Below are 72,089 nucleotides of genomic sequence, written 5' to 3'. Positions count from 1 at the left end.
AGCTAGCACTGTTAATTCCGTTATAGCTAGCTAGGTCAATTAGCTCGCCTAAGATACTGTAATTTAAGCTAACCAATTACCTCATTTCCCCCAAAACCCATCGATTGTGTGTGTTTGTGATCTGTATCATATATCCTTTATCAGTCATTCAAGTTATTTACGTTTATTTACCGCTAGCGATTACACCGACACAAGTGTAATTCAATTGCTAGCTAGCTAGTTAGATAAATTAGCTCGCGTAAGATACTGTAATTTGTACCTAATTATCACACAAAAAACATCGATTACGTGTGTTTGTGATGTGTAACATATATCCTTAATCAGTCATTCAAGTTATTAATGTTTATTTACCACTAGCGATTACAAGTGTAATTCAATCGCTGTTAATGTTAACGTGACACAACATTAAAAGTCAGGCATCGACATGGTTCCTAAAGAATAAATCAAAGGTCCTTGTCCATTTCTGTTCAGGACATGTGACAAGTTTTATCCAACCAGAGACCGGAGTAAAGTGACGACGTCTGGTTTCAATACGGATCCTTTAGGAAATTCGTTATCCCTGCCGACAGAAGCAAACAGAGCGCTGCTGCTAGCGAAGCTACAGCAACCCATATCACCACAGCGAGGGCAACTGCTACGCCAGGCAGCACGTCTCTCTCGTCGGCTACCAAGCAGGCGCCGATAACCGATTCTGTAACGAAAAATGAAGTCCTAACTGCGGAGGTAATGTGGGCACTGAAGGTGGCCAATTCGCATTATTCTTTTAAATCATCCGAAGATGCCAACCTGCTCTTTCGACGAATGTTCCCCGATAGCCAGATTGCAACACAATTGTCATTCCATGCCGAAAGTCAAAATTAAAAAAAATAATCTCAGATTTGGCTGAAAAAATTCAAGGATGTTCATACACTTCTTAATAGGTTTAGTCCCAAATATTAGCTCTCTACTCCCAATAGTTTTGTCACAAAAAAATGTTTTAGCAACTAAGTTGTGTGCATTTTCAGACGTTTTTTTAGGCAGCGTTTTCCGAAGAGCCATTTTCAAATTGCTATAACTAGAAAAGTAGCTTTTCACTAGCTTTCAAGTATTTAGAAAAGCTAGCTCCTTCAAACTTTACTACCATTAATTGAATAATATGGACTTCCAAGGGTGTGGCTTGGGTATATCATAGTATTCGGGGTTCTTGAATTTGCGCGAAAGTTTTATTCTACGCTCTGTGGCAGCATCTTTGAAGGCCTGTGGAAAGCTCAATGTTAAAGCTAGAGACTTGATATTATACACAGACCGTCCTATGTATGCTCTGTATAAAAAAACTGTCCCTTATGTGATGAATGGTCTGGAAGATATTGAAGCTTGAAAATGGATGAAAACCCATTTTGTGCAATTTTTGGCATGCAAACAAATAACAGCATCTACCAACATGAAACTAACTGTTTTGGAAAGATTAGATATTTGTTCTGCCTCATTTTCTCAAAATTCATTTTTGAAAATGTTGGATTTTTGTACACGCCCAGCATTCAATGGCCTATGGAAGCATATTTAAATGTTAACAAAATGCACTAAGTTTATGACAGAGCTTAAACTGCATATTTTTGTATACTGTATGCTTTGGAATTCTCATTGTTAGTTTAAATACTACATTTACTACACACTTTTTCATGTAAACACAGAGATTTCACAAAAGGTTTGGTCATGGAAATTTGGTTTAAAGTCATGGAAAAGTCATGGAAATCCATTGGTCAAAGTGTGTATGAACCCTGACCTTGGAGATTTTCTCAACAACTTTGGATCTTTTGTTAACAGAAATGGGTATTTCATAAATACGCTCCAGGAAGGAGAAGACAGACTGCAGTTGGACAGGGTACTTAAGATTGCAAACCCAATACATCTTGAAGAGCTTGTCAATTGAAGCAGGTCACCCCTTCATCTCCAAGCCACATTTTGTAATGGTTTGAGCGTGGGATAGGTAGCCTATTTGATTATCGTATAGTAGGCACTGAGACCACATTTACACATAGCCGGGTATTTACAGAAACGAACATTTCTGCCCCTCCGTTTTCAAAAATAACGTCGTACACACAATATCGTTTTCAAAAAAGTTTCTGTTTACATGAACCCGCATAAATACACCCTTCTATGGAGGGATGCAGTAACTCCGAAAGAGACAGTAGTGATGAGCGCAACATTCGGAAGTTCTCATGCCATTTGTCCGGGAGGACGACTTCTTTCTCTAAGTTTTCCCACCAGACAGCAGTTCGCCCTGGTCGGATCCAAAACCGTCGGCGGCGACGTTGGCAGGCAATGTAGCCTACGTCTTGGGAGTGAAAGCAATAGAAAGACTGCTGACCTCCGTGCAGTTCTTCGCCTCTGCTCCTCCATATAGAAAAGCAGTTGTGTTTGTAAATACAAACAGGCGTTTGCATTAACGTTTAAATGAGCACTACCTTAACAGCATCCATGATCAGTAAGCAAACTAACTGTAAACATAGGACGCTCACATGATGTGATGCATTTTTAGTCGCATACTGTGACGTTTGAGAACCTAAAACTCCGTTTGACCTAGTTCACACGCAAACACAAAAACAGAGTTTTCAGAAATCTCCACTTTGGCCGGAGTTTTTAGAAATGATCGTTTTCCGTGATAAAACATTCAATTCAATTCAATTTTATTTATATAGCGCCATAACAATACAATTATCTCTAGGCGCTTTACAGAGCCCAGAGCCTGAAACCCCCTTAGTGCAAGCACAATGGCAACACGGGCAAGAAAAAAACTCCCTGTTAGTCAGGAAGGAACCTTAAGCAGAACCACGGCACATAAGGGGGAACCCATCTGCTTGAGGTCGGCCGGGTGGAGATAGGAAGGGGGGAAGGGAGGAGGGTTGTGTGGCAGAAGGGGAAGGGAAACAACAGGTGTTGTACATAGCCTGCATTTGGTAGATGTACATAATATATATACAGACATCCAGTGGTAAATACATGATACAGACAAGACCAGTTTAGTGGATATACACTGTGCTGATAGGGTTACTATTACAGGGGTAAGGGGAGTAGGAACAGAGAAACATGTCAATAATATATATTGTATATAAATGCTAGCATAGGGTATGAGGTAGAGTAAGTGTACGGCAGTGCAGTGGCGGTGGGTGCAATTGGTCGAGGGTTTCTGCAGGTAGATCGGGTAGAGAGACTACAGCAGCGTCCCATGGCGAAGATAGTCTAGATTAGGAGAGAAAGAAAAAGAACAGAGTGAGTGGGTTATTATAGGCATTAGCAATGTGATAAGAAAGGAGAGGGAGAGAGAGAGAGAGAGAGAGGCTGCCTGGCTGGGTGTATGGGGATTTTATTTAGTATTTAGTTGGCTGGTGACAGTCGCAATACGCGCCGTGTGCTGTACCCGGGATCTTCCGCACTCCTTCACGGTACAACATACGCTGTCTGTAGCCCAGTTATGTTGATTAGGGGGGTATTGCATGTGTTTTAGATGTGTTTAGCTATTCTGGCATTTAGCATTTAGTTTGGTTTGGCATTTAGTTTGGTTTAGCATTAGTTATGTTTAGTTATGCTGCCATTTAGCAATTAGTTTGGTTTGGTACATGTGGAGATTTTAGTCGTAAGCTTTGTTAGGGTTGCAGGGTACAACATACGCTGTCTGTAGCCCAGTGATATACATTTTTTATTTATTTATTTTTCTTATGTGTTCAGTTATGTCTAGTTATGCTTGCTGACTGGCTGGCCCAGCAGGTGATGGGTTTGTTGACGCAATTACTTATGGCTATAGGATGCACTAAAGAGGAATGTCTTTAGTCTTGATTTGAATATAGGTAGGGTGTCTGCATCTCGGATGGAGGCAGGGAGATTGTTCCAGAGGAGGGGGGCTCGGTAGCTAAAGGCTCTGCCTCCTACTGTAGTTTTTGATATTCTTGGAATTACAAGGAGGCCTGCACTCTGGGAACGGAGCGGTCTTAGGGGGCAGTAGGGGACAACTAGTTCCTTAAGGTAGTTTGGAGCCAGGTCATTTAGGGCTTTGTATGTTAGCAGGAGTACTTTGAAATCAATTCTACTTTTGACAGGGAGCCAATGCAGAGAGGCAAGTACAGGTGAGATGTGCTCATATTTTTTAGTTCTGGTGAGTGTACGGGCAGCAGCGTTCTGTATAAGTTGGAGGCTCTTTATTGAGTTGATGCTGCATCCGGACAGGAGAGCATTGCAGTAATCTAGTCGGGAAGTAATAAATGCGTGGATTAGTTTTTCTGCATCTTGGAGGGATAGGACTTTTCTAATTTTGGCAATATTGCGTAAATGAAAAAATGATGTCTTTGAGATCTGTTTTATGTGTGAGTCAAATAGGAGGTCTTGGTTGATAGTTACACCAAGGTTTTTGATGCTAGTATTGGGTGTTGGGATGCCATCGAGTGTGGATAGATGGCTAGATAGTGTCATTCTCAATTGATCGGGGCCTACAAGCATAACCTCAGTTTTATCAGAGTTGAGGAGCAGGAAGTTGTTAGCCATCCAAGATTTTACATCTTGCAGGCAAGTTTCTATCTTGGGTAAATGTACAATTTCATCAGGTTTCATGGATAGGTAGAGTTGGGTGTCATCGGCATAGCAGTGGAAGTTAATGCCATGGTTCCTTATGACAGCACCTAAGGGTAGCATGTAAAGGGAAAAGAGCAGTGGTCCGAGGACAGAGCCTTGGGGAACACCGTAGCTTACTCTAGTGTGATTGGATGACTTCTCATGGACGTGAAATGAAAGGCCAAAACGCATGAAAATATATGCGTTTTCCCATCGTGTAAATGGGGTCTGAGACTTTTCCCTTCATATCATTATCTAATTTTTCACAGAAGTGTTTTTTGCATCTGAACTCTTCAATTAGTAACATGTATTGCCATCAGTTATACTCGCACTTCACATTTATTGACAAATACTAATTTTAAGTATGATAAGAACAAATTTCACTCCACTGTCAATACTTTTGCATCTCACACTTAATACAGTGTCAACTTACAATCCTCGTCACTCCACAAGATTTCTGACAGCAACCCTCACAAGTAGCATCCTGTTTTTTGTGCATATGGTGCCAGATTCCTCATATTCTGTGAGTATGTTTTGAATTAGTAATTTGAGTGCCTCCAATCCACTGTCATCCAGCCTGTCTCTGGGGCAGTGTGTGAACCGTCTACTGCAGCAGTGGGATCCTCTTACCGTTTTCTTTGACAATGAGGTGGATACAGGAAAGAAAAAGAAGAAAAAAAACCTTAGGTTCCTCCAAGCAGCCCATGCCTTCATCTGGCCCTACCCAGAAGCCTAATGCCCCACCCTCCAACCGGCATGCCAGCTACAGAGTTTGACTTGACCAGATTCCTCTTCAAGCAAAATGAAATCGGAAAGAAAGCAGCAAAGAAAAAACAAACCCCCAAAGAACCAAGAAAGAAGAGAAAAAGGATCTGACAAAACCTGAGAAGGTACTTCAGTTCCTCACCAACACCATGTCAAAGGTGTATTCACTCTTTCTGAAGAGAGCCATACCTATTTTTGACATCAGCAACCAAACACTTCAAAAAGAAGACTTCCAACTTTGGAGTTGCGACTGCAAAAGGTATTGCTTTCATTCTGTAGACCTGAGCATGTGATCACTATGATGAATGAAATTGGTAGAGGTATCAAGCAAACCCTGTACAGCACAAGGGGAAACCAGATGCCTGATGAGGAACTCAATTGGCCAGGACACCCAAACCTTTATCCAAAGCCAGGGTAACCTAGAGCTGAAACCATTCTTCAGTTCTTTTCATTTGCAGCTGACTACATGATTTCCAAATGTCCATTTGGCGATGAGCTGCTTGTGCATGCTGTTGTGGCAGACATAGCTAACAGGCAGTCAGTGAAATTCCGTTCTCTCTGGTTCTTTATCAGCCGCTTTCCTACTATTCTACCTGAAGAAGGCAATGTGGATCAAGTGGAAGATGAGTTCCGGATGTATCAAACCACCAGCTTTGAGGAGAGCATCCTCAGCAAGCGCACTGATGAGGCCTGGCGAGACATTGGCCTGTTGAAGAGAGGAGACAAGGAGGTCTTCTCCAACCTGTCAGCAGTCATGCTTGGGATATTGGTTGTCTTCCATAGCAATGCTGATTGCAAGAGGATTTTCAGTCTCGTTATTAAAAACAAGGCCCAATACAGAGCCAGCCTGAGCACTGACATGATAAGAGCCTTGGTGACAGGAAGGTAGAGCATGGCTGCAAAGGGGACTGTCTGTCACATGGAAGGCTTCAGTGATGCTCTGCTCAAAAAAGCCAAGTTGGCCAGCTATGAGGCAAAGCAGTCAAGACCACGTGCCACTGCAAGTAGATATATACTTTAATAGGAGTGTAGCCCTATGGAAAATTAGGCTAGAAGTTTATAGAGTCATAAATAGGAAGTAATACATAGTACAAATTAGGGCTGTCAGCGTTAATCTATCCGATTAATGTGGCCGCGATTAACGCAATAAAATATTTTAACGCAACGCAAAAATTATTATAATTATTTTGTTTTAGTTTAGTTTAGTTTAGTTAGAGCTGTGTAGGCTACGGTTAACTCGCCTTGCTCCTTTATTGATATCAGGTGAAAACTTAAGAGTGAAACAATAATACACAAGAAACGGAAAATATTTAGAAGGTATCTTAACGAAACACAGCAAGTTACTATTAGATTCATTACACCAAGAATCAGAACAACAACAGATTACAACACAGCTGGCCAATAAGTGCTAACGTCTGCCACCAACTGAGTTATGAATGAATGGTGTGCCAACGGTCACATATTAGAACGTAACGTATCTAAATGAATAATAATTACATTTTACGTTACAACGAACTAACACAGTTCATAGAATTTAAACATAGGACACTTAAACATATTTATCACAGCTAAATAAGTGAGACAGCTAAATAACTTAGTCATTGTTTTTGAGCATGCGAGGGAAAGCATCATTTAATAGAGGCTTACTAGACATGTGCGTTACTAACTGTCACAGTGAAAGTCCGTCAACAGAAAGAAATACAATAATGTGTGCGTGCAGGGATGGATTACCGAACGGGCTGAACGGGCCCCTGAGCTCAGGGGGCCCCTAAACCAGAGCCTCTGCGTGAAGTCGCTGTTATTAACTTTGCTTGCTGTCAATTGTTTTTAGACTTTGTATTTGTTAATATCAGAAGTGGCTCAAATGTATCTCTTATTTGTGGTTGGAAGCGGTGTATTTTGTTACACGTCCTGACCAATGGTTTCATAATCCTTCCATGTGTGCGTGTCCATAGCAACACGCCTTGGTGTGTTGGTGCTCACTTCTGTGTTTGTTTTTAGTCTTTAATTATGTTTATTGTGAATCAACTCAGATTATTTTGTCTTAATGTGACAAACTGTGTTTGTTTTTAGTCTTTAATTATGTTTATTACAACATCAACTCTTATTTTGTTATTGTGTTGCTATGGTGATGACGTGGATTATTTTCACGAGAGATGAGCTACTTAAAGTAACATTATGCAACAATTGTACCTTAAAATAACAGCTTGGAAAAAAATGACTTTTAATATGGCGATTTGCGCCACCGCCATTGCCATCGGGGGTCTGTGGGGAAATAACTGCGCTATGTAGGATTCTGGGGCCGCCCGATCCGGGGCGGATGTACTTCGACCTGCTTTCTGGCAGTGATTACGCAATGTCATATAGTGCCAGTCCACGCTCGCAGCTATAATGGCGAAGCAAGCGAAGTCTCATCAGTATTCATCATGGAGAACGCACCAAAGAAACAGAAGAAGACGATGTCTGATGAAGCAAAGAAGAGAAAAAGAGAGGCCGACAGAGCAAGAGATCGGACTAGGGTCACAATCGGAACAGCTTTTACTCGTTGGCGAGAGCTGAAAGACACATTTGGATACAAGTTCGATTCACAGCTAGCCATCTTTCTGCTGGATTAGTAAGTAGTTTGTACTGTCTCTTGCTTTATGTTTGACTGTGTTATCAAAGTTGTTGACTCGCTAGTTTGTCATACTCGAGGAAAGCTCATTTCAATAGGTTTTGCTATAGGGTGACCAGATTTGAGTTTGTGAAAAAGAGGACACTTCGTCGCGGGGGGACGGTGCGGGGTCCAGCATGCTATACACTAGCCTACCCTGCCTCCTCCCCCGCGACGAAGTGTCCTCTTTTTCACAAACTCAAATCTGGTAACCCTATTATAACACGCTTGGACATTGATGCTAGGTTTACGTCTTCTTTTTTGTCCGGGTAAAAGAGGATGTGTCCGGGTAAAAGAGGACGTCTGGTCACCCTATTTTAGTAGATGCCAAAAGTCATCGACTTGCATGCAAGTCTCAGACTATCATGCAAATAAGTCACACGCCAAGGATTTCACACGTTAGTCTTAGTCAATCACACGCAAGGTAAGCCTTAGAAGTTTACAACCTTGGAAACCTAACTTCGCTAGCTTGTAATGAATTACACGTTCCAATGTAAATTATGAATATGTAGCGTTTTGGTGTTGTCAACAATATTGTATTCGATCACACAATGTATAGGCTGAAAACGCGATCGGTATTTCATCTAAACTAAATACTGTCATTATTTTGGTTATGTTAGCATTCATCTCCGATATCACAATGAATAAAACTATGCAGTCATATTTATGTAAAATCTTTGAATATTCTTACCTTATCGGTTGACATAATTTGTTGGTTTCTGATTTCTCTTTATCCGAGCAAATTCTATGATATCTCAATAACTGCGATTTGACAATACCCTTGTAGGTATGTTTTGGATGGTAGCTCGTTTTAAATAATAATGAATGTGTATCTGTGTCTTTAAAGTACATTTTTGTATCTAATTGGTTTGTCTTTTGCCACTTTGGTCCTTTGTATGTGACTGTATCCAGGAAGTTGACCTCTGAATTATGAAGTATATGTTTAATTGTAATAGATTTCGTGTGTGTGTTTAGGTAGTTGACAAATTCCATAAATTCCTGTTTTGAATAAAACCACACGCCCCAGATATCGTCTAAAAAACGGAAAATAATGTAGAGGTTTACGTGGGGATGTATTTAGGGCTGATTCTTCCCAATCTGCCATGAATATGTTGGCATACGATGGAGCGAACCGCTTACCCATCGCCGTTCCTTTCACCTGTAAATAGAATTGGGAGTCAAACTCAGAATAATTTCTTGTCAGGCCAATTTCAAACAGTTGTAGAAGATATTTATCTGGTCTGTCACTGTGTGGATATTTAAGAAACCATTTCTGTACGGCCATAGACCCAGTTTGGTCTCTATATTTGTATATAAACTATCAACGTCGATTGTGAATAGAAATGCTGTTTGAGGAACTGTAATCTGGTCTAGTTTTTCTATGAAATGATATGTGTCCTTTAATTAACTAGGGTGTTTTTGTGAAATTGGTTTAGGTAATATTCTATGTATTCAGAAATGTAATATGTCTCACTCTCACAGTCAGACACAACTGGTCTCCCTGGTGGGACTTCACCCGGTATACTCCACTTTGCTACATCCTTATGGATTTTTGGCAGCACATAGAATAATCTGGGTCTATTTGTGTTGTTTCCCATGAGATATTGTCTTTGTTTGTATTTCAGGTAACCTTCATTAACTAACTTATCTATTATGTTTTTAACCATTTCCACTGTGTTTAAATAAATTGGTTTCTGTAATTTCATGTAATGTTCTAAGTTGTTTAGTTGTCGAAGACTCTCCCAAATGTATTGTTCCCTATCCATAATTACCATTGCATTTCCCTTGTCTGCAGATTTAAGAACTATGTGATTATTGTTTTGTAATAGTTTTAAAGCTTCTATTTCTTCTTTTCCCAAATTGGATTTAGTTTTAAATCCCCAATTTAATTTTTGCAAAGCATAATTATCTGCTGATATAATTTGTTTGATTGGTGGTGGTAATTGACTTAATCTCGGTGTCCAGTCTGATTTTGGAGTAAAGGGAATTTGGGTTGTTTTTTTCTTTCCTTCAAAATAACTTTCCAATTTTAATCGTCTGTGGTACACTTGTAAGTCCCATTTTAACAGTTTTTTCTGTTTTTTTTAGTGAATGACAGGTTGGGATGAATGTAAGTCCTTTGTTGAATAGTGAAATTTGGGTTGTGGTAGGTTTGAAATGTTTGGATAGATAAACTATAGTTTTAAGCCCCTCCTCGGTATTGAGGCTTATGGGGCTATGCAGTTTAATTGTTTAGTCCAATGTTGGAGCATAGCCTTCCCAGTGTCAGCTGTCCAATGTATTTAATCTCTTTCTACCTCAAAATCAGCATAACGGTGGAATGTACCCCGTGTGTGAATTTATGTATCTATTGAGACCTTCTAATATCTCTTGCTGATGTATGGGGAGGCCACGTGAGAAATTGATTTCTGGGACCCAGATTTCTGCGTATGGGAGTTTGTCTTTAGCTGCTTTCACAGTTCTCTGCAATTGTTTAATTGCCGTATCCTTACATCTCTGCTCTCTATTATTTAGGCCAAAGGCTAGCGCTACTTTTTCTACTTTAGAGCTGATCACTGCCTTTTTCAGTATTGCCTCTGCATGCTAAAAACTTGCCCCAGGGAAACTGTCAATTTGTAGGTCTGGGATCTGAAATGGTGGTATTCGGGAAAGGTTGGAGTCTCCAATGACTAGCCATCTCTTCCTAATCGTGACATTCCAATCTATCATCTTCCTGTTTATGTGTCTGGTAGGTTTGCAGGTTGTGGTTGGTGTAGGGTTAGGGTTAGGGATGAAAACTAGTGATCGGACCCCCTCCGATCTCTCCCAAAGTCTTTAACTCCCGAACGGAAGGTCGTAGAGCTTTGAAAGTAATCTCCGTCTCCCATAATTTGAGGTCTCTGTGTGTCAGAATCAAATTTTCGTATGCTTTCTGGGAAAGGTTGTCAGGAGCACGTTTCATGCAGTTATGAATCTATTGGTACCTTGGTATCTATTGGTACGAATTTTTTGGTACGTTTTTATTTTTGCGGACTCTTTGGTTGTGTCTAAGTGGTCTCCATGACCACAAAGACACGTAAGCCCCCACGCCACGTCAAGGCAGAGTCCATGTGGAGGTTATTTTAAGCTAAAAAACACTTTAACACTACAGCTATATACAACTATTTACAAAAAACACGACTTACGGATGCCATTGTCAGGACTCACTCACACATGCGTGGAAAAAAAAATTAAAAAATAAAAGTGCCTTAAACAGACTTTAACATTGACCTTCTCCTATGCAAAAAGGCTGAAAATGTCCTCACTCTCATCTGGACGGCTTGGCAGTTGTTCACATAGGCATTGCATGCCGCTCTATGTGACAAACCCTTACCCAGGGGAATCAAGGCCAATTCGGCTGAATCCCACCTCATGTAAATGGTGGTGTTGGGTACCCCCAGACTCAGTGAATACCAGACTCAGTGAATACCTACTCAGCCGGATCGACCTCCCTGATTTCCTCAGGCCTATAAGGCATCCTATCACTACTGTCCTCTCACTCATGTCTAAAAGGCATCCTATCACTACTGTACTCATGTCTATAAGGCATCCTATCACTACTGTACTCATGTCTATAAGACATCCTATCACTACTGTACTCATGTCTATAAGACATCCTATCACTACTGTACTCTCACTCATGTCTATAAGGCATCCTATCACTACTGTACTCATGTCTATAAGGCATCCTATCACTACTGTACTCTCACTTATGTCTAAAAGGCATCCTATCACTACTGTACTCATGTCTATAAGGCATCCTATCACTACTGTACTCATGTCTATAAGGCATCCTATCACTACTGTACTCTCACTTATGTCTATAAGGCATCCTATCGTCTGGGACATCCTCCTTTTTCGCTGCTTTGTTAAAAGCAGTTGGAGGCAGCTTGGTCATCCGGTATGGGATTGAGCGATGGAGCTTCCATACCTTCATCACAGTCAGCTTCTCCATCAGCTCTTGGCTTTGTATTTGTCAGGACACCGGAGTCGGGAAGCAACCCGGGTCGCTGGATTGGTAACCCACGATTTACCCAGTGGGCTATTGAGGACCCAGATGCAGAGAGTAAAGTCAGCAAAAACTCGAACACAAGAAGTAGATCCGAAAGCACAGAAGAACTCAAAAAGGTAGTAATCCAAACGAAATCGTTAAATCCAAAAACGGCAATAATCCAAACAGAGAAGTAAGTCCAAAGCACAGAAGAACAGTCAATATGAAAAAGGCTTAACTAAGGAAGCTATAAAAGTATAGCTCTTGCTCACCCAGGCAAAGAAACCAAAAAACAAGTATCCATAGACCGCTTGGAGAAGCAGCGAAACATCGGCCGAGAACCGCGTTAGCAAACAGTAAACGTTACGAGAGGGTAACAGGGAACACTACGTCTAAACAAACGTCGCAATGACGTGTCTAGCACACTACCAGGTATTTATACCCTGGTCAAACAAAGTTAATTGAACAATCATTACACAATGCAAAACAGGTGTGTGACAAAGACAGAGGCAAACAATTCAATAAGTCCGAAATAATGTCTTTAGGCCACCAGAGGTCGCCAATGACCCCAGTGGCGCAAACAGAAATCCCAAGTCATGACAGTATTAGTCGTTTCTGCATGAGTGCCTGGGCAAGAGGCATGTCCCTTGCCAACTCTTTCAGTTGGCCATAATCGATGAAGTCCCCATTCATTCTAAGGCCAACACAGCTCAGGTAAGCTGTGCTAGCCTTTGGTTAGGGTTAGGTTTTTTAGAATTATAACGGCCCTCCCCATACAAGGCATTGCGCCAAGCATGGTTTAAATGGAGGGTCCGAGAGTAATGCACTGGCCGGCGCTTGTTAAGCAATTTGCCATCAGAACTGTGGACTGCTGTCAGAACTGTGGATTGCTCTGACTGGTAGCATGCCTCTATAGGCTTCAGTAGCTCCTCCCCCTCTGGGGAACAATATGTTTTAAAGTTTCTATGTGTCCAAATACTGTATGTAACAAATAAAGTGTGTTTATGTAAGTTACTGTTTGTGAAAAGTGTTTATGTAAATGCAAGTAACGGGAACGTCATTATGCCTGCTACACGAGTAAAGCTCCAGCTGTAAAGTAAAATGTTATCTGACAACAGTAATGGACCAAACAGGAGGTGTAGGACATAACGTAACATGTTTACCTCCATTTATTAGCGTTTAAACATTGTTTTCTCATTAAATCGTTGTATTTGTCTGTAATTGTAACACAACATTCAAATACACTTTATCTGCAATGTTGTCACTTTTTAAAACTCTTTATCGATACAGGTGTATTTGTGCCAAGTGTGAGCAAATGCCTACAGAGCCTGAGAATGTTTGCTGCAGGGAGATGCCACAGGTAGAATTCTTTGTGAATGACATTGTAATTATGCAGTCATCTTCTGTTTTATATTCCATGTTACTTACACTTTCCATATTCAAGGTTACAAGAAGACTACGGCAGCTTCAAAACCAACCAACGTGCATGGTCGATCATCCGGGCCTTGTACCTGTGTGCTTGAATGTGTTCTCACTACAGAATGCATTCAAAATCTATTGAGCAGACAATGGGCCTTATGTCTAAGGGGAATATAGGGAACATCAGTCATTTCTGCAATACAAATATGACTGGGGAAGAAAATACAATAAATTAATTTTCCCTCTGTCTTACTTTGCTTACTGCTCATCTTACATGTGTCAACTGTTGACATGTTACATATCAAACACTAAAAGCACACAAAACTGTTTTTACAGACTTTTATTGTCAGAAAGATTGCTACAAAGAATGCCACAGAGCTTTTTAAACATAGTTATTAAATGTACTGGCTAGTACATGTGTAATAAATACAAAAAAGACCAATTATAATAAAAACATTGATTACAGAATTACACTTTATGCCATCAGTGGCCATACTGTAAACAAATGAAGACTCGATAGATTTGTGTCACCATTTATTCTCGAAATACTTTGTAAACTTTGCTCAGCCGTTTCAGGTATTTGGCGTACAGAAGCTTTGTTAGCTGGTTTTGCGGCTTTCTGGGACGGAGAATCAGGGTGGTCCTGCCCTCCTGCATGGTGCTCCAGATACGCAGGGAGTTCCCTGATGCTCAAGGAAGTTATACAGAGTTCAGACCTGCCCTCGATTGAACCTCGACACATAGCTGGCTATAACTTCCTGCTTGTCAGGTTTCTCATACTTGGCAGAGAGATCCTCGGGTATGGGGATCTTCATTTCCTCATTCACATATGGAGCTGGGTCCTGAAAAACCTTGTGTAAGATGAGGTCCTACAGGTTATCCGCGTAGTCTGTAATAAAAAATAAAAAAAGATTGTACAGTTTTTTTTAATAATCCAACCCTGTTACAATGTTGCACATTTTTGTTTTTATATTATTTTCTTTTTCTAATTATTTTCTTATTATATTTATTATGAAGGCTTTATATGTTATTTATGTTTACTTGTTGGATAAGATTTGTTTGTACATTGTTTGACTTTGTGGAATTTTAACTTACCAAATAAAAAAATGAGAAGCTGTTACAACAAAAACACGTTATGAAGTAACTGAGGGTAAACAAACCTGTACTTTTGTAGTGAGGTTGTGGAGTTTTCACAGAAAGCTCCCTACCAACTGTGAACATCTTTGGAGGATCTGTCTGACAGGCCACATGATGTAGCCTAGCACACTGTCCAGATGTGCTTCCTAAACAACAGGAGTAGCAATGTTATGCATGTTTTTTCCTGAATGTAACAAAAAGCAAAACTCTATACTGTAAATAAAAGCTAAACAAATTAAAATATCATCTCACTAACCATTATCCTTGCACTGCAATGCATACAACATGAACTAAAAGCAAATAAATCTCTCGCATTTGAAGAAATGTAGTATCCCATTACACCTAATATCATTTTCACAACACAGAAGTGTAGGTACAATAACATTGGCATACTATGCATGCCATACGTGCATTTTTCTCAGAAATCATTATGAAATAATCATACAGTGAATAGTATTTTTAACTTGTGCTGTACTATACACAAATCCCTAAAATGCCCTACAGTGACAAAAATGTTTTGGTAACTGCAGGTGAGTCTAAGCTGCTAAGCACGTCGTTCATGAATGGGTAGTGCCCATTTAACATGTATGACCCCATCATTGTAAAAATCATTAGTGATTGCTATATACAAGCTGGCTCCGAGGTCTCACACACTAACTACATAAACACACACAGCAAAAAAGTGCCTGTTTGCAAAATTACATTCAAACGAACTGCTGGACACAAGCATAGATCAAACAGGATAGCCTAAGGGTCCATACAGCCAACAGAGAAAATCAACACACTGACCACATTGTTAACTAATGCATTGCTGCACCACAAGTTATTGTTCGCAAAAATTTCAGACACGTACACATTTCCCCCAAATGCAACAATGCTAACATCCCCCACCCCCTCTACAACATGCTAACGTCGCTAACCACCACACTAAATGGGCAAAAGAAGCAAGTAACGGAATTATTTTTAAAAATACTTACATTTCCCTCGTCTGAAGTAATGTGACTGATAGATGGCCCCGACCCCCCTTTCAATGCCAACCTTTTCAAGAGTTCAGCGTTATATTGACCCAGGTTGATAAAACAGTCCGATTCAAAGTGGTTAGCGCACACTAACAGATATTTGCCAACTCTTGCAGGAACGTTGCCTTCAAATATGAAATCAATCCATTTCGCTCTTGTGTCTTCTGAAGGTGGAGTCACATGAAGGGATATGTGCTGATCTGTGCAGCCGTCGACTGAGCATCTTGATTGTCGAATTCGCTTCATGCTGCTAGCTAGCTTATCCAAGTGTTTTCAAGACTTGCAAGAATTAACTGGCGGCCGTTCACCGATGGAGTATTTATAAGCTGGGTGGGTCGAGTGGTGGTGGGGGGCGGTCCAAGGCCATGTAGCGAGACTCCCTACATGGCCATGGTTCGACAATGACGTATTTATAGGTCGTAATCCCATTGGACGCACTCAAGCGTATCGTTTCTGACATAGAGAATCCATAACAAACCGCGCAAGTTGTTTTTTTCCAGCGTTTTTTGGGTTGGTAGACATGCCAGATACTGAAATGTTCATACTACGTCCCCTTTAAATGCCGACCAGAGAGGAGAACATTCTGGATCACTGTTACACCACAGTAAGCAGTGCCTATCACGCCGTCCCCCGGGCTGCACTGGGACACTCTGACCACGTCATGGTCCATTTGATTCCTGCATATAGGCAGAAATTAAAACCTGTTGTGAGGACATTAACGCAGTATGGTTTTTAATTGACCCAGACCTGTATGTTTACTAGGTGGTATGCTACAGACCTGTCCACGGGTGTGGTTTCATCCTTCTGAATGATGCTATGGTGCACTGCTTGGTTTAGCTAAGTTGAGAATCTCATAATCGCACTTAAACAAGGAAGCTTTTTCAGAGCAATGCGATCGATGTAGTAGCCTATTTTGGCGATAATACGGCTCTGCAGGCGAAAAGGTCATGATGGAAATAGCGTCAATGTAATTTGAGATCTGAATGTAAAATGGCCTTTGATATGACTGACAAAGTGAATTCAGTCAAGCAGAAGGGGTCATAGCTCGCAAGTTTATGGACAACAAACGACTTCTCATAACATCAGGGATACTCTCCACAATCACTGCGTACACAGAATGTGCAGTTAAATTGGCTGACAGCCACCCTTCCCGTTTTGACACTGGGTGAGCGCGCCTTGAAGAGTAGGCTAACAACAGTTGGGGCTACCTCCCATTCTTCCTGTACACCTACTTTATTTGGGCCACACCCCACTTCTGGACTTCACCTGAATCAACAGGTAGTTAACACCAGATGTACAAGCGAAAGAACCGAGGCTCAGCCGAACTTTAAGTTTTAAACCAGTTCTATTCTGTCCGAGATTATAATGTCTGTTAAGTTTCTCAAGAAAAACAGAGGGATGGATGAAGTCGATGGAGAAGAGAAGAAGGAAGGTGGAATAACAAAAAACGAGAAAGACCAGGTAGGGAGGGAAGAACAGGTGGTGGGGAATGCTGACGGAGACATGACATATGCAAGCCCAACTAAAAGTGAAAGATAGCCTACCTCAAACTGATTTATAACGCATACACCAATAACTAACTTTGAAAACCGTTTTCACGAGAAGAAAGTGCAATTTACCACATGTAATGCAATGTAGTGTCGCAAAGAAATAGCTTGTAAGCATGAAAGAAAAATGTATTCTGCAATCCTCAGTTTAGTTTTTCTGGGAATGTAACAACAAAAATTTTGTTTCTAGAATTGGCTCCCCAAAGTAATCAAAAAGAGATTATGCACGACATTTGTGGAAGATTTCTCCAGGTAAGAGTGAGATAGGATATGTTGTTGCTCTTGAGATTTTTCTGTTTTAATGTTACAGTTGCTCTTTTGTTTTGTACTGCACCCCTTGATTTGTACTGTACCTCTTGTGTGAAGCTGTCGCCTTGTTTTTGTCATGTACCCAGCAATGGGCAGCAGTGCCAATGTGGGGGAGCCAGGAAGGACCATCAGTCGGTTGCCCTGGGCGAATACTTCTGCACTGCCATGGTTAACCACTGGAACTCGGCTCAGCATTCCTCGGAATCTGCCACGGATGCCTTTGGAGAGGTGGAGTTTGACGGGGCCAGTAAGAGACACAGCTGCGTGAGTGATCATCGTGTGGTCTACTGTATCAGCTAAATAGGCAGATGTGAAAAACCTATAACAACAGGAGTGAATGAGGTGTTTTGGTTATGCTATATGTCTGACAGCAAGGGTATTGGTGTCATCTGCAGTCCTATCCGATGCTGTTTAATTCAGTGAAGGGTACTAACATCCTTTGTCTTGGAGAGACAGCTGTAGTGACAGCTGTAGTGGGATAGATTACAAATCTATACGTTGTCACAAAGAGTTCTTTATAAATGTACTCTCAGATCACAATAATGAAGATCACTGTCTTAGATACACCTGAATGATTAAATCAAGAACTTTGGTTTAAAGGGTTTTGAATCTCTCTCTTCCTTTTCTGTTTAGCAAGGATAACCTTTACAAAAAAATAGTTTGTAAATACAATCTTAAACCTAATGATTGTTTTTAAAGAAAAACACCCCAAAGGTTACTTCATTCTGCTCCACTGTATCCCTCATTCAGTACTTGCGTCTCTCCTCCGAAACCCAACCCTTAATCGCCTACAACCTCATGACGGCCCACTGGGGCCTAAGTTTGCCCAACCTGGTGGTGTCCGTGGTGGGCGGAGAGGGCAAGTCAAAGGTCCAGACGTGGGTGCGAGAGGTGCTGCGACAGGGACTCGTCAAGGCGTCCCAAGGCACAGGTACAAGTCACATGACCTCAACACTAAGAGTAGGGCTTTGACAGAGTGGCTTCATCAGAGGGCAAATACAAAAGCAGTTAAAGAGAACGCATGCTTTTACTTTCATCGCCTATGTTTACATCATAATTATAACGTCAATCAACATCTACCGTTTCTTTCGCTTTTGTAGTGCCATGAAATACAGTAATTATAAACGAAATACTTAAGCAATTTATTTTATTTTCCTTCATCATCTTTTTTGTTTAAATGTTGCTGTGTATGGTGAAGTATGTATGTACTTATGTAGCATTTTCCCCTTGAAAAACTGGTTGGAACTGTAATGATATTTGAGAGAGGGTTGTACATTTATTGATTCAAGTTGCATTACTCCAAAGTAAGGTTACAGAATTTGAAATTCCAACTACTCACTTAGTGACTCAATCAGCTGATGTAATGATTTGAAAACATTATAGGCTAATGACCCCAGTTGTCATTTGGTATGTTATCTTTTCTTCTTCTGTCAGTGTAACCTCTGTCTTTGTTTCGTACCCATGTGCAAACACACACACACACACACACACACACAGGGGCATGGATCCTAACAGAAGGTTTGCGAGAGGGTGTTGGGCGTTGTGTTGGGGAGGCTGTCAGGGACCATGCCACTGCTGCAGCCTCTGTCTCTCAAAATAAGGTCGTTGCCATAGGGATTGCACCATGGGGGCTGGTGCATAATCGGCAACAGCTAATCAACCCTGAGGTACTCGTCAATCCGACAATAACAATTGCAACACTTTATCTACACATACACATACACACACACACACTGAGATTAATTCACTCCCCTCTCTGTCCTACTCTCCTTGTGACTCTTAGGGCAGCTTCCCAGCAAAGTACAATGCTGAAAACCAGTTCAGTGACTTATGTTGCCTTGACAAGAACTACCAGGCCTTCTTGCTGGTGGATGATGGGAGTGCAGGCCGCCGAGGGGGTGAGGCTGGTTTCAGGGCCCGCCTGGAAGACTACATATCCCACCAGCGTACTGGGATATGGGGTGAGGCAGTCAGGAGTCATTTCCTGTTGCATGAAGCACATTAAAGCACACTACAAGTATAAGTCACAACAGAAATAATGACCATATGTACTAGCATTTGGTCCTCAGAAGTCCAGAACAGTTCAACTGTATGATGCCTGTGTAAAAGTGGTTATTCATAAACATCTTTCTCTGATTTAGAAGCTGGAAAAAAATGGACTTACCACATAAGTTATTCCTATTACCTATTTGCCCCTTATTTATCGACTACACTCTGCTTTTGGTTGTTTAAACAGGTTAATGTTAATGTATCTGTCTGACTTCTAGAGTGCCTGTGCTTTGTGTGTGTTTGTGTTTTTGTAGGTAGTGGAACAATCAATATTCCGGTTCTGTGTATGCTAGTGTCTGGAGAGGTCAGCCTTATGGAGGTGAGTCGAGGGAAAATGTGCTTTAGAATTTGTCTTGAACATACAGTGGGGAAAATAAGTATTTGAACCCCTGCCGATTTCGCAAGTTTGACCACTTGCAAAGAAATGTGTGATCTATAATTGTAATAGTAGGTGTATTTTAACAGTGAGAAACAGAATATCAACAAAAAAAATCCAGAAAACTGCATTTTATAACATTTATGACTTAATTTGCATTTGATGCAGAAAATAAGTATTTAAACCCCTAGCAAAACATGACTTAGTACTTGGTGGAATAACCCTTGTTGGCAAGCACAGACGTCAGACTTTTCTTGTAGTTGGTCACCAGGTTTACACACATCTCAGAAGGGATTTTGGCAGATCCTCTCCAAATCCTTAAGGTTGCGTTTTCAATGGGAGGGAATGAGGGAATAAGGTTCAAGCCCAATATTCCACGTTACATGGCCCCATCCATAGTCCCCTCGATGCAGTGGAGTCGTCCTGTACCCTTGGCAGAGAAACAGCCCCAAAGCATAATGTTTCCACCTCCATGCTTGACGGTGGGGATGGTGTCATATTCAGCATTCTTACCCCTCCAAACGCAGCAAGTCGAGTTGATGCCAAAGAGCTTGATTTTGGTCTCATCTGACCACATCCTGTCTCCCAATCCTCCTTAGAATCATTTAAGTGTTCATTGGCAAACTTCAGACGGCCCTGTACATGTGCTTCCTTGAGCAGGGGGATCTTGCGAGTGCTGCAGTACTTCAAACCATTACGGCGTAGTGTGTTGCCAATGGTTTTCTTGGTGACTGTGGTCCCAGCTGCCTTGAGATCATTCAATTCAATTCAATTCAATTTTATTTATATAGCGCCATAACAATACAATTGTCTCTAGGCGCTTTACAGAGACCAGAGCCTGAACCCCCTTAGTGCAAGCACATTGGCAACACGGGCAAGAAAAAACTCCCTGTTAGTCAGGAAGGAACCTTAAGCAGAACCACGGCACATAAGGGGGGACCCATCTGCTTGAGGTCGGCCGGGTGGAGATAGGAAGGGGGGAGGGTTGTGTGGCAGAAGGGGATGGGAAACAACAGGTGTTGTACATATCCTGCATTTGGTAGGTGTACATAATATATATACAGACATCCGGTGGTAAATACATGATACAAACAAGACCAGTTTAGTGGGTATACACTGTGCTCAAAGGTTTACTGTTACAGGGGTAAGGGGAGTAGGAACAGAGAAACATGTTGATGGTGGCAATATTATATATTGTATATAAATGCTAGCATAGGGTATGAGGTAGAGTAAGTGTACGGCAGTGCGGTGGCGGTGGGTGCAATTGGCAGAGGGTTTCTACGGGTAGACCCGGTGGAGAGATTACAGCAGCGTCCCATAGCGAAGATAGTCTGGATTAGGAGAAAAAGAAAAAGAAAAAGAACAGAGTGAGTGGGTAGAGTTTGGCTGTCCATATGCGTAGTTGAGGAGTAGTGGGGGTGAGGAGCAATGTTTCCACTTCCATCAGCAATTGGAACATGCTACAAGGGAGAGAGAACATTTTTGTTAGTAGACATTTATTTCAGAACCAGATAAGGAGATAGCTTTGGGTAGTAGATTTACAGTAGGCAATATGGCCATTTTATCAGTATTATTATAAGCATTAGCGATGTGATATGAGAGGAGAGAGAGAGAGCGAGAGAGAGAGGGAGAGGGGCTGCCTGGCTAGGTGTAAGGGAATATTGTATATGAACGAAGTTTAGTTCCTTAAGTTTATCTGCCTCAGTTTGACATTATGTCTTTGACATCATGTATTATTATTATTTAATAATTATTTGCAATTATTATTTTGGAGTTGCAGCAATAACACATACAGTGGGGAAAATAAGTATTTGAACCCCTGTCGATTTCGCAAGTTTGGCCACTTGCAATGAAATGTGTGATCTATAATTGTAATGGTAGATGTATTTTAACAGTGAGAAATAGAATATCAACAAACAAATCCAGAAAACTGCATTTTATAACATTTATGACTTTATTTGTATTTGATGCAGAAAATAAGTATTTGAACCCCCAAGCAAACAGCAAGAATTCTGGCTCACAAATGACCATTTATGTGCCCAAGAAGCACACAGATTAGTCCTCATTAGGCCTAACAAGGTACACCTGATCTCAACTGGTGACGTGTATAAAAGAAACCTGTCCAAAGAATCATACTTCACACCTTCAACCTCACCACCATGGGCAAGACCAAAGAGTTGACCAAGGACGTCAGAGATAAGATTGTAGACCTGCACAAGGCTGGAATGGGTTACAAAACCATCGGCAAGCAGCTTGGTGAGAAGCAGACAACTATTGGTGCGATTATGCGATATATTTGTATGGAAGCAACACCAAACAACTGTCAGTCGCTCTAGGTCTGGGGCTCCATGCAAGATATCCCCTCGTGCGGGATCATCCGAAAGGTGCAGAATAACCCCAGAACTACACAGGGGGAGCTTGTGAATGATCTCAAGGCAGCTGGGACCACAGTCACCAAGAAAACCATTGGCAACACACTACGCCGTAATGGTTTGAAGTACTGCAGCACTCGCAAGGTCCCCCTGCTCAAGGAAGCACATGTACAGGGCCGTCTGAAGTTTGCCAATGAACACTTAAATGATTCTAAGGAGGATTGGGAGACCAAAATCAAGCTCTTTGGCATCAACTCGACTTGCCGCGTTTAGAGGGGGAAGAATGCTGAATATGACACCATCCCCACCGTCAAGCATGGAGGTGGAAACATTATGCTTTGGGGCTGTTTCTCTGCCAAGGGTACAGGACGACTCCACTGCATCGAGGGGACTATGGATAGGGCCATGTAACGTGGAATATTGGGCTTGAACCTCATTCCCTCATTCCCTCCCATTGAAAACGCAACCTTAAGGATTTGGAGAGGATCTGCAAAGAGGAGTGGACCAAAATCCCTCCTGAGATGTGTGTAAACCTGGTGACCAACTACAAGAAAAGTCTGACGTCTGTGCTTGCCAACAAGGGTTATTCCACCAAGTACTAAGTCATGTTTTGCTAGGGGTTCAAATACTTATTTTCTGCATCAAATGCAAATTAAGTCATAAATGTTATAAAATGCAGTTTTCTGGATTTTTTTGTTGATATTCTGTTTCTCACTGTTAAAATACACCTACTATTTCAATTACAGATCACACATTTCTTTGCAAGTGGTCAAACTTGCGAAATCGGCGGGGGTTCAAATACTTATTTTCCCCACTGTACGTACAGTCTCATTCACTTCACTCATCTCTGTTTTAAGACCTTCTTAATTTCCCACGTTTGCAATACCCACATGCTCACTTTATTTAATAGCATTTAACATCATTGTGTTCTTAATTTCAAGCTTCTCAAAAAGGGACTGTTGATATGTGATGTTGGATTGTCTCAGTTCAGATACACTAGGTTTAGATTGTCCTTATTGTTGCAGTCTGTAATAATGATACTTCCTTTTGCTGCAGAGATTGGATCTCTCTTTGAAAAAGGGCATGCCCTGGTTGGTCCTGGTTGGCTCTGGTGGTGTGGCCAACCTGGTGGGTGACATTCTGGAGAATCCCTTGGTCTCGACCGGTGGTGGGGAGACTAAGAGCGAAGCGGGCTCCGGTGGAGACCTGAAAGAGAGGCTGGCAGAGCGAGTCAGGAAGCACCTCCCCTCTGAGACGGACACCGACAAACTCACTGAGAGAGTAGGTGATATGGTTGGAGATCACCAGAAGATATACAGAAACCTTGATCCAGTTCAGTCTTGGTTATAAAATCATAAAATAAACAGTATTCTTTCAACAATGTTCATCCCTGTAAGTGGTTTCGTGCTCACTGCATATGGCTGCAACAAACTATTGTGATATTCAGAGAAAAACTAAACTGTCAACATAGTGTATATCATTTCAAAACCTTTTTTCAGAGACTGTCAAATTGACAGTTTTTCCCCTAGCTCTATTGGTGGTAAATAGTCTTTCAACTGGTACAGCACCAAGCAACCACCCTTAGCTCAGATCCACCTGTCTCCTCTTTTCTTTACAGGCACTCAGCATCTACCAGAACAGAGACCTGATCTCCATCTACAATAGAGATCAAGAGGGACCGGATGACTTTGACACCGTGCTGCTCAGAGCTCTCGTCAAAGGTAGAGCGGACTGATGTGTTTATCTTGAGCATGGTGTGCCTAACTTTGGCACACAGAATTACATGTTTGCAATGACGCTTTTCAATATGAGACAATTACAAGAATGTAAGATTCAGTTCCAATAGCCTTGCAAATGGTGAAGGCCTGGGGGGGAAGGCAGTATTATTTTGAATGTCCCATTCTGAATAGCTGTGTGTGTGTGTTTTAGCTAGCAAACGCCGCACTTCGGCAGACTCAAGCCCTTACACCGAGGAGCTGAAGCTTGCTGTGACCTGGAACAGGGTGGACATCGCCAGGAGTGAGCTGTTCAATGGAGACATCCACTGGAAGGTGAGGTGGAATGGGTGACTGAGAAAACAATGTGGCAAGAAAACTCATCTGGCATGGGAGCTTTTGTAACATAAAAGCATCACTCAAAGTACCTCTAAAATATATATTAGGTTTTAGTCTTTAATAGGTAATAGGTCTATTAGGATTTAATACATTTAAATTCCACACATCATGAATATGCGTTACAGTTGTTTCTTTAGTCATATATAGTCAGTTGTAACGACTCTGGGAGACTGAGGCATACCAAACAATTGTTTGTTATTCAGTGTGACGACTTAGAAGACTCCATGACTGACGCACTAGTCAATGACAAGCCAGAGTTTGTACGCCTCTTCACTGAGAATGGCTTGAACATCCTGGACTACCTGACTAATGGGCGATTGGAGAGCCTGTATCGCACCGTTTCCGCTAGCTCCGTCGTCTACACCCTTCTCCAGCGCCACCTCAGTAAATGTAAAGCAGTGACGGGCTTTGTGACGGGCACGGGCCTGGGCTCCTCAAACTCCCTCGATGAAATGCTGGCGTCCTCCCTAAAGGAACTGGAAATGAGCCGCCCGGTCAAGGAGGTCAGCCTCTTTGAGGTGAGGTTCTGGGGTTAGGTGTTTTTTGTGTCTCTGGGTTTCCATAGATTTTTTACACTTGGCACTGTGTTGGCATAGGTTTGTTTACAAATAGTTTTTACTATAGTGGCATTTTTAATCTTAATAGAGATGTGTACTATACTATAACTATAAATGTATGCATAAATATATTTTGAAATGGTTTGAAAATACAGTACAGTACAGAGAACCTGTTGAGTTTTTGCTGTCCCCTGTTGAGGTGGTTTGCGTTGTACTCTCTAGACTTTACACAACATCGTTCAGTTATGGAAGTCATGATGGTGAGCTGGGATCTATTTCTTTTGGCTTCCTGTTCTGTGGGCTCAGTCATAAGATTCAAAGAAACAAAGTAACGTCTCACCAGGGAAGAGGCCTATGGGACATTGTTGTCGTGTAAAGTGTAGAAAGTAAACTTACTGGATGCTTAGAGTGCAGAAAATGTAATTTACGTGTCTGTAGACGTGCAACAGGAAATGTGCTGGAACTGACCCTACTCTCTGCGTTTCCTTGCAGGTGTCTCGCGTCCTGGAAGATTTGTTAGGGGATGTGTGTCAGGGTTTTTACCATGCCCTCTTATCACTTGACAAAGCGACCTCTATGAGAAGACCTTTTAAGGTAAAGCCACCTTAAACAGGATGGTGCTTGCATTTGCTTTCACACATTCATCTGACAGAGATTCTCAGCCTAATCATCTTACATACAGTAGTTCAGTACATTACAGTAATAGTTCTCTCTCTAGACGACACTACATAGTTGGATGAAGTGACACATGAACGACACTCTTCTTGTTCGTTCTTGTAATTTCTTGTCTTTGTGTCAGTAGTTGTCCTTTCTTGGTGCTTGTCATCGAGACATCATTGTGTAAAAGTTCGAACCACACACATATTAGAGATGTGTACTTGTGTGTGTTGATTAAGTGGGTCATCCTCTCGTTTTGTGTTGTAGAAAGTGTGTAAGTTCCTGCAGGGCCCGTGTGTGTACCGAGCCAAGCGCTGCCTCTACCCCTGGGCTTCGCTCTTCATATGGGCCGTGCTTCAGAACCGCAGGGAGATGGCCATCTACTTCTGGGAGATGGTAAAGCGCCTCCGAGTCACTTTAGGGTCAGGGATGTCTAATTTAAAGTTTGACTTCATGAAATATTCTTTTTTTAAATGTTCATGTCTTACCATTACTACTCTCACGTCATGTCTGCTTGTTTTAGGTAAGTGTCCACTGACTGAGATTTCAGTAGTTATAACTCAAGAAGAGAGAACTCAGAAAGAAAACAATACACTGCAAAAAATCAGCCTTCAAAAACAAGAAAAAAAAGTAAAAAAAGGGGGTATATATCACTTAAAATAAGCTAAATTATCTGCCAACAGAACAGGAAGATTTGACTTACCAAGACTTTGTAAAAAAAGTAAAAATATCTAGCCTCAAAGAACCCAAATGTATCTTAAAACGAGTGTGGCCAGACTAAAAACAAGTACATTTGTCAAAATATTTAAGAATTATTTTCTCAATATGTAGGAAAACGTTCTTATATTCAGCAAATGCTAGCACCATCATCTTGAAATGAGGCTATATGTTAGGCAATATATCTTGAAATCAGTACAACTACACTTAAAACAAGCACATATGCCTAAATACAAAACAAATGTAAGAATTATTTTCTCAAGATTTAAGAATGTTTTTCTCACTATGTAGAAAAATGTGCTTATATTAAGCAAATGTTAGCACCGTTATCTTGAAATGAGTCAACATAGGAAATGTATCTTGAAATCAGTAAATCTACTCTAAAAACAAGTACATTTGCCTAAATACAAAACAATTCAAGAATTATTTTCTTGAAATGTACAAAAATGTGCTTATATTCAGCAAATGATAGCACCATCATCTTGAAATGAGGCGATATGCTAGGCAATTTCTCTTGAAATCAGTCAAGCTACACTAAAAACAAGTATATTTGCCTAGATACAAAAACATTTAAGAATTATTTTCTCAATATGTAGGAAAATGTGCTTAAATTTAGCAAATGCTAGCCCCATTATCTTGAAATAAGGCTATTTGTTAGGCAATTTATCTTGAAATCAGTAAAGCTACACTACAAACAAGTGCATTTGCCTAAATAAAAAAAAATGAAGAATAATGTTCTCAATATGTATAAATATTTGCTTAAATTAAGCATATGCTAGCCCCATCATCTTGAAATGAGGCAATATGTTAAGCAATTTATCTTGAAATCGGTTTCACCACACTTAAAACAAGTAAATATGCCTAAATTAAAAAAGAAATAAGAATTTTTTTCTCAATATATAGAAAAATGTGCTTGTATTCAGCTAATTCTAGCACCATCATCTTGAAATGAGGCTATATGCTAGGGAATTTATCTTGAAATCAGTAAAGCTACACTTAAAACAAGCACATATGCCTAAATACAAAATACTGTCAGAATTATTTTCTCAATATATAGAAAAATGTACTTATATTCAGCAAATGATAGCACCATCATCTTGAAATGAGTCTACATGCTAGGCAATTTATCTTGAAATCAGTAAAGCTACACTAAAACAAGTACATTTGCCTAAATACAAAAAAATTTAAGAATAATTTTCTCGAAATGTAGGAAAACGTGCTTATATTCACTAAATGCTAGCACCATCATCTTGAAATGAGGCTACATGCTAGGAAATTTATCTTGAAATCAGTACAGCTACACTAAAACAAGTACATTTGCCTATATACCCAAATATTTAAGAATTATTTTCTCAATATGTAGAAAAAGGTGCTTATATTCAGCACATGCTAGCACCATCATCTTGAAATGAGTCTACATACTAGGCAATTTATCTTGAAATCAGTACAGCTACACTAAAACAAGTACATTTGCCTAAATACAAAAAAATTTAAGAATTATTTTCTCGAAATGTAAAAAAAATGTGCTTATATTCAGCAAATGATAGCACCATCATCTTGAAATGAGGCTATATGCTAGGCAATTTATCTTGAAATCAGTAAAGCTACTCTAAAAACAAGTGCATTTGCCTAAATACAAAAAAATTAAGAATTATTTTCTCGAAATGTAGAAAAATTAGCTTATATTCAGCAAATGATAGCACCATCATCTTGAAATGAGGCTATATGTTAGGCAATTTATCTTGAAATCAGTACAGCTAACACTTAAAAACAAGTACATTTGCCTAGATGCCCAAAATATATAAGAATTATTTTCTCAATATGTTGGAAAATGTGCTTATATTCAGCAAATGCTAGCACCATCATCTTGAAATAAGGCTATATGTTAGGCAATTTATCTTGAAAATCAGTAAAGCTACAATAAAAACAAGTACATTTGCCTAGATACTGTAAGAATTATTTTCTCAATATCTAGGACAATTTGCTTAAATTCAACGATTTTTTTAATTTCTAATTATTATTTTTCAAGCTTTATTTTTTCGGCTTTTTTGCCTTTACTCAGATAGGACAGTAGAGCGAGACAGGAAGCGAGCTGGAGGGAGGGATTGAGAAATGACCGCAAGTTGGACTTGAACCTGAACTCTTACCTGTATCCCCATCTTACCCATTCACGGTGCAGGGTTGCTGCCGCTTGTGCCACAGCTCCATCCCTAAAACAGTCATCTGTTGAGGATATTGCCATTTGTTTTGGAGAGTTTTGAAGTCAATGCATATGTGCAATTGATCATTGAGATAATAGAGACCGCAGTGTTACACCTAAACAGCATTATGTGATTAATTTGCCATCAGAGATCAAATCATTGGGTCCAATGGTCAGACATATGTGTATGTGGTTTGAGTCTTAACATTGTTTCTTTAAACAATGGGCATCTAAGCTCAAATTCAAGTACATTTGTCTTGATTCTGACTTTGACAAAGCAGTTTTGTACTTGCCAGTGGTGATGAAACTAGTTCCAAGCACTAACTTGCTCAGAACCAATAATAAAAATCTCAGTAACAGGTTATAGTACCTTAGGCAAATTTATCTTGAAATCAGTAAAGCTTTTCAAGAACATTTGCCTAGATACCGTAAGAATTATTTTCTCAATATCTAGGACAATTTGCTTAAATATAGCGATTTTTTTTGCTCAGAACCAGTAATAAAATCTCAGTAACAAGTTATAGTACCTTATTAAGATACACCATCTTAATAAGATAAAATATCTTAAATCAAGGCACTATATACTTGTTTTTTGTTTGACAAGATATTTCTTCCTACCGGGTAAGAGCATTTGACTTCAAAACTCTCCAAAACAAATGGCAATATCCTCAACAGATGACTGTTTTAGGGATGGAGCTGTGGCGCAAGCGGCAGCAACCCTGCACCATGAATGGGCAAAATGGGGATACAGGTAAGAGTTCAGGTTCGAGTCTGACTTGCGGTCATTTCTCAATCCCTCCCTCCAGCTCGCTTCCTGACTCTACCTACTGTCCTATCTGAGTAAAGGCAAAAAAGCCGAAAAAATAAAGCTTGAAAAATAATAATACAAAATAAAAAAACGGAACTAAATTTAAGCAAATTGTCCTAGATATTGAGAAAATAATTCTTACCGTATCTAGGCAAATGTACTTGTTTTTAGGGTAGCTTTACTGATTTCAGGATAAATTGCCTAACATATAGCCTTATTTCAAGATGATGGTGCTAGCATTTGCTGAATAAAAGCACATTTTCCAAAATATTGAGAACATTATTCTTAAATATTTTGACAAATGTACTTGTTTTTAGTCTGGCCACACTAGTTTTAAGATATATTTGGGTTCTTTGAGGCTAGATATTTTTACTTGTTTTACAAACTCTTGGTAAGTCAAATCTTCCTGTTCTGTTGGCAGATAATTTAGCTTATTTTAAGTGATATATGCCCCATTTTTTTACTTTCTTTTCTTGTTTTTAAAGGCTGATTTTTTGCAGTGTAGGAAGAAATATCTTGTCAGACAAAAAACAAGTATATATTGCCTTGATTTAAGATATTTCATCTTACTAAGATGGTGTATCTTAATAAGTTACTATAACTTGTTACTGAGATTTTATTACTGGTTCTGAGCAAAAAAAATCCCTATATTTAAGCAAATTGTCCTAGATATTGAGAAAATAATTCTTACGGTATCTAGGCAAATGTTCTTGTTATTAGTGTAGCTTTACTGATTTCAAGATGAATTGCCTAACACATTATCTACATTTCGAGAAAATAATTCTGACATTTTTTTTGTATTTAGGCAAATGTACTTGTTTTTAGAGTAGCTTTACTGATTGCAAGATAAATTACCTAGCATATAGCCTCATTTCAAGATGATGGAACTATCATTTGCTGAATATAAGCACATTTTTCTACATTTCGGTAAAAATAATTCTTAAGTTTTTTTTTTATTGAGGCAAATGTACTTGTTTTTAGAGTAGCTTTACTCATTTCAAGATGAATTGCCTAGCATATAGCCTCATTTCAAGATGATGGGGCTATCGTTTGCTGAATATAAGCACATTTTTCTATATATTGAGAAAATAATTCTGACATTCTTTTGTATTCGGGCATATGTGCTTGTTTTTAGTGTAGTTGTACTGATCTCAAGATAAATTGCCTAGCATGTAGACTAATTCTAAAATGATGGTGCTAACATTTGCTGAATATAAGCATTTTTTTCTATATATTGACAAAATAATTCTTAAATCTTTTGGGTATATAGGCAAATGTACTTGTTTTAGTGTAGCTGTACTGATTTCAAGCTAAATTGCCTAGCATATAGCTTCATTTCAAGATGATGGGCCTAGCATTTGCTGAATATAATTACATTTTTCTACATTTTGAGAAATTAATTCTTACATTTCTTTGTATTTAGGCAAATATACTTGTTTTTAGTGTAGCTTTACTGATTTCAAGATAAATTGCCTAGCATATAGCCTTATTTCAAGATGATGGTGCTAGGATTTGCTGAATTTAAGCACATTTTCTTACATATTGAGAAAATAATTCTTAAATCTTTTGGGTATATAGGCAAATGTACTTGTTTTAGTGTAGCTGTACTGATTTCAAGCTAAATTGCTAGCATAAAGCTTCATTTCAAGATGATGGTTCTAGCATTTGCTGAATATAACTACATTTTTCTACATTTTGAGAAAATAATTCTTAAATTTCTTTGTATTTAGGCAAATATACTTGTTATTAATGTTGCTTTACAGATTTCAAGATAAATTGCCTGGCATGTAGACTCATTTCAAGATGATAGTGCTAGCATTTGCTGAATTTAAGCACATATTCCTACTTATTGAGAAAATATTTCTTAAATCTTTGGGTATATAGGCAAATGTACTTGTTTTTAGTGTAGTTGTACTGATTTCAAGATAAATGACCTAGCATATAGCCTCATTTCAAGATGATGGTGCTAGCATTTGCTGAATATAAGCAAATATTTCTACATATTGAGAACATTATTCTTCATTTTTTTTTTTTTTAGGCAAATGCACTTGTTTGTAGTGTAGCTTTACTGATTTCAAGATAAATTGCCTAACACATAGCCTTATTTCAAGATAATGGTGCTAGCATTTTCTGAATTTAAGCACATTTTCCTACATATTGAGAAAATAATTCTTAAATGTTTTTGTATCTAGGCAAATGTACTTGTACAAATGTACTTGTAGCTGTACTTATTTCAAGGTAAATTGCCTAGCATGTAGACTCATTTCAAGATGATGGTGCTATCACTTGCTGAATATAAGCACATTTTTCTATATATTGAGAAAAATTATTCTGACATAATCTTGTATTTAGGCATATGTGCTTGTTTTAAGTCTAGCTGTACTGATTTCAAGATAAATCGCCTAGCATGTAGACTCATTTCAAGATGATGGTGCTATCATTTTCTGAATATAAGCACATTTTTCTACATATTTAGAAAATCATTCTTATTTTTTTTTTGTATCTAAGCAAATGTACCTGTTTGTAGTGGAGTTTTACTGATTTCAAGATAAATTGCCTAACATATAGTCTTCTTTCAAGATGATGGTACTAGCATCTGCTAAATATAAGCACATTTTCCTACATATTGAGAAAATAATTCTTATATTTTTTTCTAGACAAATGTACTTGTTTTTAGTGTAGGTTTACTGGTTTTAAGATCAATTGCCTAACCTATAGCCTTACTTCAAGATGATGGTGCTAGCATTTTCTGAATTTAAGCAAATTGTCCTACATATTGAGAAAATAATTCTTACATTTTTTTTGTATTTAGGCAAATGTACCTCTTTGTAGTGCAGCTTTACTGATTTCAAGATGAATTGCCTAACATATAGTCTTCTTTCAAGATGATGGTGCTAGCATCTGCTGAATATAAGCACATTTTCCTACATATTGAGAAAATAATTCTTATATTTATATTTTTTTCTAGGCAAATGTACTTGTTTTTAGTGTAGGTTTACTGGTTTTAAGATCAATTGCCTAACATATAGCCTTACTTCAAGATGATGGTGCTAGCATTTGCTGAATTTAATACATATTGAGAAAATAATTCTTAAATCTTTTGGGGATATAGGCAAACATACTTGTTTTTAGTGTAGCTGTACTGATTTCAAGGTAAATTGCCTAGCAAATAGCCTCATTTCAAGATGCTGGTGCTAGCATTAGCTGAATATAAGCACGTTTTCCTCACTCACTTTAACCTGCTAAAGGATGATAAAGTCTGTTCTTAAAGCAAAAGTTTGACTTTGTTAAATACTGTCTTTGCATTGTATAGTATTTTGTCTACAGGAATACATAATTGCTGTGCTGTGCTGTAAAACAATGAATTCCTTTGGTCATTATCTGTTTTTTTATATATGTAGAGATGAGAAGGATAAGATGCTTGAAATAAGAAATTCTGACTTTGACAAAGCAGTTTTGTACTTATACTGCCTTATAATTACGGTAATTCTAGTTTCAAGCATTAACCTGCTCAGAACCAGTAATAAAATCTCAGTAACAAGTAATAAAACCTCATTAAGATAATTAAGGACTGAAACACTTGAAGCAAGTGAAATGCTCTAACATAAAAAATGCCTGGTAAGAAGAAATATCTTGTCAGACAAAAACAAGCATATATTGCCTTGATTGAAGATATTTCATCTTACTAAGATTTCACTTTTTGCAGTGTAGGCCATATGTTTTTCTCTCTTTTTTTCTCTCTCTCTCTCGTCTGTCAGACTGGAGAGTCTGTGCTTAGTGCCTTGTGTGGCTGCAAGCTCCTGAGGGAACTGTCCAGACTGGAGCTTAAAACAGAGACCATAAAGTCCATGAAGGAGCTGGCACAGATGTTTGAGAACCTGGCGTATGGTACGTGAAACTGACAGAGTGCTGAGAGAAAGACTGTTCATGTTTTTAATCCATATCATGAAATGTGTATTTAGGAACCTTGGCCATGGGTCGGTATGTGGGTATAGTTAATTCTTCTCTCTCTCTCTCTTTTTGTGTCTGTCTACCTGTCTGTCTGTCTGTCTCTGTCTGTATGCCTGTCTGTCTGCAGGTGTGTTCAGTAAGTGCTATGAGAGCAGTGAGAGTCGCTCGTTCACGCTGCTCATCAGGACGTCTCCGGTGTGGGGCGGGGCCACCTGTCTTCAGATGGCAATGGCAGCCGACGCTCGCTACTTCTTCAGTCACGACGGGGTGCAGGTCAGCTGGGAGCTGGGTTTTATTGTGCTCCTTTGTGACATCAGAAGCAAAGAAACTTCAAGACCAACGCATATTTTAAAATTGGAATCTCTGAGAAGCACGGGTATTCTAATTTGGAATGAAAACTGCTCCAGAAATGTTCTGTCACCACAAAACATATTAAGTGTGAGCAATAAAGACGCTTAAGATGTGTACCAGAGAGGTCTGACAGATGGAGCAAATGGTTTTGAAATTTTCAATCAAGCTAATTGTTTTCACTCACATATAAACTAAATTCCTCCACGGTTGTCTCCAGACATATATTGTGAAATATGTATACAAGACTAGTGAAATGGAGTACATAGTTTTCATTCAAGCTGACCTTGTTCCTTAGATATTGCAACTTCACAACAACTAAGTTTCTTTCATTTCTGATTCAGTTTTCTGACCCAGATTACCATATTCACAACCCTCACTGATTTTTTCTGTTTCCCCCCCCCCATCTCCGTCTGGAATTTGTCCCTGTATTTCCCGGGCAGTCCCTGTTGTCTCAGATCTGGTGGGGGGACATGGACAGAAGCACAGAGGTGTCGAAACTCATCTTGACCTTCTTCATCCCTCCTCTCTGCTACACCAGCCTCATCTCCTTCAGGTGCGTGGAACTCCGGTCTTGTCATTTCATTTCTCCCCGTCGGTTTCTTACTGATCTCAAGTTGTTTCATCGGCCAATGAAGGATCAAAGATGATGGATGACTCCAATGGATGACTATATTCATTCATATGATTTCTATCAACAAAATTAAGAAAACTAAAATGTACCATAATTATATCAAATGTATCATAAAGCTATAAACAACAACAACATAGTCAAAAATATTTTGTTGATGTTGATGTTGACTGTTACTGAACTAATGGTATTATTTTTGGCTCAAAGGCCATTTTTAAGTCCTAAGAATGAACATCAGGCTATGGTGTGGAATGCACACTAGATTTGATTGTGTTTATGTTCTTCTCCGCTCCGTGGTAGGAAGCCGCAGGTGGCAGAGGAGTCAAAGACGGAGGCAGAAGCAGGAGGCTCCCGGACGAGAGACCATCACAGCCTCTATGGAGAGACAGTCTTCTCCTACTCCGACATCAAACACCTGAGTCCTGAGTACGTTAGTGTGTTTGTGGCTTCTATTTCTGGATTAGATTGCTTGTTTAGTGTATTTGAGTTGTAATGTTAATGACCTTTAGTTCTAAGCCTAAATCTGTTGGTCTCATTCACTAATTCTTTTGCACATTTTCTTCACTATCTTTCTTTCAATCTCCCTTTCTTTCTCTCTCTCTCTCTCTCTCTTACCTTCCCTCTGCCTGTCTTACCTCCCCTCTCTCCTTTTCTCTCATAAACACACACAACTCTGGCACGGTCATGTGACAGAGAAGCAAAAGAGGACGAAGCTGAAGACCATATAAGGACAACCACCAAAGGTCTGTGCCATCATCCTCCTCCTCCTCCTCCTCCTCCTCCTCCACCACCACCACCACCACCACCTCATTCTCTCTCATCACTCATTATTCCTTTCGACATTCAACATTTCTTTTTTAGATATCCCTTCTATATCCCACCCTTCTTGTTTCACTGGTCACGACCCTCTGGTCACCTATGCTGCACCATCCACGTGTTGCATTCCCAGTGTGCCACTGTCTGTAGTCCTCCAGCACTATCTCCAGTTTCTCTGCAGCAGTTTTATTGCGGCCACCCTTTCACCCTTCTTCTCCACCTTGCTGTCTTTCTCTCTGTCTGTATCAGTGTGTTTCTCTTTCTTTGTACTAGTGTTTATGAAACACACTGAAATATTGAAATGAATTTGACGCATTGGTAAGTAAATGCATTGATGATAGTGCCATGACGTTAATCAGTCCCTCCAGGATTTTGCGAGGGTTTGTTGTGGTTGTTGAGGCCAAAAGTTACTGAATTTGCTGTGAAAATTCTCAGAAATTGCAAATAAAATTGTGGTGATTTTGACTTAAATAAAATCACAATTAAAAAAATGCGGAAATATTGCAGTAATAAGAGAACATTGCAACCCGCTAAATGCAATCGCAGGACATTCTTGAATTCGTGAAAACGCAAGATTGCAAAATCCTTGAGGGACTGGTTAATACTGGGTAACACATCGATTCTGATGTAAGAATTTGATTATGTCACAGTTGATATTAATTCATTGATCTGTCCAATGTCTGATCCAATTGTCTATCTGTGTGTTTATCTGTCTAACTGTCTGGCTATCTGTGTGTTTATCTTTGTGTCTGTCTGTCTATCTGTGTGTCTGTCTGTCTAACTGTCTGTCTATCTGTGTGTCTATCTGTCTAACTGTCTCAGGTCCCTCACTGCCACCAAAGCGTCCTTTTGTGTTCTCGCGCTGGCGCCAATTCTGGTATGCACCTGTGACGTCATTCCTAGGCAACGTCCTGATGTACTTCCTCTTCCTGTTCCTCTATGCTTATGTCTTATTGGTGGACTTCAAGCCGCCACCTCCACGAGGCCCAGCAATATCTGAATATGTGCTATACTTCTGGGTCTTCACAATTGTCTGCGAGGAGATTCGAGAGGTATCTACCCAAAAAAATTGCTCAGCACATGCCTAAATGTCTAAACTATGTAATTTTCTGTTTCAAAACAAAAATGCTCCCGTACTTAAATATTTAATAGTCATAGTTGGGTTGAAATTGAAGGTTGTCCCAGAATCTCTCTTTTCTTTCTCTCCCTCTCTGTCGCAGACATTTTTGGTTGGCAGCATGAGCCTTCGTCAGAGGTTAAGGCTGTATTCACAGGATGTATGGAATATGTGTGACCTTGTGGCCATCTTCCTCTTTGTGCTTGGCCTTTGCTGCAGGTATGGCAACCACTGATTGGCTCAATGATTCTTTGGCGAGTGACATTCTATTTTTAGACCAGCAGAGGGCATTGTTCCTCAAGGCCAGTTGTATTGAAGTGAAGTTGTGAAATCTTGAAATTGTACTGCCCGGTGTGGTTTTGTTTGCATGTCTGAGTGAGAGTGTGTGCTACCTGTATATTTTTGCTCAGGTTTATGCTGGTGAGTTTTTGTTTGTACATCAGTGTTTGCGTAGCAGAGGGACATACTGGTGTGCCTGCATGTGTATTTGTTATGTGCATGTGTACCTCTGCCTGTGTTGTGTAATATGCGTGTGTGTGTGTGTGTGTTAGGATGTTCAAGCGGACGTATGAGCTTGGCCGCGGTTCTCTATGTCTGGACTACATGGTGTTCACGATCAGACTTCTTTACATTTTTGCCATTCATCGGCAGCTCGGGCCAATGATCATCATCGTCGGCAAGATGGTAGGGGGCAGTTCAGTTAACTTAAGTTAAGCAGCACTTTTTCTGTTCTCAGTAGGTGGCGCTATTTGGTATGTTCTCCTTTTCGATGTTGCTCTGGTAGCATGCTTATCACAGCATCACAGCTCATAGCTCCAGTTAGTGAAACATTAATCAGTGTTGGATTCCTTACAAACTGTCATGAATTCAGTTAGAAACAGGTCAAGTCAAGTTATTTATAAAGCACATTTTAAAACAACCTACGTTGACCAAAGTGCTGTAGAAGTAGATCACAATCAAATAGAAAATCAAATAGAAAACAGAAACAAAACACTCAACTAAGCATCTATATACACAGAAAGCAAGTATACAAATCATCAACTCAAATCAGGAGGATCTAAATGCTACAGAATAAAAGTGGGTTTTGAGCCTGGACTTGAAGGAGTCAATAGAGGGGTCTGATCTGATAGAGAGCGGGATGCTGTTCCGCAGTCTAGGGGCTGCAACAGCAAAAACGCTGTCATCCTAGTTATGTGGTAGAACACACATGGTTTGTATGTTAATGTATACTGTATTTGACTGATTTAAGCTAATACATTTTTCTCCTCCTGCACCAGATGAAGGACATCTTCTTCTTCCTCTTTTTCCTGGCAGTGTGGATTATGGCTTATGGAGTGGCCAATCAGGCGCTTCTGTACGCCTATGACCCGCGTCCTGATCGGATATTTCGCCGGGTGTTCTACATGCCCTATCTACATATAATTGGAGAGATTTCTGCGGAGGAAGTCGATAGTAATCAACTCTATGTCCCTCTGTTCTCTGTTCTCATTCAGATATTTGCTCTGTCATCTCTTTCAATGCTGTTCAACAGTGTTATTTGGTATTATGCAGAGTATCTGTATATTATTCTAAGAGGAGACTTTGAAATGTTGAGAAATATAACATTCTGTTAACATTTCTCTCTCTCTCCCTCTCTCTCTTTGTGTGTGTGTGTGTGTCCAGCTGGAAAGCAGTGGGACATGCCCTGCACTGATAACAGGACACTGATCGCGGAGGGGGCTGAGCCCTGTAGGGACACCTACGCTAACTGGCTAGTGGTCGTCCTGCTGATGTTCTTCCTGCTGGTCACCAACATTCTGCTCATCAACCTGCTTATTGCCATGTTCAGGTAAACTCAAATAGATTTCTCCTCACAAACCATTGGTCTTTTTTTATCTCTCTACCTTAGCCTTATTCTATGTTCTTATAGCTTTTTTTCTGTGTTCTTTTATAATGCACTTAAGGTTTTTAAACTAAGGTTTTCTATTCTTTTGTCTGTTAATTTGATAAGCACTTTGAATGACCAATGTGTATGAACCAGGCTATATATATATATAAACTTGCCTTGCCTTTGAGGAGTGCAAGTGGTGCGTGAAATTGAAATAGGCTGTAGCCTAGAAATACATGAGCGTAAAAATGTTCCCCTTCTGCACCCAGCTACACGTTCTCAAAAGTCCAGGAACGCAACGACACCTACTGGAAGTTCCAGCGTTACAACCTGATCGTGGAGTACCACACCCGACCCTCGCTCGCTCCGCCCTTCATCTTCCTCTCTCACCTACACCTCCTTGTCAAGAGAAAGATCCTGAAGGTCCCCTCTGTGAAAATCTACCATTTTGGTGAGATGAGGTTTTATTTGTAGTTGCCATGCAGTGTTAATTTGGTTGACGAAAAATATGCGTTAACGACCTTTTTCCCATGACTAAGACGAGACTAAAACGTGACGAAAACGGATCTTTGAAAATAAAAACTATGACTAAATCGATTTTAACTTTCGTTGACGAGACGAGACGAAAATGTTGGTGGTTGACTAACTCACAATACATTTTTTTTCTTCTAAATTTGTATGCACCTAACATCATTGGTTGAATGTTGCCCGGTCCACTCCCTGAGATGCCCAGACATGCAAGTGACGCCCTAACAAACGTTATATGATAGCTCAAGTTCAAGAACTCGGTACTGGAAGAAAAAGAAGAATAGATATCTGGACAGTCTTTAATTATAACTTTAATTATAAACACAATGCACCGCAATAACGGGAGAGAAACCATGTGGCTGCAAAATAGGTGGGAAGAACACAACAAATGTCAAGAGGCACCTGAAAGCGCACAAACCTGCAATATATGCCACGGTAAATTAGCTAGTAACTGTCAATGATAATTAGCTAATGTTAACTAGTTATTATAATATATTAGCCAACGCTAAGTTAACTTCAAAGGGGCAGTCGTGTGTATAGGTTGTGTCAGCTTGGATAGCTAGCTAGTCATTTTTGATTGAAGCCTCTCGTTAGCCTTGGGAAATGATCTCCAAAACGTTTAGCTAGCTAACGTTAGCTAACGATGAGGTATCATAGCTAAGTTATACTAGCGATAGCTAGCTAGTAAACTCATTGCAGAATGGACTATAGAACAGGCCACGCATGACATTAATAAAGAAAAAATAAATTAATATGTGATTGGTTTACATATCCTTGTCTATTTGGGCAATTGTCATTGGTAACACTTTCAACTGTCAAAACTATCTGTCTAGCTAAATCTGTTGGTTATCAGATTGCACAGCAATTCATATGGAGGATATGTGGTTGATTTAACTCTAAGGCCAGGTAGGCATAGTAGTTGTATTGTGCTATCACATCATTTGAATCTTCAAAATCTAGACTTGATATTCTCTTATATTTTAATGATAATACTGTTAATTTTATATATTTAAGGCAGGGGTTCTCAAACTTTTGCAAGCTGGGCCCCCCCAAAGCTGGTTAGGGGTAGTTGGGGCCCCCCCAGCGCGCGGCCCGCCGCCACCACCCTCAACTACACCACCATATATAGATAGATAGATAGATAGATAGCATATTGTTATTGATAGGCCTGACATGTCAAGGTTAGGCTATTGTTAGGCCCATACAGACAATTATTATAACTATTTATTATTATTATTATTATTGTTATTATTATTATCAGTAATAGAAGGCCTATTAGTAGGCTATTCATTATTATCACCATCATTATGTTATTATTATTATAATGAATGACTATCGACCAATTATTATTATTGTATTATTATCATAATAATAATTAGTGTTATTATTGCTATAATTTGGATACTGTTATTATTATCGGCCTCTTGTGATCTTTACAAAAAAAATCCTACAGGTCTGTCAATGTGAGACATGAGCCTGCTTTGCACTGCAAAGGTTCTCAAATCTTGGGGCAATGTTTGAAAACATATCCTCAGGTCATCCTCGATCTGTGCGCGGTTGCGGTATTTAGTTTTGAGCGCAGTCAGTCTTGAAAAGCCTGCCTGGCACAAATATGTCGACGCGAAAAGGATGAGTATTTTTAAGGCTATGTCGCAAAGGTGATCATTGCTATCCAGAATGACGAAATAGGGGAGATGCTTAAGTCTACTGTCACTCTTCAATTGCTCTTTCATGTCTATTGACAGCTCGTCTGCTGAGCAGAGAAATGGATCCCGAACTTAGGCGAATGAACGGTAGTCCTCTTTGAAATAGGACCCAAACTGATTTCTGATATTCGGCGTGATACAATGTCATTTGACATAAGTATTGCGCTGAGTTTAGCTTCTATTCTACACGTCTTGCGCGGCCGGCAAAATCAGTGTTTCGGCAATTGTATGGAGTTGGCCAAGCTTAGCAATTCTATGAGCAACTACATAAGATGCCTCCAGACACTGCTTGGAGATGGTGGTTCGTTGTTGCTGGAGGCCATCACGTTCATGTTTAAAGAAGTCCACAGGCTTCTCTTTCTGACTTTTACGAATCAGAAACGTGTCCATAGTTGTGTTTGTTTGCTGATACAGTGTGTGTGAAGTTAATAAGGTTCTAATTTCAACGTCGTGTTCTTGTATGTGTGGTTGTGAACGACATGGATAAGGATAAGGCTGTGCTAGGCAATGATTCCTAACAAAACTAACTGTACACAATGTAGACAGGGACAGCACAAAATAGTATTCAAGTGCTGGTGTTTTATTTGTTGCAACACGGTGGATGATACAAAAATATAAAGGTAGGTGTTAAGGAGAAAAGGGCTAGCTGCAGTTGGAAAAAGGTAGCTAGCTAGGCTAGCTCTCGGGGCTACGAGCTTTTTCAAAAGACTGGGGCAAATTACTCCTTAGAATAGGCTACGAATAGACCTACTGCAAGCGCAGTAAGGTATTACTAAGGAAGGAGTGAGTCTTTAAAAAGACTGTTTATAAAGCAATGAATATCTGAATGATACAGGAAACAAGAGAAATTGAACAAACTCTGCAGAGTCATCTCAGGGTGAGAGCTTACCAATGCCTGCGTTTTTTTTTTATACTCGGAAACTTAGGTGCAATTCGCGTTCAAATGAAAAAACTCCGTTTTGATTGGTGGATCAGGAGCAAAACCGTATTTGATTTGTTTGGGTCAGTCCAGCCCCTTGCATTTCGCCACTGAGGGAGCTTTCACTAACCAGTGACAGGTCGGCGGTAGTTTTTTTTTTTCTCCGTCTGTGACATCGCGCCCCCCCTGGAGAGTGTTCGCGCCCCCCCAGGGGGGCGCGCCCCCCACTTTGAGAACCACTGATTTAAGGTATTGCCTTAAAATGATTATTTACATTGAATTAATTGGAATTCAGCTGTTAGCATATACTAGGAGATCTGTATCTTAGAGACTAATTGTATCCACATTTATGTAAGGCAAACGTGACTATTATGCAGTTGTAGACACAACACAGGGGGTCCCTGGACCTGAGAAGGGAAGGAGTTTAATGTGGCTATAAGATGGACTTTTAAATGTGACAAAAACTAGACTAAAATGTAATGAGTTTTCGTCGACTAAAACTAAGGAGGAAAAAATAACTAAATGTGACTAAAACTAATATGCATTTTCGTCTAAAGACTAAGACTAAATCTAAAATAGCTGCCAAAATTAACACTGTTACCACGTAAAGGGTTTTGAAAGAATGTGCAACTCTGGCGACACCTGTCATTGAATACACACACTGTCATTGAATACACACAACACACACACACACACACCTACATACCCTCAGTGGGGGCCTGTGTGGAATGGCTAATCTTAACTAAAGTCTGGTAAGGTCCAAAAATAAAAGCTCAGCTTTCAAATTGAGCACAGACAGCTGTTCTGCATCCTTGCTGTTATATATTATTTGAACGCCCTCTAAGATCCTAATTTGATAAAAGTTTTCATAAGAACAGCTTTGAAAACCACAATGAGCAACATGATACAACTATTTTCTGATTTAACTTTAAATCATCAGTTGATTATAACTATGTCATTTTCATGTCTCTTATTTTGCTAAAGACTGACATTGTGTCCCTACCTACATGGCACCTGTATCTAGCCAATGCTTCGCAGATGGGTAACATGTTCTTAACCTCTGACCCCTCTGCAGCCCAGGAGCTGGAGGGAAACCCTGCAAACCGGCTGATGACGTGGGAGGGCATTCAGAAGGAGAACTTCCTGTCCGACGAGAGCAAGAAGCAGAGGGCCAGCGACTCTGAGAGGCTCAAGAGGATGTCTGTCAAGTGAGCGTCCAGTGGATATTTCTGCCGAGGAGTGTTTTGCTCCTTTACCATTAGCATGTTGTGGCTGTGCCACACTATCCCAGGTTATACATAACAACAGTAAAACTAAAGAGAAGTTAACGTGTTTTTTTTTGCTTACAACAATATACGGCGGAAGGATTCCCTGTTAACCTGAACTATACTATGATTGTTTAAGGTTTCCATTTTGTAACGGAAACCTTAAACAACCTCAGCTGTTTTATCCAACACAATATCTATTTACTGGTTTAAATCTTATAAAATAATGCCATAAGAAGAAAAAAAATCAGCATAGATACCATACCAAGTGATGGTTTCTGAAGATTGTGTCAACATTTATTTTAATTTAGTTTTCCTAACCCAAACCTTAATGTGACAGCTTACACCTTATCTTTACTGTAAAGTAGCCTGTAAAGTTATGGAAACAAACCCACTTCTTAAAGTGTATCCTAATAACAAGGAAATAGTGAGAATCTGTTCTTGATGGAAGGACAACCTGCAGCACTATTGTTCATGACTGCCCTTGAACTTCCAGCACACACTGAAATATTGGTAGGAAAAAGTGTTGCCTGCTTCTGGGGGACTGATGCGTTACCTCATCGGTTATTGCGTTCAGTTCCAAAACTGTTCACCTGTGCCTGTTTCTGTGTAGGTCAGGATACTTGTTATAGTGTTATGTCAGCATTGTTTACTCTTCACAAGGTCTGGATGATTTAAGTCTTTCCGCCTGTCATAAACCTCTTGTCCCAAGCGAGGGAGAGCGGGCAGGAAGGATGTACATGTGTTTCACTTTATGTTCTCTATGGGAACTCAACCCATGACCTTTGTGGTGACCTTCGTGACTTTGCTGTACTAGTTGAGTTGAGTCCTCAAGCAAAGCAGTCCAATGCCTGAGGGTATCACCAGTTACTGATTTTGAGTGTGTGTGTGTGTGTGTGTGTGTGTGTGTTTGTCTGTCTGTGTCTGTGCCTGTGCGTGTCTGTATGTCTCTGTGTTTGTTTCTACAGAGTGGATGGTATGATCAAACAGATGGCTGAGATGAGGGATGTGGATCACAGGCTGAGATCTCTGGAGTCACAGGTACGTTACATTAAGATTCGCTGCACGTTTGTCACTTTGACCATCTGTGTCCACGTGTTTCTCATACTCTCCCCTCTCTTTTTGTCTTTCTCCCCCTCTGCCCCCCCCCCCTCCATCTCTCTCTCTATCTCTTCCTGTCCCTCTTTCCCCCAGTTGGAGTTTTGCTCCAGTGCAATGCAGTGGATGATGGAGGGTATGACACAGAGTAATATGGTGAAGACCTCTTGCCCTCAGCCCACTCTCAGTGGTACGTCTCTCAGTCTCTCTTCACCTTTTATCCTGCTGTACATCTGTCAGTGACTTCTCCACAGCTCCACATCAAGTATGTTCTTATGTTTCCAGAAAGTGACGTACCCTTTTGTTCCTTTTTCTCTTTTTCAGAAACACCGTCATCCTCTGCGTCAAGTTGATTTTTATTTCAAATTTTCCATAACGTTTTGATCACAAACACACACTTTGCCTAGGGGTCAAAAGTGGGCAGAATGTTTCTTGCCCTTTTTTTTTAATCAACTTGTTCTCCTTTTATCTTTTAAAAAGGGCCCCTCATTGTTTTCCATTTCCATTTTTGAAACCTGCTCTCCCTCTTCATCACACGCAAACCTGGACATGGGTGGTGCAAGTGGAGCTGGGTTACGGGAAAGTAGCTTTCTTCAGAAACAAGAGGGTTTGGGTGGTGGGTGGTGTTTTTTTTACTGAACAAAAATCCTTCTGCCTCATACTGCATGCAATTGCCTGTGCGTGCCTTTGTACTTTTTTTTTTCATAGCCTGCATCAATTGATTTGCAATATCTTCTGTCACTGATGGTCCTATGGTTTTGCAACAAAGACCAGATGGAAATGGTGCTGCAGAGGGAGAAGGCCGCTCGCTCAACATCTTGACAGATTTACACTGGGTCACCGGACACTGGGCAACCACATGGCTAACAGACCTGTGTGGGGCTAACAGCTGTATCTGGTGGCCTGCCAGGTAATGCTAGGCTAACTCTGTGTGTTTACATATAACCACAAAGAGAAAGAAAGTGGACATGACATTAGCCGGCTAACTGTCAGGCATGCTAGCAAAGAGGCTGCATTACTGTTTGCACACACAGTTACATTTTTAACATGATGTATAGAAGACTATATGTTTTATTAATTATCAATGAAAAGCGGGTAAAAAATGACACTGTGCAATAGGAAAGCCAAATATTATGCTGGAATTTTTTCTGTTTAGAATCTATTTTTATTCAATATTGAACAAGTCTATAGCACTTTTATTGCTTATAACCAAATGTTACAATGGCACAATAGGACTGTACTGTCAACTGCATCGTTTTCCTTGTCCACTCTAGAACAATGCCACTTAGGCTACAGGGTAATACCATAAACATAACAAGACCTTTATCCTTTGTCTATGGCATCGGTTCCCAAACTGGGGTACACGTACCCCCAGGGGTACGCAAAGTGATTCAGGGGGTACGCGGGGAGAATAACTATTTATAGCTCAGTTTGAAAATGACATGAAATCTTAAATAGTCTGAATAGCCAAGTCGCATTGGCAAAAATACTCATGTATACCCATATTCAGCGAAATAATTAAAAAAATATCTACAGTTAGGTTAGTGACCCGCCATGACGGTTTCAAGTGTTGAATACTTGCTGAATATGTGCGCGGGGGGAGGGGGCGTGTCGGCGGCGGTTAGTGACCTACCCTGACAATTTCACAGTTTCAAGTGGTATAGGCTGAATATGTGCCTGGGGGGAGGGGGCGTGGCGGCGGTGGTTACAAACATGATAAAAAAAACGGGGGGGTACGTAGCTGGACATTCAGTGTCTGAAGGGGTACGGGACTGTAAAAAGTTTGGGAACCACTGGTCTATGGTAAGTACAGTCCAATACCATAGACATAACAAGACCTTCATCCTATGTCTACGAGTACAGTCCATTAGTAAGTCCATCTGCTTTTACCGTTGCTAGTGCCTTTTACAGCTTCTGTACATTGAGGGGGTGTTCTGACTTCTGTTACATGTGCAGGGACAGCCTGACTCGAGTGATTTCATCACTTACTGTATCCACTTAGGGTTTTGACAGTTTTACTTCTTCATTAGTCTGTAATATATACTGTGTTACTTAAGAAGTGGTCTTACTTAACCTCTTTCTTGGTTCATTCAGGAGTTTAAGTTGTGTATCATTGTTTCAGTGTAAACCTTATAAAGTCTTTAAAGTAGCACAACAGAGTTTTTGGCTTGGAGCTCCCCCTAAAGTCTTGGAGGTATTTAACGTTTACGCCAGTGTCATAAATACGCGGCTTCGCATACACGTGTATTTGTTGATGAGCTGAAGAATCAAGTACACGAGAAGTCAGAAACCAAAAAATGATGTTGACCGAGAAGGTAAGAGTATTCAAAGATTTTACAGAAATATGACTGCATAGTTTTATTTATTGTGATATCGGAGATGACTGCTAACATAACAAAAAGAATGACAATATTTAGTTTACCTGAAATAGCGTTTTCAGCCCATATACATTGTTTTCTAAGTGTGAATATAGTGAGTACGTGTAATCGAATACAATATTGTTGACAACCTGAGGCACATATTATGCATAATATACATTGGAACGTTAGGTTTCGAAGGTTGCAAACTTCCAAGGCTCACTTTGAAGCCTTGTATCTGTTCAACTTTGCAATTTATTTTACGAGGACCTGAATTTCTAAAGTTGGGATGATTATATAATTTCTAACGATAAACCAGTTGTTGCCAGGACAATTTCCCATTTAATTTGTCAAAACCATAGTGTAAAAGTTTGTTAAACTCGCCGGCAAACACAGTTGCCTACTAAATCAGTTGAACCAATAGCACGGTGTTATACTGGCGTAAGAACATTATTAACCAATCAGATGCAGCCATATTGACACCCTGCTACGAATTGAGGGTGATGTGCAGGACTCGAACGCACGACTCAGCACTCAGGAGTAGAATGAAGGGGTTAACGTTTTACTTAAGAGGATTCAGTACACGGGTAGACAGTCTAAGAGCAGGCAAACAAATCCAAATGGGCATAGGCAATAGAGAAGTCGTTGTACAGTCCAAGGTCGGCAACACTCGAAACGTAATTAATTAACACGGAACTTGAGACACACAGAGAAAACACAGAGAAACCAACACCTAATATTAATGACGAAGACTCAACGAGTAACAAGAATACATGGACTATATATATATACACACACACACGCACAACAGATAACGAGGGACAGGTGAGAACAATCAAGGTGGGGCAGACAATGAGACACAGGTGGACTAAACAAGGGGAATTAACAGGACACAGGAGACTAACAAACCGGGTGATGATTGGGAACAGGTGAGGGGTGGAGACACGGACAACAACAAGAGGGCACATGGCAAACAAACAAACACAGGAAAGCATATGGAGGGAACAAGGAAGCACAAGGACTAGACACAGGAAGGAAACGATGGCAGACAGGAAGTAACATAAAAGAACGAAAGGGAAACAAAGTAAAAGCACGGACAAAAACAGCACAGACCTGACATAATCCCCCCTCTAAGTGCCGGATGCCAGACGGCCCGTAACGAACCGAACCAGTCCACATAGGGTGGGTGGAGGGGGTCAAGCGCAAGGCAGGTGGGCAGGCAGGGGCCAGACAGAAGGCTTAGGGTTCTAAGGGTTAGGCGGCCGGCCCGAGAGGACGGCCGAACAGGAGCGGAGAGTCAGGTCGTCGGCCGGGTGGGAGGCCAAACAGGGGCAGAGTCTTTGGCGGCTGGCCGGGTGGATGGCCAAACTAAGGCAAATGTTCTGGCGGGCGACTGGGAGCCTTGTGGGGGTTGAAGAGACCACAATGCACCTCCTCAACCGGGGCATGAAGGACATAGTCAGGGGATAAGGCCGGTATTGCAGCACGAGCGGTGTCAGGGACTGCAGAACCAGTGGCTGGGGAAGTTGCGGCGCTTGAACTGCCTGATTCACTGGGGATGACGGCAGGGACTGTGGCACCCGGGACAGGAGCAACTGGTATGGGGAATCCTGGGACACAGGAGACAGGGGCAGGGGCACGGGCGCCTGGGACGCTTGGGACAGGGGCAGTGGTGTCAAAAGTAAACACATTCGTTACTCAAGTAGAAGTATTGATACTGGAGTTTAAAAAGACTCTGGTAAAAGTTGAAGTATCGACTTAACCTCTTTACTCAAGTAAAAGTTAAAAAGTACAGGCTCTAAAATGTACTTAAAGTATAAAAGTAAAAAGTAACCTTAATAAAAAACATTTAAAGCTAAACTAGTTGGACTTAATATAATTGACACGACTGTAACGGTATATACAGCAATCCTTAAGTTAAATTTAATACCTTTTTAATACTTTTTTTACTACCTTCTGAATTTTTTCAAAACCATCACGACACTGAGTTGCAAGTGTTAATCGGCGACCTTTCTAACGTTTACAGAGATTTTGACATATATAACACTATACACAACATAATAGATTTAGAGACTCACTGATGTTGACCACATATTGCACACTTTTATTTCATTTTGTGAATAAAAATAAAACAAACTACATTAAATGTGCAATGGAGAGATAGTTCCAGCACACTGGCTGGCATTCACTACATGAACTGTTGATGCATTATAAACTGGCATCTGCTATATGAATTGTTGCTGATATCACTTCACAAACTGGCATCCACTACGTGAACTGGTGTGCTATAGGCCTAATATCAGGCATGAAAACGGGTCAGGGGTGAAAAAGGTGAGAAGGATATTACCCCTCTAGGGGGGTCCGGGGGCATGCTCCCCCGTAAGAAAATGTTTAATATTCCATATTCTCAAGCATCAATCTGATGCATTTTGAGATGCTTTTTTTGCCAACCTGGGGAGAGCTGGAGAAACTTAACTTCAGCCATGAGTCCAAAATTATTATGGCCTTCTTACTAAGTATTATGCACTGATGTCACTGGGTCTAACATACAGTATAAGAGGCACGATGTGGTAAGGGCACCACAAATGGCTTAATGCATAGCCCCCACAAGAGATGGTGGACATGCTGTAACTTAACTTGTCTACTCTTCCATAATGATTGACAGCCAATACAATGCTATGTAATTCAGATTTTTTAATCGCCATTTAAAGTTTGTTTGACTTCTAAAGAATAAATCTTATAAATTAACGAGTAATCACTTTCAGAAAGCGTGTATTTTAGACACGGTTGTTTAATTGTATTTTTTTTTTAACACAAAACTACACGCAGAACTGTGTTTTCAAAGAGGCTCAAGCCGTATTCACGTGACGTCAGCATCTCGCGTGGCGCCATCTTGGGGTTCACTTATTAAATGTCAGAAGAAGTTGACCTAGCGTGTCCGCTGTCTGATTATGCGAGAGGCCTGCAACCTCATGTCCTTCTGCGTTACCAAAGAAAGATTTCAGCGGTTGGAATCGATCCTTTTTTGATTCAAGATGAGCAGTTAGACGCAGATCGCCTGCCGCCAGTGGAGGCAATGGTTTTTGACCAGGCGTTAATATTTCCATGCACTCGCGCTCCCTTCTGGCACGCGCACCTGTTCGCAATTCACTGAATCTCGCGCTCCCTTCTGGCACGCGCACCTGTTCGCAGTTCACTGAATATGAATACCTAAACCCATGAATACCCTCCCCCCAAAAACATTTCTCATCGAATCTACACGATTCACGTAGGTCACCTATTTTGGTTTCAAAACGGCGAATTTCGCCGTAAGGTGAGGGATTTTCATGCCTGTAATATGAATTCATGAGTGTAACCGGTGTGACTTCTGCGTTGTGTTTTTTAATATTTGTGACTCGTGGACAGTTGCTGAGATGTATCTTTATTTCGTATCACTCCTGTGAAAGCACACCAACAGACAAACAGTTTGGTGAGCTCCCGTACACTAGCTCCACTGTCAATGCTCATTCCCAGCATATGTCAAACAGGGCAAAATAAGAACAGACATGTAATATATACATTAAAAAAAGATAAGTAAAAACTGTATCACACCTGTGAAGGCAAACACCAACAGACAAACAGTTTGGTGAGCTCCCGTACACTAGCTCCACTGTCAATGCTAGCCCCCACATGTAACAAAAGGAAAAACATACAAAGGATAGGTCAAAGAGATATTTCCTGAAAATAGTATAGCTATATTATATATATATATATATATATATATAATAATAATAATATTATTATTATTATTATTATTATTATTATTATTAAGTTATAAGAATATATATAAGAACCTAGATGCCTATTTTTAAAGGCAATATTTATTAGATTCTTTATCCCCATGAAACTCAACCACCTACCTCATTCCCAGCATATGTCAAACAGGAAAGAGGAAGGGGGAAGAGAGGAACAAAACAGGGGGGGGGCTACCAGAGACCCCCAATACCAGTGTGCTTGTGATATCAAAATAAAAGATTAAAAAGAAACTGAAATACAGGTAACAGATTATCTTGTGCAATTATTTAAACCTGCTTTTCAAACCTGTTACATGAGCAAACATCAACACGAATGGCCCAGCCTTGTTGATGCCATCAACAAGCTGTTTTTTGAAGAACGATGCTAATCCAAATCTGATGATGTAGCCGGTTTTGTCTTTATCACACGTGAATGAATTTGCGATGTCAGAGTCGAGAAACATTTCTTTAAACATCTCCGAAATTCCTTCGTTGGAGTTCAATGAGTGGTGTTTAACTGCAGTGTTTAAACACCACAGAGCCTCCGCACGCAGTGTTGGTGTGGCGCTGTCATGGCAAAAAGTGACCGGGTGCCAAAAAGAGCCCGGGTGATGTAATATTGGCTTTCGAACGACTCTTGAGTGACAGTGAATGACAAGCTGTGAATGACATTAATGTGATGGAAAGTATTTTCAACAACTGTTTCGTATACTTTTTGAAATTTGATGAGCTGATCTACAGCTTGAGATGCAGATATCTTTCCTGGCCTTTTTCGACCTTGCGCAGATGGTGGTAGCAGATGTAGCAGCAGCAAAATCGCAGACATGTCACTGTCCCACCCTACAGATCAGTATATCAACATTAGGTCAATATTATGCCACAATTATGTTAAATTGACAACTGGCACCATAACCAAAATGTACAGTATATTGTCCACTTACATAAGCAATGATACCAAGTGAAAAAAGTACTATTCATACCGTTCTCAACTTCAGCGGTTGACTCAGCATTGCGCATTAAATCCAAGAGCTCTGTGGTAGGCACCAGTCCATGGCTTTCTTTTATGACTCTTGCTCTGAAAGTGGTTGGCCACCTCTCCAAAAATGTGTTGGCTGTGGCCTCACCAAACAGGAGTCTGAAATCTTGTTCTATCTGCAATACAACATACATAAAGAGCATTGATGAGTGATAACAGATACTGCATTGATGATTTTGATGATTCAGTGAATTAAGACATCATACCAGTCCTGGTGTCCAGAAACCGTGGAAAGACCAAGAAGACATCTGCTGCTTTACTTTTATCATTGACCATTGCTTGGCGATAAATGAAGGTAGTTTTCATCTTCTCACGGATAGTGTCTTCATCAGCAGAGTGTCTCAAAACTGCAATTGCTGCTTCCACATCCTCATCAGATTGCACTTTGTCACTTATGAATGGTTGTCGACCATGGCTTGGCCCACCAACTTAAGACAAAACACAAATTTGTAGACTCCTATCTCCAACTCAATTTCATTAGTAACAGATAATGAACTTACCTTTGGGAGATCTGCTAACTGAGCTTCTTTCCTCTGAACTTTTTCTTTGAATGGTCTTCAATCGCCATGCAAGGTATCCAGAACCACTCTCTGGATCGTAGTAATGTTCCTATGTAATTATAAATATATCCAAATAGGAATGCTATCAGCAATTCAAACAGTGAATATATGCCTAATGTTGTAATAATGCAATATTGTGATATACTTACATATCCATGTTGTGAAAATGGGTCTTCCAGATAGGGAAACAAAGCAACTATCCCCTGTGCACAGTGGCGAAACCACCGGGGTGGCAACTGCCACCCTAAAAAAATTGCTTGCCACCAAGGTTGTCAGAAATGTCTCCTATAATATACTATACATTTATTGAATGGTATTATATTTTTGCTACTTAAGCTGTTGATCTCTTCCCCTGTAAAATGGTGGAGTCCATGAGTCGGCTTTGCTCTCTTGTCACCGTGGTTGCAGTGTTGCCAACTTAACGACTTTGTAGCTATATCTGGCGACTTTCCAGACCCCCTTGGAGACTTTATTAGCAAAAAGCGACTAGCGACAAATCTAGCGACTTTTTTCTGTCATTATTATTGGATTATTGTGTCGACAAAGCACTGAAAAAGCATCTCACATATCCCGTTCTGCAGTTCACATTACAACCGATCTCAAGAGCTGAGTACAGCGAGGGCTAGTCTGACTAGATAGCAGCAAAATATTAGAACTTTGTATTCGCGTGAACATTTTACCTCTCCCAGAATTGCATAATGTGCGCTTGCGCAGCTTATTTGCATATTATGCAAATTAGTTGATTACGTCATCTAGCGACTTTTGGGAGAGCTAACAGCTATTTTCCTTACAGAAAAGTTGGCAACACTGCGTGGTTGCCCATCTCCCGCTCCATTCCAGTGAAGAAAGAAACGGTTTGAAAGCATTTGAGAAGCCAAAAACAAACTGGAGACAAGCCTACTGTAGACTTGCAGTGATGAAAAAAGTGATTCGTGAATCAAGAAAATGTGATGGGTGGTCATATGTGATAGACAGTTCCGTTGTAATTCAGTCGGTAGCATACAGTAGCTAGCTCGCTATACAGCTTGCTTGTGCTAGCTAGCCTTAACGTTACCACTGTTAGCTTAGCTAACCAACGTCTTTAGTACAGTAAGGTGGACTGACAGAAAATGTTATAGCGGCTTTTTCTCAGTTTTTATTTTCATTACGTATGTAACCTAACTGTTAAGCTATTCCGAAATCAGATTTTAGATACCACAAACCGTTTTCTCACAAAAAGCCTTTTTCTGGCTGTTTTTAAGGTAGTCCCGTCATGTAGCCTACAGTAAACTCAGTAACAGTAAAAAGTGTGCGCTCTTTAGTCCACCCTATCTTTCGCTAGCTAGTTAGTCTAGCTTTGGCATACATTATTCGGTATGTGATAACCTAATACATACAGAACAAGCCATTATAAATTCAATTGGCCATTTAGAAGTTTGTCTGTTTTCACTATCTGGATTTGTATAAATAAATATTTTTTTATCTTTCATATTTTTTCATCTTTCTGGGCAAGCTCTGGGGGTGTCCAATAGCACCAAATACTTAGGGCACATTATCACAGACACGTTGGAGGATGATGCCGACATGTTCAGACAGAAGAGATCGCTCTATGTCCAAGCTAACATGTTGGTTAGAAAATTCCACCACTGTACATATGGTTAATTTGTTTAGAGCAGGGGTGTCAAACATAGGGCCCGCGGGCCGAATACGGCCCACCAGGGGGTCCAGTTTGGCCCGCCGGATGACTTTGCTAAGTGTGAAAATTACAGAAAGACATAAATTGCATTTCTATAAAAGTAGCTTTTCTTAATACATTTCAAGGGTTGTGAATAAGAATGTCTCTTATGGATATGGAGGTTTATGAGTACAAACGTTTTCACTTTTTTTTTTTATCGATCCAGTAATTGCTTTCAAAAGCAGCGTAAATGCGATGTCTGCTCCGGAGGCAGAAGCGCTCATTGCCACAGGCAGCAGTTTGACGTCAAACGCGTCACAAAGCGAGGGAATCTGCAGAGGAGAGCCCAGGCCGATTAACAGTGGGCTGATAAATACATATAGACATCAGGTGTGTGTGTGTGTGTGATATGCCACCCCATGTAAAATTTTCTAGAATCGCCACTGCCTGTGCATACATCACTCTGACACTTTTGAATGCTCCATACTGGATTTAGAATACCAATAATATCAGTGTGTGTAGTAACTGTGTTTAATAGCTTAAACTGGACTATCAATGACCATCTAATAAAGGGTCTGTCTCACTGATTTGTAGTCTCATGAATCATGTTACACTGGGTGATTAAGGCTGCGTTCACACTTGACTTCAGCGCCTTCTGAGCACTTCAGCAGGAGAATTCTGTAACCTTAATGTGAATCATACATTCGTCTACACTCTCCTCAGCAGGCTAAAGTGGTAATAGCTAGCGCGCTGTTTACGGTCACAACCCACAGAAAGTTCAAAATGCCCGGGATATGTTGTGCTGTTGGATGCGACAACAGTCGCCAAAGAAAACCTAGATGTACAAGAATTACATTATGCAGGGATTAAAGTATTCCGGCACCGTGCCAGATTTCCGGCGTGCGGCGTTTGGCTGCGGAAAAAAGTCTTATATAAAACAAATAAAAATAAAAAACACGTCTCGATATCATCACCATCACTTTCGAGTTTATGAGTTTGTCTGCCAATGAAATGAAAGGAGAACAACTCTCCCGCTCTCAAAATAACATTATTAGCCAATCAGAAGTAGATTGGGGCGGGTCTTGGGAAAATGTGCTTCAAACACCGACTTTTCTCTATCGCTCTGCCTATGCTGCGTAGATGCCCGAGTTCATGAATCCTGGGGAAGATGCCCTCCTAGTTGATAAAGGATTGAAAAATAAATCGCGCTGGGCATGGATAGAAGAGATAGGGAAGGACAGTAAGCCTTTTGGTAGCTGGTGTAACTAAGAAGTTAAGAGAAGCAGGTGCTTGCTTCTGCACTTTGTGCTCGAAAAAGATACTATATGCAACGACCCGGAAAAAAGTGCTTCCACGTCATGAGTTAGACCCTGCTCAGAGCAGCCGTTTGTGCTCTCCAACACACAACGCCGTTACCGGGAGCAACAACCACAGCTGATGTACCAGCATCAATAACTGACCGTGTGTGTGACCTGAAAATACGCGTGTGCACGTTCATCGCATAGCAAGATCTTGTCTTTCAGGCCCGCCCAACCCGTGGTGAATTTATGCCAAAAAATAGCTGAAGACAATTGCTTTGACTAAACTGTCGATATCCAATCAGCATGCCAGCTATTTTAACACACACGGCATAACACCAGAGATTAAAAGACGTATTTCGGAAAAGTAAAAAAAAAAACAGCATGTTTTCCTTAAATGTCGACGAAGCCACCAACAACAACATGGACAAAGTCCTGTTTTGTATTTATTTCCCAACATTTAAGTTACCAGTTCTTGTAACATTTTAATGTTTTGCTTTTTATTTATTTTATTGATATATTTTCTATTAATTTCCTAATATTTAATTTACGATTATTTCTTTTGAACAAAGTAATTATGGAAATGTTGCAATATAAAACTACATTATTATCTACAGTTCAACGGTTTAAAAAGTGAATCGCTGTCCTTTTTCATATATCCTCAATTAAATGCTTCCAAATCAAATCTTCTTCTTCCACTGACTGAATTTCACATACCCTTATAACATGTCACCTTGGGATTGTAGGTCATCTTGTAACCTTTCAAGGACAAAGCTTAGCAGCAAAACTTGATATCAAAAGAAATCGTAAATGCTACATGTGTTAGTACCATATGAGTGAGGTGGAGTAGTATTGCTGACCTTTCTTGGGATTGCAGTTTCAAAAGTCTCACCATAATCTGCAATCATTCATTTCTAAATGTTTTTTTGTTTGTTTGTTGGTTTTTTTTGTTTGCGAATGTGTCCACGCCACGGGACGATGCCCCCTCCTTTAGAGCAAGGACCACGCGTCTTAAGAACAGTTTTTTCCCGACAGCCATCAGAACTCTAAATACCGACATGCACTAAACACTAAGCACTTTATTGACTACAAGTCACATACCATCTCAGTCACCTTACACATGTGCATAAACAAAGCTGTATTAATTGATGTATTTATTGAAGTACTTTGGTCTATGCCACCACACTTTGTTCTACTCTTAAAGGGCCCATCGTATGCCCATTTTACCACAAGTTGATATGGTTCCTTGGGGTCTTAATGAAATGTCTGTAACATATTTTGGTCAAAATACCACAAGGATCATTATTAATGGCATCCTTTTTACCCTGCCAAACACAGCCATTCTGTCAGCGAGCTGTTTTGAGCGCTTATGCTAATGAGCCAGCTAACCCCTCCTCCCCCCTCCTCTACGGTTTTGGGCTAATCATTCTAACCTTTTAGTTTTTAGCTACTCATTCTTACCAAGTTTAGTTTTATAAAATATGGCGACTGGATACGAGATTGTTCAGACCCTGAACAAGAAGAGGCTCCCAAACAAGTTCGAGAATTTAGGGTACAACAGGACGTTTCTGAATGGTAAGTACACTTTGTCACTTCACTTGTTTTTACTTTGGCTAAGGTCATACGGTCTAGTCGGTGACGAGAACATCGCAATGCTAGATAATAGTGTGTGCATGTACGAGTATGTCACAAATACAGTGTGTTTATGTAAGTTACTGTTTGTGAAAAGTGTTTATGTAAATGCAAGTAACGGGAACACCATTATGCCTGCTACACGAGTAAAGCTCCATCTGTAAAGTAAAATGTTATCTGACAACAGTAATGGACCAAGCAGGTTGTAGTGGCTAAAGTTCCCTTCTTGTTATCAGGAATTCATTTTTAACATATTCATTCACTTAACCACTCTAGACGGAAAGAACGAGTCTCTATGTTTAGTGCGTTTAACAACGGTAGAAAACAGTGTTTTCGCTCCGTCCTTACTGAATACTGAACAATGAAATAAATGGCAGTTCTTATACATTCCATCAATGCGCGAGCAGACTACGTCGTAGCTCACTACCACGCGCACTCCAAAGCAACTCTTATGTCCCATGCATATCTGGTTATTCTAAGCATTGCATGTACACTAAACATATATTAAACTGAAATGCAAAACTATAAAATACAATTATGCAATCATTATAATGAGCAATCACTGAATATGAATCTAAACAAAATAATATCTTAATCTGAGTCTAAATTACAATGTGGAAAATGGCACTAACACAGATGTAGAACATAACGTAACGTAACGTAACGTAACGTTTATTAGTTTTCTCATTATATCGTTGTATTTGTCAACTTGTGTCTGTAATTGTAACACAACATTCAAATACACTTCACCTGCAATGTTGTCACTTTTTAAAACCCTTTATCTATACAGGCGTAATTGTGCCAAGTGTGAGCAAATGCCTACAGAGCCTGAGAATGGATGCTGCAGGGAGATGCCACAGGTAAAATTATTTGTGAATGACATGGTAATTATGCAGTCATCTTGTTTTATATTCCATGATACTTACACTTTCAATATTCAAGGTAACAAGAAGACTACTGCAGCTTCCAAACCAACCAACATGCATCATCCGGGACTTTTAGCTGTGTGATTGAATGTGTTCTCACTACAGAATGCATTCAACATCTATAGAGCAGACTATGGGCCTTATGTCTAAGGGGAATATAGCAGTAAGTTGTTTTGTTTTTTATGCATACGAGTCATCAGTGATTTCTGCAATACAAATATAACTGGGGAAGAAAATACAATAAATGCATCTTCCCTCTGTCTTACTTTGCTTACTGCTCATCTTGCATGTGTCAACTGTTGACATGTTACATACCAAAACTGTTTCTATAGACTTGCTTCAAAGAATGCCACAGAGCTTTTTAAACATAGTTATTAAATGTACTGGCTAGTACATGGGTAATAAATACAAAAAAGACCAATTATAATAAAAACATTGATTACAAAATCACAATTTGTGCCATCAGTAGCCATACTGTTAACAAAGGAAGACTCAATAGATGTGTGTCACCATTTATTCTCTAAATACAATGTAAACTTTGCTCAGACGTTACAGGTATTTGGTGTACAGAAGCTTTATTAGCTGGTCTTGGGGCTTTCTGGGACAGAGAGTCTGGGTGGTCCTGCTCTCCTGCTCGAGATGGTGCTTTGGAGGATCTGTCTGACAGGCCACATGATGTAGCCTAGGACACTGTTCAGATGTTCTTCCTTAACCACAAGAGCAGCAATGTTATTCATGTTTTTTCCTTGAATGTAATAAAAGGAAAATACTCCATACTGTAAATAAAATGTCATCTCACTGACCATTATCCTTGCACTGCAATGCATGAAACATGAACTAAAAGCCAATACATCTCTAGCATTTGAAGAAATGTTGTATTCCATTACACCTAATATCAGTTTCACAACACAGAAAAGTAGGTACAATAACATTGGCATACTACCAACCCGGCATTTTTCTCATAAATCATTATGAAATAATCATACAGTGAACAGTATTTTTAACTTGTGCTGTACTATACACAAAACCCTCAAATGCCCCACATTGACAAACTGTTTTGGTAACTGCAGGTGAGTCTAAGCTGCTTATCAAGTCGTTTATGAATGATGCCTTTTTGGTGCGAGAATTCTCTAACCTTAACAACGGGAATCATACATTTTAGCGATACATTATTATCCATTGGTTATCAACTATTATTAGCTATGATACTGCCTTGAGCGCTAATAGCTAGCGAGCTGTTTACGGCCACAACCCACACAAAGTTCTAAATGCCCGTGATATGTTGTGCTGTTGGACGTGACAACAGACGCCAAAGAAACCTAGATGTACAATTGATACAATCGTGAATAATTGCTGTGTCTTCTCTCTGCAGCTAAACTCTCCTGAGCAAGCTAGAGTGCTAATAGCTAGCGAGCTGTATAGCTCTTTTCTATGGGCTTTAGCTACAACTCGTTAGCCCATATTGACACTCTTGCTTGCTCAGGAGATAAGACACAGCACTTATTCACGATTGTATCAATTAACCACCACTAAAATAACACGGTTCATAAATCGCTGTTTGAATTAGTCCCCCTACAACATGCTAACGTCGTTAACCACCACACTGAATGGGCAAGTAACAGAATTATTTTTAAAAATACTTACATTTCCCTTGCCTGAAGTTCATTCAGGGACATTGCCTTCAAATATGAATTCAATCCATTTCGCTAGTGTCTTCTGAGGCTGGAACGTGATGTAGAGATCTGTGCGGCCCACCACAGCGCATCTTGAGTACTTAGTTTGCTTCATGCTGCTAGCTAGCTAGCTATTCAAAATATATCCGAGCTTTGCAATAATGGCTTGCGCTCTGGCAAATATGTAATGAGTGTGTGGGGGGGGGGGGGGGCAAGGCCATGTAGGGAACCTCCCAATGTGTTGTGACTAGGGTTGGGTACCGAGAACCGGTTCCAATACAACCGGTACCTACCCGGACCGAAATGCAACGCAGATTTCGGTGCTTGAGCCAATTGAAAACGGTTGCTAGGCAGATTCCGCGGGGCACATGTAAAACTGCCCCAGCTCCCAATGTAAACTTTGTCCTGTGTCACTCACGCTCATTGGTGTTTTCATAGCAACAGTCTTATGACGGTGAAGAGCAGGCAGCATTTCACAGAGCAAGCACAAACAGAACTAGCCATCAACCTTTTAACAGAGAAAATACCGAAAGGTAAACGGTCAAAAGTGTGGCTGTATTTCGCATGAAAATATTCAAACATCGCGACGTGCAGCAAATGCAACAAAACAATTGCGTGAAAAGAGGGGAGAGAAGGCAAGAGTCAACGGCAGATCAGCAACTGAAGACTGAAAAATATGATGACAGCTACACTTAGCCTACGGTAGTCTCTTAAAGGAGCAGTACACATTTTCTCGTACTCAGTGTGGTCAAGTAACAAGATTAACTATAAACAAGATAGAAAAGATAGGTATAAACAAATCATAAAATAATGAAATTTCATGAAATAAATGCAAACAAAATAATACATTTTTGACTCCAAAGGCAAATATGCTCATTGTTTTGCAAAAGAAGTTTGAAGCTGTTTTTTGTATTTATTTATATTTTTTTATTTAAGTATACTATAAACTGTTGTTTACAGTTAATATAATGTTCATAGTTTGAAGTTAAAAAGTTTGAAGCTGTAGTTTGAAGTCAAGTGTTTTGTATGTATTTATATTTATAATATACTTTAAACAGTTAATATATTGTTCAATTTGAAGAAAAAAAATGTATTGAACAAAAGAATTGCTGAAATATTGAAGCTGTAGTGTGTGTACAGAGTGTGTGTGTGTGTTTTGTATTTATTTAAGTATAGTCTAAACTTTTGTTAACAGTTCATATATTATTTAAGTTTTAAGTTAAAAAGTGTTTTGTATTTATTTATATATAATCTACTTTAAACAGTTCATATATTTGGCAATAAAGCCTTTCTTAAATGTCGTCTTAAATTTTTTTTTTTTTATAAAAGTATCGGTTCCGGCACCGTTTAGGCACCGGTATCGTTTTAAAAGTATCGGTTATGTACCGGTATCGGATAAAAACCAAACGATACCCATCCCTAGTTGTGACAGGCCAACACACGGGAATCTCATTCGCAGACTCAATCATGACGTTTCTGACCATAACAAAGATCCAGGAACCATAACAAAGATCGCCAATGGTTTTTTTCCAGCGTTTTTGGGTTGGTAGACACGCCAGATACCCAAATGAACGTGTAGAAGCACTAAAAAAGTGGAATTTTCATAATATGGCCCCTTTAATGTATATATATATTTTTTGGGGGGCTGTTCCTACTGTTTTTGGATAGTTGTAGTATTGTTATGTTATATGTTGTTGTTGTGTTATATGTTGTCCCTCGTCACACCAACAGGAGAAGCACTCAAAATTTCAATAACAACAATAAAGGCTTTTCTATCTAACCTGCCTTCTCTGATGTGTGAAAGGAATGGTTAAATATGATGCATAAGGAGTACAACCCTTGTGATCAGGGGCGGCTTGTCCATAAGGGCGATTGGGGCGACGCACTGCCTAGGAAAAAAAAAAAAAAAAAAACTCCTGATGTATAAACGCAATATCCTTGTAAGTCGCGTAAATTACATGTAAATTTAAATGTAATAATTTTTTTTCTGTCGGATTCTACCACTAGACAGTCTGATCTGCCTCTGTATGTCATTGTCGAATCAGGTAACAGTCGTTCAGTCAGCCTAACGTCGTGCTTCAATTGGCCCCGCCCCTTCTGGGGCGAAATGAAAATCGCCCCAGACCTCTCCCATTGACTCCCATGTTAAATCCATTTTTTTCACAAAACAGAGCTCTCAATGCATTCTCTATGGCTTCCGGGAGGGCTCGCCCCTCCATGTCGTGTCATAAGTAGTGGATGTAAAAGCCTATACTAACGTCATACAGCTTCGACGGAGGCATATTCTGTCAAGATGGCTGCCCTGTTAAGTGCAATAACTCGATTCGCTCTTTGACAGAAACTCCTTTTTAGTCGGCGTACTAATGAAGATAAATTGACAACAAAATAATTAGGACTTCCTAGACCAAATGTATCCATTCAACAGGTTTCTACAAAGGGAGGGAAATCCTACATCCAAGAATTGGAACGAAAGAAAATTGCGGTCGTGAAGTGGCTAACGCGGTCTGTATTTCATATACCACAGTCACTTTTCATAGGTTTCACAGTGTGTTTCAAAGTTCACTTCTCGGACTAACACTGAATAATTTTTTATGTGATGACTTATTTTGCCTTTGTAAGCCAATACTTTCAAGCTCAGTCAATAAATATTGTTGGTTTTGACTTATGTTACCCCTTCTTTATGATGTTACTGGACATATCATGTGTCCTGTTAAGCTATGTTACATCATACAACATTTGAGACACGTGGATAATGAAAAAGTGGGATAATTTAATGTGGAGCCACATCATGTTTGCTTATGAAGGCTCCTGGATGCAACTTTCTTCCACAGCTTTCCACCTGTAACTTGCTACTCTAGCTATGTAGCAAGAGGGGACATATTACTGTTGTGTGCTGCCAATAGTGGACAAAAAGGTATTGCTGTATGAGTTAATCAGCTAACTTCATGTACCTACTGAATGGGTCGCCTTAATCATTATCAAACAAATTGCCCCCCCTGAGAATTTTTTCAGGAGCTGCCACTGCTTGTGATACTGTTTTAACCTAACATACTAACCTTCTTTCAAAAAGCATCAAATGTCAGCTCAGACAGCTTAACGTAGTTTTGCTCTCCTCCAAACTGAACTCGTAGCAGCATTCTGAATGTATCTATCAAAAAAAATTGTAATTCAGTTCAACAAAGACCTATTGACATATTTCAATAGTAATGTTACTCTTTATACCATAAATCCTCAAATTGTGGCCGGGGTCTTTTATTTACTTAGGCTGCACAGCGCACCGGCCTTTATTCGGGGCAGGGGGCAGGCCTTTATTTCTTACTTATTATACGGCTGTTCAGAATGTTCCAAAACGTTCCGTTGATTTGAATGGGCCACCCCAACGTTCGCAGGTCTGTCATTTCTTGATATTCACCACCTTGAAAAGTTAATGACCGATGTCATTGGCAACGGGTTTTGTGCTTCTAATTCACATCTTTCATATCATTCCGCAAGTAGTCCGGTCATTTAACGTAACCGAAAGTCATTGTAACTTGAAGTCAGCAAGTAATGTAACTGTATAACAACCAATTCGCCTAGTAGGCCTATGTGGGAACATTTCTTTTTTTTTATTGCAAACAAGTTAACAATATTAAACATGAGGAGAACATGTATTTATGAAATGCATTAAATTAAATTGTGATGTCTGCTTTGTGCTGATATTTTACCCCCGGCCTGTATTCGGGGCCCAGCCTTTATTTGTCCGTATCGACCACGCCCCTGTCTACTATCTGAAGCCCGCCCTCTAATTGAATCCCGGTCTTTATTTGAGGATTTAAGCACGTTAACAACAGGGCACCACCTCATGCCGGGAGTGATTTTTTTAATTATAGGAGATCACTCCATTGTACTGATGGCGATGTGCGATGCAAGGTACCGGTTCACGATGGTGGACGTTGGAGGATACGGGCGGGAGAGCGACGGCGGCGTTCTGAAGGAGAGCGCATTCGGGCGCAGCTGCTCGACAACAAACTCAACCTCCCGTCTTCGGCGTTCCTTCCCGGGTCCAGGACCGATGCCCAGCACGTGATCGTGGCTGATGCTGCCTTCCCCCTGCATAGCAACATCATGCGTCCATTTCCAGGTATGTCACAAACCCTAATAATGAATTGCATCGCACATTGCATAGATATTTTGCATAGATATTTGACAGAACGCAGTTCTTATTTGTGATGGTGATGCAACCATGTTTCTGTTCTTTTGATGTGTGCTAATTGTAGATGCTTAGTTGAGTGTGTTGCTTCTGTTTTTCTATTTGATTTTATATTAAATTATTTATGTGATTTAATTCTTTCGTTTCTGTTTTCTATTTGTGGCAAATGATTTTGACAGGACTGCCCGAATGGTTTAAGCCATTTACCATTCACGTTACTCAGAGTGATGAGAATGTCTTTTGCTGCATTTAAAACAAAACTCGGGAGCTACGAGGACACTAAAGCTACTTTGACTTTGACACAGAGAAAATGCGTTCTACAGCCACCAATGACAACGTGATGTGTTAAAAAGGCCATAGGAACTATTTGTTAAGTTGCCCGGTAGAGCATGTTTCTGTTTATGACCATATATGGTAATTGCGTGGGTCATGTGACTTCACTCCACACGGTATAGTTTTAGTTTAGTAGTTTTACATACACCCACCTACAATTCATTCCATTTAATTGTGTGAAATCAATACAAAGTGCAAATAACCAAACTGGATATCCAAGTCACCATTCTTTCCCATTCTAACTGGATGCCCCTCATTGATAACAAGTTTCCCGACCCCCCTCTTTAACATGATGAATGCAGAAATTGTGTGCTTCAAGTGTGGACTGTCCACTGATACCTGACTACCCTGGGACATGGAGGAATCGTGCCATCTTTCAGGTGCTTGTTAATCTTCAAATTCGCAAACACGCCAGCATCGTGGACACTACCGGGCCATTTCTACATCAATGAAGCTGTATTTATAGTTATAGTTAGTATTTGTTCTTGCTAGCTAGTATTAGTATTTGTGTGTGCCATCGACAGCTCCTATGCACTGATGTATACCATAGTTTTGGAAGAAATTACTGGTAAGTGCTGCTACTGCAGGCTCAGTGAGTGACAGGGTGATGTTCTCAGAACCCGGTTGATTGGTGTTAGCTGTAAATACTGTAGCGTAGCTCAGATTCCGCTAAACGGACTGGTGTTATTGTTATGCCGCGGTGTATTGTGGGAGTACTACACCGCAGCTGTTAGCTTAGCCACAGTGCTATGTGTTGTGTATGTCCCATTGTTGTGTGTGTGGTTGATGTAGAATCATTCCTGTTCTGTATTAATGTGTTTTGTACATATAACTGAAGTGTCAACCGTGTTCATGTGACACAGATGTTGTGATTATAATCTTCTGTATTTACTGTTAATCTTTGTACGAGTATGACTTGAGTGTTCGAGAACAGTAAAAAGTTCGGAAACCATTCATCATCTCGAGCCTCATTCTTATCTTCGCCACAATTCATAGTTTTCACGTGACGTCAGAATGACCAGCTGGCGGGCAAGAAAAGCATTCCACAGCTGTCTAACACTGGAGTTTATACAGGAACCGACCACCTTTCATTCAAGATCATTTAATATCTCCGCTTTAACATTGTCTGACTTGGGTAGTAAAATGCTAGAGAGTTGTTGCTCGGTTGGCTGTTCAAATCGGCGAGGAGACAGGCCTGGATTTTGTTTTTATCGCATTTAAAACCCGCCCACGTTGCTGCCAGCTGATTGTAGACGTCTTCTGGCTCAACTTTTCTCGGGACACACAGTAAAGTAGCCTTACTTTTGGAGCTGCCAATAAAAGCAGTCACCCTGTTCTGGTCGCCTCATTTATCAGAATAACTATCTAAAACGGGAATAGATCAAGTAATAAAGTCAAGAAACAAAGCATCAACACAATTCAAATTGGATTACCCGGTTTCTGCTCTGAGATTGCGACAAGTAGCCTACTTAAGCAAGTAGGCTAGGCTAGTGTATTTAGTCATCCAACTGGTAATACTACAATGCCAGTAGAAAATATATGGGAAGATAATTTAAGTTGTCATTCGCCAGACCAGGTTTTCGTACTTGTTTAAACCAGGAAATTGTGTCAAATGATAAAGAACAGCGTTGGGTAGGCTAAAGGCTGCTAGCTAACTGCAGGTAGCTCGCTAGCTGGTAGCTAGCTAATAAATGGCACTCATCTTTGCTCTGATTATGAAGATGTTTTTTGTTTTCACCTTCCAGACGACAGCGTTGTGAACCCATCCACTTCTGAAAATTAAATAACTATCTGTGCTTTTGTAGGCTTTCAGTTTTTGAGATGTGTAGGGGGACGGATTTTCTATTAGATAGATGTAAATATCTCCACACTGGAGCTAAGGCAGGAACTTCGTCGAGGTTAAAGAAATAAAAATGTCAGCGGGTGCAGTAAATGGATCACGAGCTCCTAAAATTAATTTTTTTTTCTAAATATCTCTGTCTGGCTATAGTGGTATGGTCTGTGATTGATGGCGATCGTAGTTGAGTAGGCGGCACTGCTCGAAGTTGTCCACTGTTTTACGCCATTTTCGCCGCCAGCTACCTATAGTAGTCACGTGACTGAAAACTATGAATACCTACCCAGATAGCAGAGAGTGGTTGGCCCAACGTTGTCACAGACGCTGGCATTACATCGCATGCCAACAATGGGCCAACGTAATTTTGGCCGTCGGGGACACATTGGGCCAACGTTGGCTAATAGGAGTGAGAGGGGGGGTTTTGGTTGGCTTATAACCAATTGCCAACTTTAGCTTAGTTGTTGTTAAACCAAAGCTATTTGGGCTTTCTATGATCTTACAAAAGTCCACCCTATGTCTATTCAATGTCATAATTCAATAATTCAAGTCCATCCTATGTCTATTCAATATCACAGGAAGGTGTTACAATGTCCTATAATCCAATGTCAAAGCCCGGTCCTACCAGACGATCATACTTCATTTCATTCCCATCGAAGGAAAATGACAATCGAGCCAAAGTACGTAGGAGGGCGTCCTGGACCATCTTGCCACTACATTTAATGCATCCAAATACACTTAAACCAACCTAGGCACGGTCCGTAAGGAATTAAAACAGACAGCAGTTACCTACAGGTAACACTCATTTATTGTAGGCTACAAGCAAGCAAAGAAAAAACAAACGAACAAACAAATAAATAAGTCTTGGTAGGCTAGTCCGCATCAGAGCCATCATCCATGCTGCTGCTCGCTGGACACCGGATCACTGGCCGTAGTGCTAGCTCAGCTGCTAACTAAATGACAGGTAGCTAGCCAGCTATTAAAATCACGCTTTGCGTAGACAAGAATATGAATGCTGCTTGCATTAGCTTGTCGATAGTGCTACGTCTTACAGTCATATGCAAAAGTTTAGGCACCCCTCTGAGGCTGCATGATAATTTACTCTGTCTTCACCAAAAATAGATCACAGTTGTGTAATATTCATTTTCTAGTTAACACTGAGTGCTGGGGTGTTTTCCAGACAAAGATATTTAGTGTAGCAGTATTTAGTTGTGTGAAATTAAATCAAATGTGAAAAATAGGCTGTGCAAAAGTTTGGGCACCCTAATCATTTTGTTGATTTGAATACCTGTACATACTAAATGCTGATTAACTGCAACACATAATTAGTCTGATTAACTCGTTAAGCCTTCAATTCCATAGAAAGGTGCATCCAATCATTAGAAAAGGTATTTAAGGTAGCCAATTGCAAGTTGTGCTTCTCTTTGATTCTCCTCTGAACAGTGGCAAAATGGGGGCATCAAAACAGCTATCGAATGATCTAAAAACAAAGATTGTCCAGCAGTATGGTTTAGGGGAAGGCTACAAAAAGTTATCCCGGAGGTTTCAGCTATCAGTTTCCACTGTGAGGAATGTTATTAAGAAATGGAAGGCAACAGGCACAGTTCTTGTTAAGGCCAGGCCAAGAAAAATATCGGAGAGGCAAAGGCGAAGAATGGTCAGAATGGTCAAGGACAACCCTCAGACCACCTCCAAAGACCTGCAAGGTCATCTTGCTGCAAATGGTGTCACTGTGCATTGCTCGACCATTCAGCGCACATTGCACAGAGAACAGCTGTATGGGAGAGTGATGCGGAAGAAGCCTTTTCTGCACACACGCCACAAACAGGCTCGCTTGAGGTATGCAAAACTACATTTGAACAAGCCAGGCTCATTTTGGAACAAAGTGCTGTGGACTGATGAGACAAAGCTAGAGCTATTTGGTCACAACAAGAGGTGTTACGCATGGAGGCAAAAGAACACAGCATTCCTAGAAAAACACTTGCTGCCCACAGTAAAATTTGGTGGGGGGTCCATCATGCTGTGGGGCTGTGTGGCTAGTGCAGGTACTGGGAATCTAGTTAAAGTTGAGGGTCGCATGGATTCAACTCAGTACCAGCAAATTCTTGACAATAATGTTCTAGAATCTGTAACAAAGCTGAAGTTACGGCGGAGTCTGGTGTTCCAGCAGGACAACGACCCGAAACATCGCTCCAAATCCACTAAGGCATTTATGCAGAGGAACAACTACAATGTTCTGGAATGGCCATCCCAATCGCCAGACTTGAATATAATTGAAAATCTATGGGGTGACTTGAAGCGGGCTGTCCACGCTAGGCACCCATCAAACCTTACAGAACTGGAGATGTATTGTAAGGAAGAATGGTCCAAAATACCTTCGTCCAGAATTCAGACATTCACCAGAGGCTATAAGAGGCTCTACTATTAATGTGATTTTTCTGTTGGGGTGCCCAAATTTATGCACCTGTCTAATTCTCTTATGATGCATATGGCATATTTTCTGTTTATCAAATAAACCTTATTTCACTGCTAAAATATCACTGTGTCAGACCCTCCGATCGCACCAATTCACGCGAATTCAACGATTCCCCGCGAATTCAGTGCGACGTTGCAATTTTAACACATCACCGCAACTTTCCCGCAAATTTGACAAATTATTGTCGTCTCCCACAACTTTCTCCCATTCTGCCCTGTGGACACGGTGCAGACACTAGCAGAGTTCTAATCCGTTGTAAACAATGAGAATGGCTACACCAGACATGGATATTGAACACAGCCACACTGAAGATTCCGAAATAGATCTGGCTTCAATTTTTTATAATTTTCCGCAAGGTGTGCGTGGCCCTTTTTACATAGAGTCTGGTAATATATCTATGAAATGTAACGAACATTATTTATTTTGCTGTGAATAATGAAGGAAGCAATAAATCCGATTATTTCCCAAACCCTCGAGAGCTGTTGCCATGGAGATTTAACATTATTTTTGGATTGAAGATAAGGTAGCAGCTAGTGTAAAAGAATGGATTACTTAAAATTGGACGACTTTAAATTAATATATGAAATTGAACAACATAAACACCTGTACGGATAAAATAAATCAACAAGGATAGCAAAACAGATTGATAAGCATAGAATGAGAACGGCAGAAACGCAGGCAGGACGTCAGGTGACGAAACAGATCAAAGTGACACAGGCTGTTTTTTTTTCCGTTTTATGTGAAGGCTGAGATATTCATAACATTTTATTCAGTCTTACTTGTGGTCCTTTTGTAATACCAACAGGTGCACTTCGTTGTGGATAAGTAAATCCTATGTACTGTTCCCCCTACGTGTTTAGCATAACATAGCATAACTAGCTATGTTTCTAGATAACTGTCTAACAGCTGTTGCCATTCCCACGAGACGCACATTTGAATGATACTATACTGTGTTCGTTTCCATAACAACAATTCAAGCAATATACATTTTCTGACCTAAATAAGCCGAGGGCAGAACAGCCTATTATGCTACATTTTTGTAGTCCTGGTAATCTTTAGTTTGGCATGTTGGTAAGGTTATTTAGAGGACCATTTCTCAATGTTTTTTTTTTTAAAAGAATGTTTCTTTATTAATTCTTTATTTTTCAACAAATAACTCAATTATAATTACAAAGAGGGAAATTCGCAACTTTTATCGCAACTTTCACTTGCTCCCGCAATTTCATCGCAACAAACACCGCAACTTTCACCGCAACTTGTTGGAAAAGCCCCCGCGAAATCAGTAATTTTAGGCCGCAACTATCACAAAAAAGCGCGAAATCCTGGGGGGACTGACTGTGTCCATGAAGTCCATGAAGAAGTTCCTGATCCAAACGCCCAACGATTTATAGATGAAAGTAATGGAGATTATCAGGGGTGCCCAAACTTTTGCATATGACTGTATGTGGTTAATTAACGATACGGTTCCTACCTTTAGGCAGCATTCAGACGAACGCGTTGGAATGCGTTGATCCGTTAAGGGCAACGGATCCCCATTCACTTTGAATGGGGTGTCGTCATCCTTTGCCAAACTGAATTGTGGCTCCGTTCAGTTCGGCAAAGGATGACGTCACCCCATTCAAAGTGAATGGGGATCTGCCAACCCTGACGGATCAACGCATTCCAACGCGTACGTGTGAAAGGTGTCTTACTGATGAATGTGGATCAAAAGTTTTAATTACTTGTTGAAAATTTGAAATTGCTCGCTAGAGTCAGAAAAAAGTCACGAAGGCAGTTCACAATAGCTGCTAACGGTTTTTAATTTTAAAATTAGCTTGTGGCTATTTTTCTATTGTTACGTACAGTTCTTTATCTCGCTAACTTTCTCGAGCTCTCTGTCATTCATGTAACTGTTATTGAACAGTGACACTGGTAGTCAGCAGTGACTCATCATTAGAGAAATATTCTGAAAGTGATTACAGAGACGCGGAATCACACACAATTACTCTGGTCACACAATGTCTGGCCACCAGTATGCTTTTAATACTCATGTTTACAATGCCACACAATGTAAGTAAATTAACTGAATGATTTGCTCATCTTGATTGGTTGTCACGGTCTAATACCACATCCTGGACTAAAAGGCCTTCAATCCAATTGGTTTCGTCACACCATGAGTGAAATAAAAAAATAAAAAAAAGCACAGGATTGATCACCAATATGCCCTGCAGAAAAAGGTGGAATGGTTTAAAAAAAAAAAAAACACACGCACAAGAGGTGGAATTCCAACCTTGGGCCAACATTGAACCAATGTCAGCAGGTCAACCAAAATGTTCAGTCAAAATGTCGGGCAACTGACGTTAAAAAACACAGAGTTGGAATTCCAACATTGAACCAACGTCAACTGCCCAACCAATTGCATTTTGACATTATTGGTTGAGCTGCTGACGTTGGTTCAATGTTGGCCCAAGGTTGGAATTCCAACTCTGACGTTGCCAACCATTGCCAACGTTGGGCCAACCTCTCCCTGATATCTGGGTACCTGACAATTTTTGAGACCGTTTGACGGGCCAAGCCAAATGAGTTAGCGGTTTTGCACAGTCTGCCTTCGTTGCTGAGGTAGTACAACGTACGTTTTTCAACACCTCCACTGGCTCTCTCATTCGAGTTGTCTGGCCTTCAATATGAGGGCGTAAGAGTGCACTCAATCTGTAAAGGCTCCTTCTCGACAACCTGAAACTCTCCACTCCACGGGCAATATTATTCTATTCTGTAAAACATTTATCTCTTATTTTTCTTGCTTATTTCTTTTATGTCGTGTGCATCAACCACACCAAGTTCATTTCCTGAAAGGATTATGACTCTGATTCTGTACAAAAGTGTTGTAAAATAAAGAAGGTTATCATTTAGTGAGCATGCTACTTCCATAGGGCTGCTGCTGAAGCGTCAGCGGAAGTGTCAGCCCTCGTGCTCAGCCCTTTTCGTGTGAAGACCTTTTTGGGTAAAGACGTACAAGTCTACCTGTACAAGTCCACCGAAACAAGGTTCACAAACAAGGTAAACTTTTTCATTTTGACTCTGCCATAGCCAGGTGTCACAGTAGCATCTCTGTTGTCACTGGTTGTCAAAAAAGATCACAGCGCAGCAGACGGCAGCGCAACCTGGGTAACCTCCGCTCACTTCAACAAACCTCATCTACTGTAACCTCTTTCTCTGTTGGCCTGTGGAACTGTCAGTCTGCAGTCAAGAAAGCTGATTTCATCTCAGGTTATGCCAACCACCTCTCCCTAGGGCTCTTAGCTCTCACGGAGACATGGATCACACCTGAAGACAATGCTACCCCGGCAGCACTCTCCACCAACTATGCCTTCTCCCATACTCCCCGGCCATCTGGTCGTGGAGGTGGGACGGGGCTGCTGATTTCAGACAACTGGAAATTCACTCCACTGCTGCCTTCAAACAGGTATGCCTCCTTTGAATATCATGCAATTATGGTAACTGCTCCTGTTAAAACTTATGTGATTGTTATCTACCGTCCACCAGGACAGCAGGGTGATTTCGTCCATGAGCTGGACACCCTGCTGTCATCCATCCCTGAGCAGGAGTGTCCAACACTCATCCTTGGCGACATGAACATCCACCTAGACAATCCCAACTCAGCTGACTTTCTAACCCTGGTTCACTCGTTCGACCTACAACAGGTCCCCACTCCTCCAACTCACAAAGCAGGAAAAGAGCTTGACCTCATCCTTGTTCGGAACTGCACCACGGTCAACCTAACGGTAACCCCTCTGCATTGCTCGGACCACTTCTTCATTCGCTTCGATGTTCGGCTCATTGAGCAACCCTCTGTCCCCCCTCCGATGGTCTCGTTCCGGCGCAACCTCCGCAACCTCTCTCCCACCCACTTTTCCTCTCTGGTTTCTTCTGCTCTTCCACCTTTATCCACTTTCTCCTCACTAGGTGTCAATGATGCCACCGAAGCTCTCTGCTCCACTCTGAGCTCATGCTTGGACAGCTTGTGTCCACTTTCCACCAGACCTGCTCGATCTACCCAGTCTCATTCGTGGCTGAGTGATACCCTCCGAACGCAGCGCTCCAATCTCAGAGCGGCTGAGAGAAAGTGGCACAAATCTGCCGCGCTGGACGATCTTGCAAGCTACCAGACACTGCTGGCCTCCTTCTCATCCAGCATCACTGCTGCTAAGAAGACTTTTTTCAATGACAAAATCAACGGTGCAACTGACGCTCGGAAACTATTCTCCACCTTCAAAACTCTGCTCTACCCTCCTCCTCCCCCCCCAGCTACTAACCTCACTGCTGATAACTTTGCTTCCTTTTTCACAGAGAAAGTGGCAGCCATCGGGCAACAGTTCGACCAACTGTCCCCCTCCCCTAAGGGCGCAACCGTCAATAGCTCATCTTTTCCTTCTTTCATCCCTCTCAGCGAGAGTGAGGTCTCCAAAATCCTAACAGGTAGCCGTCCAACTACATGCCCGCTGGACCCCATCCCATCCAACATCCTTCAAGCCATATCGCCTGCCGTCTTACCGGCAATAACACAGGTGATTAATGCTTCATTTAATTCTGGAACATTTCCTTCTCTTTTCAAAGTGGCTCGGGTAACGCCGCTGCTCAAGAAGCCGTCTCTCGATCCCACCCAGGTGGAAAACTATCGACCGGTCTCACTTCTCACGCTCCTATCTAAAACCATTGAGAGGGCAGCTTCCAAACAGGTCACCGAGTTCCTGTCAAAGAACAATCTCCTCGATCCGAACCAGTCTGGCTTCAAAAGCGGTCACTCCACCGAAACAGCCCTGTTGTCTGTAATGGA

General features: G+C 40.5%; 2 protein-coding genes and 2 long non-coding RNA genes across 4 annotated transcripts; 1 reads left to right on the top strand and 3 right to left on the bottom strand.

The window, feature by feature from the left end:
* The first annotated feature begins 16,948 nt into the window (after positions 1 to 16,948).
* On the top strand, positions 16,949 to 43,888 carry LOC105888533 (transient receptor potential cation channel subfamily M member 4-like). Its single transcript, XM_031580959.1, has 28 exons — positions 16,949 to 17,044; positions 17,321 to 17,382; positions 17,526 to 17,703; positions 18,190 to 18,370; positions 18,937 to 19,106; positions 19,223 to 19,400; positions 19,743 to 19,807; positions 23,293 to 23,517; positions 23,855 to 23,957; positions 24,166 to 24,287; positions 24,554 to 24,868; positions 25,400 to 25,501; positions 25,832 to 25,960; positions 33,048 to 33,177; positions 33,368 to 33,513; positions 34,032 to 34,144; positions 34,520 to 34,645; positions 34,913 to 34,962; positions 35,858 to 36,087; positions 36,256 to 36,371; positions 36,704 to 36,836; positions 37,430 to 37,604; positions 37,815 to 37,980; positions 38,289 to 38,470; positions 42,248 to 42,380; positions 43,406 to 43,478; positions 43,632 to 43,725; positions 43,860 to 43,888. The coding sequence occupies exons 1-28, from the start codon at positions 16,949 to 16,951 to the stop codon at positions 43,886 to 43,888; spliced, it is 3,822 nt and encodes a 1,273-aa protein (XP_031436819.1).
* On the bottom strand, positions 29,077 to 29,792 carry LOC122133498. Its single transcript, XR_006152807.1, has 2 exons — positions 29,754 to 29,792; positions 29,077 to 29,160 (listed from the first exon to the last, which is right to left on the bottom strand). It is a non-coding gene; the product is annotated as an uncharacterized LOC122133498 (long non-coding RNA).
* A 3,372-nt stretch (positions 43,889 to 47,260) lies between the features above and the next one.
* On the bottom strand, positions 47,261 to 51,218 carry LOC116223571. The gene is made up of 5 exons (XM_042709681.1): positions 50,908 to 51,218; positions 50,646 to 50,817; positions 50,326 to 50,505; positions 49,973 to 50,083; positions 47,261 to 47,502 (listed from the first exon to the last, which is right to left on the bottom strand). Exons 1-5 carry the CDS (start codon positions 50,968 to 50,970, stop codon positions 47,261 to 47,263), a joined length of 768 nt encoding a protein of 255 aa, XP_042565615.1. The 5' UTR covers positions 50,971 to 51,218.
* A 15-nt stretch (positions 51,219 to 51,233) lies between these two features.
* LOC116223570 lies at positions 51,234 to 51,474 on the bottom strand. The gene is made up of 2 exons (XR_004165147.1): positions 51,411 to 51,474; positions 51,234 to 51,310 (listed from the first exon to the last, which is right to left on the bottom strand). It is a non-coding gene; the product is annotated as an uncharacterized LOC116223570 (long non-coding RNA).
* Between the last annotated feature and the right edge of the window lie 20,615 nt (positions 51,475 to 72,089).

This window comes from Clupea harengus, chromosome 14, assembly GCF_900700415.2.
Source record: "Clupea harengus chromosome 14, Ch_v2.0.2, whole genome shotgun sequence".
NCBI lineage: Eukaryota > Metazoa > Chordata > Actinopteri > Clupeiformes > Clupeidae > Clupea > Clupea harengus.
Note: the sequence above shows the minus strand (reverse complement) of the source record. Positions and strands in the feature narration are given on the sequence as shown.

Excerpts from the sequence above, each read along its gene's own strand:
- LOC105888533 (XM_031580959.1), top strand. The coding sequence starts at position 16,949 with ATGTCTGTTAAGTTTCTCAAGAAAAACAGAGGGATGGATGAAGTCGAT. Across the intron at positions 34,145-34,519 it reads ACCAGCCTCATCTCCTTCAG|GAAGCCGCAGGTGGCAGAGG; the intron begins GTGCGTGGAACT and ends GCTCCGTGGTAG. Across the intron at positions 43,726-43,859 it reads CCCTCAGCCCACTCTCAGTG|AAACACCGTCATCCTCTGCG; the intron begins GTACGTCTCTCA and ends TCTCTTTTTCAG.
- LOC116223571 (XM_042709681.1), bottom strand. The coding sequence starts at position 50,970 with ATGATAAAAGTAAAGCAGCAGATGTCTTCTTGGTCTTTCCACGGTTTC. Across the intron at positions 50,506-50,645 it reads AACCGCTGAAGTTGAGAACG|GGTGGGACAGTGACATGTCT; the intron begins GTATGAATAGTA and ends ACTGATCTGTAG. Across the intron at positions 47,503-49,972 it reads GATGTTTGCTCATGTAACAG|GATTCCCCATACCAGTTGCT; the intron begins GTTTGAAAAGCA and ends CCTGTGTCCCAG.